The sequence below is a fragment of the Dermacentor silvarum genome, chromosome 5, assembly GCF_013339745.2.
Source record: "Dermacentor silvarum isolate Dsil-2018 chromosome 5, BIME_Dsil_1.4, whole genome shotgun sequence".
Taxonomy (NCBI): Eukaryota; Metazoa; Arthropoda; class Arachnida; order Ixodida; family Ixodidae; genus Dermacentor; species Dermacentor silvarum.
In genome coordinates, this window is record NC_051158.1 from 167,054,897 (window position 1) to 167,126,985 (window position 72,089).

General features: G+C 46.4%; 1 protein-coding gene across 2 annotated transcripts; it reads right to left on the reverse strand.

Moving 5' to 3' along the window:
* Positions 1-12,920: 12,920 nt before the first annotated feature.
* On the reverse strand, positions 12,921-57,953 carry LOC119453869 (zinc finger protein 454-like). 2 transcript variants are annotated; one of them, XR_007466766.1, is made up of 6 exons: positions 57,392-57,953; positions 46,923-47,286; positions 42,265-42,334; positions 24,727-24,936; positions 13,222-14,368; positions 12,921-13,185 (listed from the first exon to the last, which is right to left on the reverse strand). XR_007466766.1 is itself a non-coding variant. In XM_037715917.2 (5 exons), exons 1-5 carry the CDS (start codon positions 57,796-57,798, stop codon positions 13,626-13,628), a joined length of 1,794 nt encoding a protein of 597 aa, XP_037571845.1. In that variant the 5' UTR covers positions 57,799-57,953; the 3' UTR covers positions 12,921-13,625. The 2 variants fall into 2 exon arrangements, 1 of the variants encoding a protein (XP_037571845.1); XM_037715917.2 differs by having other exon boundaries at positions 12,921-14,368.
* Between the last annotated feature and the right edge of the window lie 14,136 nt (positions 57,954-72,089).

Below are 72,089 nucleotides of genomic sequence, written 5' to 3' on the forward strand. Positions count from 1 at the left end.
CCGGGTATTGGCAGCAGATTGCAGTTGAAAACATGGATCGTGAAAAGACGGTGTTTATTACACCTGATGGGCTCTATCAGTTTAAGGCGATGCCATTCGGGCTATGCAATGCTGCTGCTACATTCGAACGAATGATGGACGACCTCCTTCATGGCTTAAAGTGGTCAATCTGCTTGTGCTACCTCTATTATGTCATAGTCTTTTCGCCGACTTTTGACACACACCTGGAGCGTCTCTTGACAGTTCTTTCCCTGTTCCGCAAGGTGAGACTTCAGCTCAATTCGTCGAAATGTCACTTCGGCCGCCGGCAACTTACTGTGGTCGGACCCCTCGTCAACTCTTCCAGTGTTCGTCCCGATCTGGAGAAAGTTCACGCAGTCAAGGATTTCCCTGTGCCGACCTGCGCAAACGACACTTGAAGCTTTTTAGGCCTCTGCGCCTACTTCAGCAGATTTATGCGAAATTTTGCTGACATCGCACGCCCTCTAACGGAACTTCTTAAGAAAGACGCGTCTTTTGTCTGGGGTTCCGAACAAGCTAGTGCATTCGCTGAGCTAACGACGTGACTCACGTCGCCACCGATTCTCGGCCACTTTGACGTGTCCACTCCACCGGAAGTTCGCACTGACACCAGCGGCCACGGTATCAGCGCTGTTTTGGCACAACGACAGCACATCGCAACCGTGTCATTGCATACGCCAGCCGTATTGTCACCAGCCGAATGCAATTATTCGATCACCGAACGTGCATGCCTCGCTGTAGTTTGGGCAGAGGGTAAGTTTCGCCCCTACCTATATCGATGGCCTACGGTTATCACAGATTACAACACCCTATGCTGGCTTTTGTCCTTAAAAAATCCAGCTGGACGTCTCGGTCAGTGGGCTCTACGGCACCAAGAGTACTCTTACACAGTGGTGTATAAGACAGGCCAACTCCATGAGGACGCTGATTGCTTGTCACGTCATCCAGTAGACCCACCAGACCTTCCCGAGACCGGCGAGTCAACTTGTGTCCTCCCGCTTACCGCGTTTCGTGACATCGCCGATGAGCAATGACGTGACCCTTAACTGAGAGACATCATTCTCAGCCTGACGGACCTGACAAGTTCTCCCTCTATGCATATGTTTGTGCTACAAGATGGCATATTGTACAGTTATACCATGCACCCTATGGCCCTGAACTGCTGCTGGTCGTTTCCAAGCATATGCGTAGCCTACGACCACAAGCACGTGTAAATTTAGTGGCATCATGAATACCAGCAGGCACATTCACTCATGTCAAAAGTGAACAACAATAACCGTGAATACAAACTTGTGGGTACATACAGTGGCGCTATAACGTGACTACAGGCTTGTGCGTACATAACGTGGCATTAACCATCTCATTCTCGCATACATATTCGACTTCCGCAATCGTGCACCTTTGTGGATGTCACTGCAAGTGCGCACAACAAGCTCATCACATCAGTTTACAAAAAACCAACCGATAAGCAACAATACTTATATTCACAGTAGTCATGTAAAACTGTAAAACAGCAATCCCGTACAGCCAAGCTCTTTGTTTCAAGCGGATATGCACTAAAACAGAGGACTTTGCATCTGTGCACAACTCCGCAATGACTTGCCACGCAAGTGTCACCCTCCCTTAGTTATCAGCAACGCGATTCAAAAAGCGCACAACCTTGATCGTCATAGGTTCATCAACAGCAAACCAGCTCCCACAGATACACAGACTAATGTTATCCTCACGTATTCAGCATCAACTCCTAACATACATATCCTCCGGAGCGAGAAAATGCGCCAAACTGTTCCTGAAAGGGCAACTCCGGCAATTTTTTTATGTCAACTGATGTCGATGAAATTCGCTGGGTATGTTCCTCTGAACACTTCCGTCATGTCCTACAAAAAGCAGGCTTGAGAGTTGTGCAGATTTTTTTACTTTTAAATTTAAATTTAATTGCCTTGAACACCCTACCTTACCTCCTCCTCAGTTACAGGCCACATTGTGTATGACGTCAGTAGTGTACCACGCAGGGCATGCCGGGATCATGCAGATGACAGCGACAAGAGCACCTCCGTGGACGAGAGCGTGCAGGAGTCGACGATTGTGAGCTAGTGCTTGGTGTGAGATGTTGCTGTCGCGAGAAGTTGTGTTCCCTATAGACGGGCAAGTAATGGGGGGTGGCAAGTGGTGTTGCGTTGTTGGCTGCACGAATTTCAGCCCTCGCCATCCGCAAACACAGTTTCAGCCGATGCCGATCACGTTCAGCCGAGCTTAAGCCTATCACAGCAACCGAGTTTGTGCGTCTGCTGCTGGCGGACCTGCGCGACTGATACGAAGCTAATTAAGCCATTGGGATGAAGAAATCTGCTTCTGTAGTTCAGTTTTTGACCATACGGATTTGAAAAAAATCATTCCTCATTTTGTACAGTGCACACGCAAAAAGCTAGAAGCGACGACACAACGCGCAATCAACATCCGTGTATATGTTGCCGTTCTCGAATGCAGCCAGTCGCACTGGCCAGTGCTTCCCTAAATGAAATGTGACTACGGACATCCATGGGTGCATTTTTACCCATTGTTATGCTGACTCGTTATTTAGCTTACGAGGTGCACTGTCTGCCTCGTATCCCAAATGGGCGGCAAGCGGAGGCCCCTTCGATACAGCATGCGTAAACAATCGTCTCGTTCAGCTGCCAACGATGTCATACTTCACGGCATCGGCGTTTCCGCGAGAAAACTATGCATTCTCTAAATGAACTATCATACGCGTAATGTCCTATTCTATGTCTACTTTACGGAACACTAATTACGTGCATGGCGAGAATACGAAGAATGATAAGCAGGTTGCACAACTCGCTCGCTGTTTTCGAAGGTGTGTGGTCGCTCATATCAGCGAGACCCAGTGATGTAACGGTGCTTACATGCACAAAATCTGCGTGTTTTGATATGTTCTGACATTAATCGATGTCACCGATCAGCGGCTATCTCAAGCAAACGACGAGTGGTCGCTGTACCTGCCGATGTAAACAAATGCACTGGTCGGTGATTTGGACGGTCAGCTGCGTTCTTGGGGGATACAAATGCAGAAAGTCGTGCTCCACATTGAGCATGTGAAGCGGTTCCCTGAGAAGGGGTACAACACGTAACATAGCAAGCAGCACGTATAACAATCAGTGGTTAGGGCTACCCTTGGTCTTCATGTTGCAGCGCGATATGTTGCACATGGGAGCTGGCTCTAGTGGTGGCGGGTCGAATGCGGACGGCAATTCGTGGCTATTGAATTGGTCTGAATCATAACTCTCACTGTTTGACAGATCCGAATGGGTGGTGCAGCTTACAATGTCACCCGAAGGTCTCCGAAGGTCCGGTGCGGTCACGAATAAGCTGAGCGTCTGCTCTTCACCGGTTTCGTTTGCCCCACGGGCGAGACCGGCATGCGTTGCGTGCCTTCCCCGCCGGGGGTACACTCGTGACATCAGACACAGAGGGTCGCTCGGCTGCTTGGTCAGGTTTCGGTTTCGTTTTAGCGCTTTTTTGCTTATTTAAAATTATTTTCGAATTTGTGCAACAATTCTCCTATCAGGCGCATCACAGGAAGGTCTCGGGAACCTAAATATTTTATTAGCTTGACATGGTCAAAAAATCGCCGGAGTTGCCCTTCAACCTCCGCAGGTAGTATGCAGAGGGACCACCAACCTCAGAGACGTCACGTCCTCCAAAATTCACTCAGCTAACTTCAAAGGCTGCGCAACATGCAGAAAACCTCGATGCAGGCTCTGGCCCACGATGAGTACCGCTAATGTTGCCAAGAGCACCGCGTCTTCATTTTCGAAAAATTTAAGGCCATTTTGAAATCGGGATTCCCCATTCATTACGACAGAGAAGCTTGCGAGTCATTTCTAATACACAAGTTAAGCTCACTTTCAAAGGGAATAAATGAAAGCATTGGTAGGTTGACAAGTATGCCGAACTAATACGAGACATCTTTGACATGTTTGGTGCACCAATTAATATTTTTCCTAGTTGTCTTATGCATTTCCTAATGGTTATATATTATATGTTATATGTAGCCACTGAGTTCGCAAGGCGCATCGACTTGGAACGAATTCTCAGGACTGAATCAGTTTTGAGATATTAATTTTCACAGTGTACGACAAAATGCATAAAACACTGTTTTATGCATTGAAGCACAACGTTAACTGGAATGCCCATGCGTTGGACACTTCAAAAATTAATATCTTGCAACTGGTTCCATCCTGAGAATTCGTTCCAAGTGGATACATTGCGAACTCAGCGGCTATAATTCGCAGATTGAAAGATGCGCCATAAAATAATTAAAAAAGATTAATCAGCATAATTATGTTATTTCAATTAGGCGTTTTGATTTCTCGTGGAAGTAATGGACGCGTCATTGAGTAGTTTAGATCAAGGATTAAAATTGTGCTATCTGCCACAAGCAATTTTTTAAAATTTGGTGCAGCTAAAATGAGACACCCTGTATTATATGGCATGTTTATGAAGTCATATGTATATTTCTGCATCATTTATTAGAAACTCTTCTTGCCCTTCTGTTTTGTTGATGTTTATTACTTCACTTTGCCATATAATTTCTAATTTATCTTTTATTTTGTTTTTCATACACACAAGGACTTTGTATAAAAAACAGCTTGCCCGGAAGCACAAAGGATACCACTTATGTAAAGAATGCAATGGAACGCAGTTCGTGGAACTCAGAGGTCACAATATAGGTGTCCTATAACCAGGTGGGGGCGTATTAACTGTCTTCGTGGTCCCAGAAAAGTTGCAATATCTTCAAAGAACAAAAGAAACACTCTCCTGGCAGCTGCCACCCATCGCATGCTCTTTGTTAACTTGTGACCCTGTCCCCTGCATTCCAATATTGGCTGCGTCTTTCCTCCCTAGTGGACACGACTGAATGTGCACCTGTTCACGTGTGGGTTATTCACAAACTACTTACGTGTGTGTGTGTACGTTTTCTTCATAATGCCACTGTACGTGCACAAACCTTTAGTCACATTATAGTGCCACTGTATTCATGGTTTTTTACTGTTTACCTCTAGCCTCCATCTGCATTCCCCCATGCCCTCCCAGGGGGGCTTACCCTGGGCAGCTTGCGTCCATAGCGTGGACAGGAATGGAGACGATATGATTCGACAGGATTGGAGCCGATTGTGCACGTGGCCTGCGCTTATGTGGTTATAACGTCGCATGCGCTCATGAGGAGAGGGGGAAAGGGTGTGGCGACAGCTCTGCAGCAATGGAGACGGGTAGGGGGAGGGGGGGGGAAGTGTGGCGACGGCGCCTGTGCAAGCGTCCTGCGCTTACGTGCTTATAACGTCACGCATGTCGGAGGTGCGGCTGCAGCAGCGCTTGTGTGCCGTATAAAAAAAACATATGCAGCCCATGTATGCAGCCTAAACAGCTTCACTGGTAATCCATCCCTATACGAATGTTGAGGTCCCACGAATTTTTCGGTAACTTTGACAGGAATGAATGTACGTGTTGGTATTCGTGACATCACTAAATGAACGCATGCTTGTGGTCATAGGCTACGTGCCCCCCCCCTCCTTTTTTTCCCACTTTTACGGAGAGAATGTATAAATTAGGCTCTGTGGGATTGCAATCGCACTCTTGACGAAGGCCGGACCCCGCCACGAACGTCGAAATTAAATGTTTTTGCTTTTCTACTTGCACTTTAACTTCTTTTGATTTATATATAGGGTGTGCGAACTATCATGCATCAAGATTTTAAAATATCCAAACGTGACGTAGCTGGACAGAACCAAGCTAATGTCATTTGCCGTCGCTTGGAGATACCCAAACTATTTTTTGCAATCTGCCTAATCACATTATCAGTCTTAATTAATTTTTAACTTCTCAAATATTATAATTAGATTAAAAGTGTCAATGATAAAATTGTAGAGCAACATGGAAAATTCCCGATACAGCTTTCTGTTGCTCAATACATGCTACATAATAGTTTTTCCGAGCGTGAAAGATGCCCTCGAACACACGCGACTGGCTGCTCGAGGCACTGGTACGTGGTGTTCCCAGTATCATGTGTCATGTCATATCGGTGTTCTCAAACTGTTTTGTTACATTTTGAAAACACAATAAAACAACTTGTCAGACTATCTTGGAACATGCTAGAGTGAAATCACGATATAACGAACCTCAGGGGACTGCGGTAAATTGTTTATTATTATGAAAGGTTATTATAATGAAAGCTCCAAAACTAACCATTCCGCCCATCAACCCATCAGTTCATAAATTGTCACCATTTGAGTTATCCTCCAAAACGCTGCTGTTGACTCTCGGCCCGCGCTGTTTCTATTTTCCATAGATTCCGCCACCAGGCTCCATCGAAGCACATGTATTAAGAGTGGCGTATGCAAAGCAGAAGGTAACATTGAGAAAACTATTGACAAAAAGGAAGCTATGTTGCCTCCAAAGCGCAATGTTTCTTGTTTGTTTTTCACATTCCTTGCCATAAGCACCGTAACTGTCTCACTCGAGGCGGACACCTGAACTATTCCAAAGCACAAGCGCACGTAAATGACACCGTCTAGAAAGTGCGACCATGTGGCATCCCCACGAGTATGCAAGTTACATTCCTCTGCGTGCATAGCTAGTATGGCCGTAGAAAGAAGCACTAAAGAAAGCGGTGTACGCATGAAGAACGGGCAAAAAGAGAAACAGACGCCATTCCATTGCTAGGCGACACTTACCTGGGCGGACCATGCACTCACAAAACCTGATGCCGTCGTTGTCTCCACAAAAATTGTCTCCTGGCTTTTTTTTTTCTTTCTTTTTTTTTGAGGGGGGGCACAGTCTTAGGTTTTCTAAACCCTTGAGCCGCGGCATCCCTTTTTTGCGCCTTGTCATCTGCTAGCCTACTGTTTCGGCTGCCGTGAAGGGTACACGGAAATCTAAGAATCCCCAGATTTCGAAATATTAATTCGTAGTACTGAGGCATTATTATGACACGGAAACTGAATAACAATCATTATTCTCAAAAGTTCGGTATTCCCAAGTTCGTAGTACTGAAATATTTTTACATTGAAGCCATAAGAAGCCAGCAGGGGATATATGAAAAGTTTGTTACTCCAAAAAGTTTGTTAATGTGGTGTTTGTAGTAACAATGTTTCACTGTGTGAATTACCTCGACAGCTGAACATATCCGAGCATACGGTAACACTTGTGAAACAGAATGCCATGCAGCATACTGCACACATATGCATATTCTCAGTTCAGCTTTTACTCAATACATAGACACCCACATGTTCCTTGAGTTCATAAGTTACAAAGAAGCTTCGAAAGAAGGACGTGCTCTGAAATGGTCACTTGCTCTTGTGTTGGTGCCGGTGCCTCTTCACGTGGCTGTAACGTCAAGAAGTCTGAAGGTGCAAGTGGCACCAGAACGACTGAGTGGATGTGGAGGTAATCTTTAGGTGTGGAACTTGCCAAGAAGCAAAGATGTCTCACATGTTTATTTTTGAATGCAGGTACATTGTTGCCCAGTGTAGATCAAAACTAGGGGTGAACAAAAGTCATTTTTCAGATTGACGTGAATCAAATAGTGCCAGAAGTGAATCAAGTCAAATGTAGAATACGTTTTGAATAGTTTTAGAAAAATGAACAGCAATTACCAAAATATGTATAAAACAATGTGCACATCCGGTCATTATGTAGCACCTTATGAACCACTGTTTACTAAAAGCACAAATGGAGCATGAACAAATGAGGAGTTTGCTCGCAAACCCAGGGCTCAAAACTGATCAAATGATCACTGTATAGCCAGCAAAGTCTAGCTCCCTGAGCAACGTATACAGCCTCCTCCATGACGCATGTTCTCATATTTTATGCCTATACTATGCCCACGGCAGTGGCGTAGCCAGAAATTTTGTTCGGGGGGGGCTCAGGTTGCAGCGCGGCCTCCTCCTTATAGAATTTGTCGAGGGATCAAATGCATGAATAATAACTGCATTGCCAATTCCATTGTATATTAGATGCTACAAACGAATTATTGAGCGCTATGCACTGTCCATTAAAATATGTATGTTGTCATAAAAGAAGAAATTCGTATGCCCCAAAAATTGTGGCAGAAATAACTGATATCAATGCTTCTGCGTTTTTTTTTTCTAATTAATAAGTAATATAAACATCACATGAACTTTAGAACTATTTACCCTTTTCGCGGAGCAGTTTGTTTTAGAGAAACGAGATGGCGCTCACGGCGGTGCGCAATACCTCTCCTCAGCGACCGCGCACGAGTACGAAACCATTACCGCTTCCACCTTGCTTCTGTGCGATCAGCTGTCGGAAATGCAACTGAGTTTTCGCTAACACACTGTGCTCCAATCATGCTAGATTGAATAATGTGGATTGAAGACGTGTACAGTAGTTGGCTGCAAAAATAGTGACTGGCATGTTAACGAATAGAATTAATCTTTGTGTCCAAGTTCGCGGACCGCTGCTGCAACTGTCCGAAAGTGTCACCGGCACTTCGTGATGTACGGCTTTCCTCGAGGATACAGAAATTTGCTCATCCGCCAGCCTTGTATCCCTAACCTTCAAAGAAAGGGCTTCATTCCCAGAACGTCGGCAAGAATGAGTTCCACTCGTTAAACAATCACAAAGGGAGTAGCGCCGCTTCCTGTCATAATAAGTTTCGCGCACGTTATCTATACACATCTGTCCAAATGGCAGGAAAACTTACGCCCACTCTATCGCCGACGTATCAAGAATAAGTGAATGGACTCACACTTGAATATATGCGCACTGTATACACACAATAAATGACGGACTACACCTATGGCGCACCAATGGTCGAAGCTGAATGTTTCGTGATGGTCCACAAGAGTAAGCAAGTTACTAGCTGTAATATATATTTGCTACAAGGTATTACAATGTACAAAACAGCTACGTTTCAAGCCTTGTGCGCAGCAAGAACAAATCTATCGGATTCGGAACTGAGCACACCCGCGAGTGATTAGGCAGAAAATAATCAGATAGTGGCCACACCGAGGAACTTCACTGAGTCAGAAACTGACAAGCCACTGCTTCAAAATATTTGCCGAATAAAGAACAAAGAGCAAAACATACTAATCCTGACTGAATTCATAATCGGACAGCTTGGAATACATATTTAGCCCAGCTTTTAGAACAAGCACCATATACGCTGCTTATGCCATTTGGACATAGGAGGGGCTGAAGCCCCATCAGCCCCCCCCCCTGGCTACGCGCCTGGCCCACGGGCATGAAATTGATTGTACTTTTGCTTCAACTTGAAGTTTATTGTACAAGCACTGTTTCAAGTATTGGAAGGCTATTACAAAAATATTTATATTTACGAAGTGCCTATTCGAAAGCTTCAAATATTTGCGCACCCTTAATCAAAACTGTCAATTCTTGCATTTATCTGTAATAATTTTGCTGTTGACCCTAGATATGAGAGACTAGCACAATTGCAATTCAGAAAGAATCTTTACAAACTTTGAAAAACAGGATTGTCCCAATTTCTTGCCTTCTGTGCTATAGGCTCCGTACAGTGAACAGGCGGCGCTGGTGCGCAGCAGCGGTGGCGCGATGCTCAGCGTCGCATGTGGCGGGCGGCGCGAAACTGGGAAGGAGGGAAGACGGCGAGATTTCGGAACTACGTATACACGCCTCCGAAAGCCGCACGTATATCCGCGATCCGCCTTCTTTTTTTGTGCGTGTGTGTACGTGAAAGTACAAGCGCGGCCCTCTGTGATGTCACAAATAGTTTTTGCGGGGTTCAGGCCTATTAAAGGAATAGACGAAAACTTTCACGGTGCAGCGTTAACCAGCGGAGACAAGCTCTACGCTGCTTCGCATGTTGCTTGTGTGAAAGAAGTGGACGGCGTGGACGTTCACGCGAAGTGCCGTTCGCAACAGGGAAAGCAAGTATACGACGTCATCCTTCACGTGAGTAAAGCTTACTGTTATATTAAAATTGACGTCACTAAACTGGCACCCTGAAAACGTTGTAGTTGACCGATTTTTAATCGACGCCTCACTGTTGGCAATGCATGCCTCATTTCGCTCCGGCGCGTTGTACGCCGCGGCCTATCATTTGATGCCCCTGTCACACTGTTACTTTAGGTTGTCATACAGCTCGATCTGGACCGCGTGCAGCTACACGCTCACTCGTAACCCGCCGTGGTTGCTCAGTGGCTATGGTGTTGGGCTGCTGAGCACGAGGTCGCGGGATCGAATCTCGGCCACGGCGGCTGCATTTCGATGGGGGCGAAATGCGAAAACACCCGTGTACTTAGATTTAGGTGCACGTTAAGGAACCCCAGGTGGTCCAAATTTCCGGAGTCCCCCACTACGGCGTGCCTCATAATCAGAACTGGTTTTGGCACGTAAAACGCCATAATTTTTTTTTTAACGCTCACTCGTAGGCTGTCGTCAGCACAGTCATGTCGAGTGATCTAAACGATTCGGATTGTTGGATCGTGTGGCGGTGACCATGCTATCCTCGTTGACTCGTTTGGGACCCAGTCGGAGCCACCTACTGCGCTGATAAACGAGATTTATTAACAAGGCGATCTTAATTTACATGACGCGAATGTTCGTTTTTCATCATGTACAATGATCGAGGGCAATTAGGCCCCTTTCACAAGATACGATTTCGCTTGCGAATTTCTTTCCTTGCATACGCACTTTGCTTTTACAATGATACATCGCAAATGTATATCACAAGAAAAATCGCTCCATGTGAAACCGCGCCTCTCAAGCGCCAGCGGCCGAAACGAGGATAGTCGAATTAGGTCTCGCCAGAACAAAATAGGCTTCCTTGGCATAAAATATTGCTCATCGCACATGCCAGTGCTATGTTGATCATACCGAATGCAAAGACAACGGCAAGCAGTCGTCAAATCAGGCAAGTCGCGACAAATTTCTTTTAAATGTTCAGCAGCTGGCCATGGCAGCTGGCGTCGCACAACGAGCTCTGAAACGCGCATGTGTAGCACGCTTTACAGAACAAAACCTTCTCACAAATATCAAAGAAGCTGACTTACTTTAGACTTACTTTACTCTCCTCACAGCTGCGATCCATTTCTTTCGCCGTTCGATCTCATAATACTTGCCAGGAAACCTGTACAACTTTATCCCGGGCTGGCCTTCGTGGTTGTGACAGCCCTTTACGCAGCAGTATCGCCGGTTCCACTTGCCTTTTTTTTCACCTCCGAAGCTTGCTGATGAAGCGCATGCCATTGCACCGTTGCAAGACGTATAAAAAAATAAGGAGGCTGGTGAACAAAGCAAAACGGCTTCAACCGTGGCCGAGACGAAATGTAGCACGCGGGAAAGAATACTCATCGAGCCGGCCGAGCTGCGGCGCCCACTTCCCAACACTGTTGCGTCGCTGCGCCAGATGGCGCCAGAGCAGCCGCAAACTCGACTGTACGGAGCCTATAATGTTTTACACAGTACAGGTGTTATTGCGTGCTTGATTCAAATATTTCTACAGATATCTGTCACACTAGTGCTTACAGAAATGCAGATACATTAGTTGATATAAAAGCCCACGCCCTGTGGGAATCGATGTTATGCGAAGCAGTGTGCAGGGAGCCTACCATGTTAACGAAACAGCCATGAGAGCACCAAGACGTAGGCAGCTCTTTCATGACCTACATAACACGCACGTAATGACATTCATGTCAGGAGTCCTCAGGAGTCCCTTTAGCTACAGCGAATAGATCTTAAGGCGAAAGCCTTCGTCATGCTCATGATTATGACTTTGACCATCAACACTTAGTACCACATCCGAACCCATTCTATTGGTTTTTGAGTGTTAATCTTTTTTCGCTGAGTCATCCTCATTTTTGCTGAGTCATGGTCATGACTATGAATTCTACCACAATCCTTTAGTGTTTCCTTCACTTAGTGCCCACGTCCGAACCCATTGCAGTGTTTTTTTAGTGTTAATTTTCTTCGCTGAGTCCTTGTGATTTTTGCTTAGTCATGCTCATGACTGACTTCTATCAGCATCCTTTAGTGTTTCCTTCACTTAGTACCCAGGTCCGAGCCTGTCTCAGTGGTTTTTGAGTGTTAATCTTTTTTCCTAAGTCACTGTCATTTATGCTGAGTTAGCCCATGACTATGACTTCTACCACGGTCCCGTAGAGTTTCCTTCACTTAGTACCTACGTCCGAACCCATTTCAGTGGTTTTTGAGTATTGATGTTTTTTCACTGAGTCAAGTCATTTTTGCTGATTCATGCACATGACTATGACTTGTACCATCATCCTTTAGTGCTTCATACACTTCGTGCCCAAGTCCGAACCCATTCCATTGGTTTTTGAGTGTTAATCGTTTTCGCTGGGTCATTGTCATGACCTATAGGACACGCATGTCATGACATTTGTGTCATGACCTATCACTTATGTTCATCATACACTCCTGTCATAGTATGCCAATTTTGGTACCTACCAAGTTAACGAAACGACCATGAGAGCATCTAGACGTAGGCGGCCGTTTCATGACCTACATGACACGCATGTCATGACTTATCATTTATGTTCGTCATATACTCTTGTCATAGTACGCCAATTTTGGTACGTACCAAGTTAACGAAACGACCATGAGAGCACAAAGACGTAGGCGGCTAGATAGATAGAAAGATACTGTCAAAGTAGCAAATGCTCGCTAAGAAATGCTTAGCATTTAAAATTTAGGAACGAATTAGGAATGGGGGACGACATTTGACTGGAGACTTAAATTGCTCATGCATATCTGTTATGACAAGTGCCTTCTGTGCTAATAATGAACTTCTAACTGCCATCACTCAACTTATCTTGCACAATGCTAATATCACTACATTGGATGCTGCTGTTTTGCTATTAAATACCAAAACAGACAACGAATACTTGTTAAACACAAGCATTTATTTGGTGGTCTGATGAAACAGACAGTGGCAAGCAACCGTATTAAACAATCAATTACTTTAAACAAGTACTTATCTGCAAAAAAAAAAAAAAGGTGCAGATAGAATAAGATCAAAAAAGTCTGTAGGATGAACCACATATACCAGGACCTAGAGGCGACAAGTACATGAATTAGCCTAACAGAGCAAGTTCACATGAAGAATTTAAAAAGATCATTCAGACATTTGTTGTGTAATTATAAGCGCTACAATATGAACATACATATTTTGCAGAGGCGTACGAACAGTAATAATTGAGATTGTCAAACAATGCAACAAAGGAATCGAATTGAAATACATATTGAATACTGTTCAAATACTGAAGTCACAATATAAAAAAATTTAAATATAACAAAGCAAATTGCTGATTTTACTGGCTTCGTTATATTGAGGTTTAATGTATCTTGAATTTCTATCTGAGCAACAACATGGCTTTGTGTGGGTCAGTTTTCACTTCTTTTGCTCTTTGTTTTATGACATGCTGAGAATAGATTTAGAGCAAATATGGTGACCCAAAAAAAGTGTTCCAGGGCCCCTTTAAGAGCATATGGAGACACTTGTGCTACCTGATGCAGCAGAACAGCATGCAGCATGCTACACGTCTGTAGATTCCTAATTCAAACTCTGTTTCAACAAGGCTGTTAACCTACTCCACAGTATCATGGTGCAGTGTTCTCTTATGTCTGATCAAGCCATCAGACCGCGCAAAGGACTTGGAGCAGACAGTGCAACAGTATGGTCGGTCATCTGTGTGAATGCTGCGCAGGTGTTTCGTCACGCCGCCCTTCAACGAGAAGCTCAGGGGACATGAAGGGCATTTAAATGGCTTCTCGCCTGTGTGGGTGCGCAGGTGTTCTGTAAGCGCATACTTTTGTGAGAATCTCTGAAGGCATGTGGGGCACTGATATGGCTTCTCGCCTGTGTGGGTGCGCAGGTGTCTCTTCATGGCACCCTTCAGCGAGAAGCTCCGAGGGCATGAAGGACATTGAAATGGCTTCTCGCCTGTGTGGGTGCGCAGGTGTTCTTGCAGTTTGGGCTTTTGTGAGAATTTCTGAAGGCATAAAGGGCACTGAAATGGCTTCTCACCTGTATGGGTGCGAAGGTGGTCGTTCAGGTAGGTCTTTAGCGAGAAGCACTGAGAGCACACATGGCACACAAATGGACGCTTGCCAGTATGGAGGAACAGGTGCCTGTTTAGGGTGTTCTTTCTTGAAAAGCTCTGAAGGCACACATCGCATTTAAACAGACGCTCGCCAGTATGGACTCTGCCGTGTTCTTCCAGACGAACCAGTTTATCAGTCTCATAATCACAGAGACGACATTGGTGGAGGCATCCCTGCTGTGAGTTGTCATCGCTGGCTGTTGATGGAGAAATAGAAGGCCTCGATACTGCACAAATAAAACAAAAGTAGCATTTATTATGAAACGCGAAAAAAGAACACTGATACTGAAGTAAATTAGCGTTCTTTTCTTTTTCTTACTTGGGAGGTCTGGAGGGTGATTGCCTAGTGGACGCCTAGTGGTTCCTTTTGATTTGCTCAATATTTCTATATTTGAATGCTTTATGACCCTGTTTGTGAATTCCACCCATATTTTCACCAAAAAATAATTTTTCAAATAGGTAAAGTATCACAAAGCGAGAGAATGTGGAGTGTGAAGATATTCACAGACTTCAGCAACCCTTATAAAACTGTGTCAAAAAGCTTCGACCCAGCTTGCTGTCAGATTCTGAACGAGCACTCGAGGTTTGGTGGCTATATTTGGCGCTTTTCTTATATGAGATGACAAACTTAGCTTATATAATATGACTTCATCAGTGGGTTTCTCCTTGTAGATCACATGGCGAACTTTGCCAACTTTTTCATGCTTTGAGATGGTAAAAAGGCAGCAAGCAGATACCGCATTTTTCAGCGCATAACCTGCCAACACATACAGCCCGCATCCCCTTTCAGAACAGCACCGAAAGAAAGAAGATAGACGTATATAAGCCACGAAAATAACTGCATACAACACTGAAACATTTACAAAACCAGTCTTCATTCGGGAATAAATAACTCATTCATGTCGTACCTTTCGCCAGTGGCTCTAATCTCACTTCTCTGTGATGCTGCTGGGTTGTTGAGTGCAGCTCATCGTGACCTAAGTTGTACTTTGCCGGCACCATGTGCATTATTCGCTAACTGCGAAACGCAAACGGTGACCCGTAATGAGGAGGTGAATGACAAACCATGAAGGTGGGGAGAAGGGAACTTCAACACACAGGGGTGGAAGGAGGGTGGGGTTCCCAAGGAAATAACAAAAGTTGGAGCACGCGCTGCACTGTCGTGACGACCCCACAACTCAAGTAGAAATTCCTGTAATCCGCATCCCAACTTTACTGCTAAATTTTTTGTTTTTTGGATGCGTGTTATACACAAAAATCGGTAGCCTCTTTTTGAGTGGCATCTCAGCATTCTTCATCCGAGAAAAGTACTTGGCGACCTGGGCGTTAGGCAGTGTCGTCCTTATAGGCTTAACAAAGTATGACGTCTTCAGTTGCGGTTTTGCTCAAAGTGAAACAATCTGACATGCACTCTGCTCCTTGTGCTCTGCTATCACAAAATTGTGGTTAATGATTGCTGAAACTGACAAGCAATGGTCGAAACAAACCTCTTCCTCTGCAAAGCACAATGCAAATTAACACACTAGCAAGTAACAGTAGCCTAACATTACTTAAACAGAAGGATGCAAACAAGGCTCGAAAGTGTGAAAAATGTTAGTTTCTGGTTACATTTGGGTCCACCTAGTGCTTGGTTCTTGCAAAGCATAGTGGAGTGATGAGCACTTGCAATTGTGAGGCTTATAGCATGTGAAAAGACAAGGACGAAGGAAGAGGTGACACACACAGGCGATAACTTGCAACAATATGACGAAGGAAGAGGTGACACACACAGGCGATAACTTGCAACAATATTTATTTCGAGAAAAGGACCCACACATATATACAACTTTTTTCGCATACATCATCATACATGCGCCGTTTACAAAAATATCTTACACACCATTACGCAGGTAAGCTAACTCTTTGTGGGAAAGGGCAATAGATGGTTGTGAAATACAGTTATCTCCGAGCCTATCAATCATTTCTGCTTCGATAATTTCGCGAGTTAATCTTCCTCGTGCTCTTCCCACAATGGAGCAGTCTCTGTATGCTGGAGCACACATCGAGCAGTTACCTTCATCCGCCCCGGCATCAGCCCACTTGCAATGCCTGCAGTGAGCGTCAAGGAACCCACCCCGCTTTTCTGCTACAGCATACCGGTGTTCCTTTAAACGCTCGTTGAGGCACCTTCTGCTTTGTCCCACGTAATTTTTTCCACACTTTAAAGGAAGGTTGTACACAATTGCTTCCGCACATTCAACAAACGGGTCCTGGTGTTTCTTTTTGCACATGCGCTTCTCAGACAGGCCTGGTCTGGTTAGTCTGCACAGACATTGCAATTTTGTCGAAGCAGAAAGCACAACCCTAACAATCGCACGTTGACCTATTTTCTAACGGTGTGATAGGCTGTGGATATACGGGATGACAGCTACGTTATTCTTATCTACACAAGGCAGGCTGGAAGAATTTTTTGATAACTTCGACTTGAGCAGACCCTCAGCAACGCTAATAAGGACATGTGTGGGATAACCTGCCAAACGAAGGCAGAGGATCTGATCATTGAAGCTGTCGGCCATCAGCTCAGGGCATGACTTACATAACGCGCTTGACAAGCATGTCTTTGCTTGTTAGGGTTGTGTTTTCTGCTTCGACAAAATTGCAATGTCTGTGCAGACTAACCAGACCAGGCCTGTCTGAGAAGCGCATGTGCAAAAAGAAACACCAGGACCCATATGTTGAATGTGCGGAAGCAATTGTGTACAACCTTCCTTTAAAGTGTGGAAAAAATTACGTGGGACAAAGCAGAAGGTGCCTCAACGAGCGTTTAAAGGAACACCGGTATACTGTAGCAGAAAAGCGGGGTGGGTTCCTTGACGCTCACTGCAGGCATTGCAAGTGGGCTGATGCCGGGGCGGATGAAGGTAACCGCTCGACGTGTGCTCCAGCATACAGAGACTGCTCCATCGTGGGAAGAGCACGAGGAAGATTAACTCACGAAATTATTGAAGCAGAAATGATTGATAGGCTCGGGGATAACTGTATTTCACAACCATCTATTGCCCTTTCCCGCAAAGAGTTAGCTCACCTGCGTAATGGTCTGTAAGGTATTTTTGTAAACGGCGCATGTATGATGATGCATACAAAAAAATTGTATATATGTGTGGGTCCTCTTCTCGAAATAAATACTGTTGCAAGATAGCGCCTGTGTGTGTCACCTCTTCCTTCGTCCTTGTCTTTTCACATGCTATAAGCCTCACAATGTCGTACCAACAAGCCCAAATCACTGCATTACTGTACTCCCTGCATACCTGCAAATTCTTCTGAATCGTTACGAACGTTGTGTCACGTTTTACGAAAAATAGTTCAGTTCAAGAAAACCTTTAAGGGCGCTGAAAAAAGAGGCAGTACCGGATGACAAGAAATGCACATAAAAGGGCGATTGTGACAGTATCCATGTTGCCGTTTTGTGACAGCACTAATGGCCATATATTAGCAGGGTACTTGCCTCGAGCAAGATTATTTGGAGAAGTTCCTGGTGCTAGTGAAGTCCTCAACAATGGTCACTGGAAAGTCACTCTGATCTCAAGATCAGGTATTGCTTGTAAGTCTAAAGGTGAATTATTAAGAAAGTTGTATGTATCCCATAAAAGGCGTTTGCTCAGGGAACACTCAAAGCGACCGAAAACTGCCCAGCAAGTGTCCTACTTTTGGAGGAAATGATAATACCATAAAATTGCACATGCAGTTTGCAGTTTAGGTAAGAATCCCAATTTTAAATTGGTAAAGAAAGTCGCAAAAAACGGTTTGCTTTGTGGTGGCCCTGTGGTACTAGGCTGGATTATTACCAGGTGACGACCACAGATTAGTATAGATAGTGCTCAATACCTATTGTTCAAAATCACTTTTTTTATTGCGCTTTATTCAAAGTGTATGACAATTTAAGGAAAGGTCCCACTTACAAGCATCGCTATTTACGCAGCAAGTAAAACTGCAGAACCATGGCGGCTCTAATTTCATGGCAACACACATTACGATGCTTCACATGCTAGTTTGCATGAATCTCAGTTCTGATAGCACACTCAAGGTAAAGTCATTTTCTTGAGCTCGCTCAGATCTTCAAGAGACGATGCCCTTCTGAACGACAACATGCTGAACTGCACATCACGTAAAAGTGCAGTTCACTGTTACGAGTGCTGTTCAACGTTCAAGTTCAAAAGTTTGGCATCGCCAAAAAGAAAAAAGAAAGCTTGGCTTCACTTGTACATGGCCAAAGCAGTTGGACAGAAAACACCAACAGGATGTAACGGTTATTACAGAAGTAACGAGGCAGTTTGGGAACCATGAACCACACGAACGTCACCTTAATGAAAAAAATATTAATTTGCTATGGCTAGGGCCACATTCATCGTATGCTTCTCACAAAAGCCCCTGTACGATTGCTATCACACTCACTTCTTAATGTTTCCAACATAGGGATCGAGAACACAATTGCAACTTCAGATAGGAGAACTCTGATAAAAAATGCACGACATTTTCCGTGTCTCCACGGCAGTATTCGACACTCCGAGCAGTAAGCTTTCCGTTGTGAAAAAGAAAAAATGGCTACCAGAAATATTGGTTGTCACCTTGTCACGACCTCAGCATTTTTATGCATTTCAATGTTCACAAGTTGGCAGGTACGCACTAGAATGCCCCGCAACTTACTGCAGACACATTCAGAACTGTAGTTCCAGTTCTGTCACCTCTATCAGGTATACTGAAATGGCAAGCTTTTTACTTTGTTGTAATAAAGAGATACGTTTTTCGAGAGACCGCAAAAAACACCGTAACAACCAGGAAAACTTAACCGTGAGGAAGGCTGCAAATAGCCACAGCAATGTCAGAAACAGCTCTGAATGGCTGTCAGTACAGTTACTAGACATCTTGGAGCTCGTACCTTGATCGGGGACAGAGTGTGCAGGTGTGTATAACTAAGGGAGGGACATACAATGTTCCATGAAAGTGGCCACTTTCAACTTTGATATGCTTCACTGCAATGCTTTGCGCATGCGTCATCGCATAGCACAGCTCTATTGTGGCAAAGCTGAATAAAGAGAAGTGGCAATTATGCAATGCAAATGACCCTGCATATGACAGTATGTCACAAGATGAAGGGCTCTTGTATAAGCGAGGACTATTCCCGGAAAGTTCGCGAATTAGAAGGACACTGTCGGCAAGTGCAAAGGTGAACCGTCAGAAGTGCGACATAGTTTCCTTTATCTTTCGATAAATTATACATCAATAAAGTGGCTTATGTTTGTAACAACGAAAGAACGATAAAGTTCCTCTTAAAAAAGAACAATGCAGGAAGACCAGGCCGCCAAATGACACGTCGTCTGGCGCAAGCGCAGAAATAGGCGCGAGAATTGCCAAGGTACAAAGCACTACTTCAGAGCTTTTACCTTAAGAAACATTCGGCCCTGTATGCCTTGGCAATATAACTTCACCAAAAGAAAAGCAGTTGCATATCATCAATTTCAATGCTCGCAGTGTGGTAAACAAGACAGATTTCCTAGAAATCCAGTTGCTACAGCACAACCCACACCTTGCATTCATAATGGAAACATGGCTGCGCAATGAGATAACAAATGAGCTAGTCTTTCCTCCCCATTACACAGTGTTTCGTAATGACCGAATGCACAGAAGCGAGGGTGTGGCCATTCTAGTGAAAGAAAAGGTAGAAGCAATGCTTATCGACGTCATTCCTGACCTGGAGTGCTTATGCGTCAGTTTATCGTGTTGGGGCCATTGCTTTGTGCCGTACACGTGTTACAGTCTGCCTGACGCTACACCAGATTACTTGCTTAGACTATAAGAACACGACTGTTTATAAAAATGAAAAAAATTTTTTGATCGGTGATTCGAACCTGCCTGGTATCAATTGGGATCTCTTCCAGGCAAACAAAAAGGCAGATGTAAACACTAACATTATTTTTGACATTATACTAACACATGATCTGACGCAAGTGGTGAACTCTTTCCCTACCATGGGGAACATAGGTGTTTTTTGTATGTTACGGCAGATGTTTTTTTTTTTTCTGAAGGAACTACTGCATTCAACATTTAATGTGACACATAAACAGAAACAAAAATGAATGCACTTTTCACACACAAAAGTGTTATTATTCAGATGTGTCATAAAAAAGATATAAATTGTTAAAATAAAGATTATGCGATAAAATTTAACAAGGTTTGTAAAGACACGCTTGTATCTACTAAGAAAAACAATTATTTTGCTACAAAAATTTAACTGCAAGCACTACTGTTGGGCGTGCCAGGCTGCGGGAGCCGATGTTCCAAGCTGGTTTGCGTCATCGTCACTTCCAGACTCAAAGTCCAACGAAAAGTCACCATCCTCCAACTCGCTGCTATTCAATGTATCGATTCAATGTATCCGCCACAGAGGCAGCGGAATCGCGATATTTGCGATCTTCCGAAGCGTGTACACCCTTTCCAGAGCCAGACATTTTTGCGTACTGCTTTGACGATCGTGAAACTTCGGAGTGCGTTTAAAAATCACCACTTTGCGGGAAAAAAGTGAAATGCTTAGAAAACAAAAATATAGTTTCTCCTCTTTCTCGTCTGATGGCGCAGTGTGTCCATGAGCGGCACGGAAGGTCTCGAAAGCGGCGTTTCAAACCATAGATAGAGAGCGAAACATGCCCAATGGGCGTGGTATGCAAAGAGTTAATGAACCCACCCGTGTGCAAGGGCTGTCATGTTCTATATTAGACGTTGCATTTTTAAATTGTGCATTTTCTGAGCACATCGTGTCAATTGAAGATCGTCAATCAGACCATTACCTTGTTGCTGTTTCTTTGCCTATTGCTAAGATTACTGCTGTTAAAACTGCTGAAACCACGTCCTTTAAAGATTACTCCAGAGCGGATGACGCTAGCGTGGTTGACTACATGGAATCTTTTGTCTTGCAGGTTTCACTGAGAGCGATGGGGATGTGTGCACACTGTGGAAAACTTTTATTGAAATGTGCAGGCATTGCATTAACAGATTCGTACCTACTAAAACTAAGATAGTCAACAAAACCACGCCTTGGATAACATGTAGTAGAATTCAACTAAAGCTAAAAATAAAACGAATGAGAAAGAAGCATCCACGTACCAGAGTTATCACTGAACTACAAAACAAACTGACGTGCGCTGTACATGACTCAAAACATTTGTACTTTAACACAACGTTGCCCAACTCTATAAAGAATGTGCCAGCTAAGTTTTGGGGATACCTAGGTGATAGCAAGAAGCGTGTTACTAAAATCTCAGTTGATGGAACCATTGTTGAGGACTCGAATGCAATCGGACAACACTTTAACCATTATTTTTATAGTGTTTTTTCCCACGCAAGTTCAGGTCGAGCTTTGAATTCTAGTGTTTCAACCGCATGAGGCAAATTTCATCTCTTATCATGGCATTGTGTCTATGCTATTAAATTTAGAAACCAAGACATCTCCGGGCCCGGACAACCTTCCGAACATCTTCCTTAGGTGTTACGCCGAAACTGTTGCCAAGTTTTTAGTTGTACTATTTAGAGCTTCATTGTTAAGTGCAAAAGAGCCTAAATATTAGAAGGCAGCACGAGTTGTTCCCGTTTTCAAGAAAGGCGATCACTTATTGCTGGGTAATTATTGCCCCATATCATTAACATCATCATGCTGCAAAGTTTTTGAACAAATTATCGCAACTCGCATTAATGAATTCCCAGAAGAAAATTCGATACTAACAAGTTGTCAAAATGGCTTCAGAAAAGGCTGTTCCACTGTCACACAACTAGTAGCTGATTAAAAATTAAATTATGGGGTTTTACGTGCAAAAACCACAATCTGATTATGAGTCACGCTGTAATATGGGACTCTGGAATAATTCGGACCACCTGGGGTTCTTTACTGTGCACCTAAAAATAATTACACGGGTGTTTTCGCATTTCGCCCTCATCGAAATGTGGCCGCCGTGGTTACAGAATCCGATACATCTAAAGTTTTGGCAAATGTATCAGTTACAATAGCTGATACATTTGCCAATGGTAATGGTGAAACTGATACTCTCTTTTTGAACTTCAGCAAAGCGTTTGATAGGGTAATTCTTTAAAAAAACTCATTATAAAATTAAGGAACATTAATCTTCCAGATATCATAACTTCTTGGACTGCACACTATCTGGCAAACCGTGCACAGTATGTTTCAGTCGATGGGAACAATTGGGGCTGTCTACCGGTTACCTCAGGCGTTCCCCAGGGCAGTGTCTTGGGGCCACTGCTCTTTCTTTTATATATTATTGAAATTGTTACTCTTGTCACGCCTGGAACACAAATAAGATTGTTCACAGATGGCTGTTGTATTTCGTGCAATTACTTGTGTGGAAGATCAGGGAGAACTTGATTTAAGCTTGAATAATATATATATGTGGTGTGAAGAATGGGGCATGACTGCCAACACAGATATAACTGTTTGCCTTCGCATAACACACAGAAAGAATCCACTGGAGTACATGTACAAAATGGGATCAATACTACTAAAGCAAGTTGACAGTTGACAGGGAAGTACCTTGGCGTAACATTCACTAACAACCTTTCTTGGAACCTGCACATTGACGACATATGTTCTTTTGCCTTCCGCAAATTAGGTTTCCTGCAACATAAACTTAGAAATTCTCCTTCAAATGTTAAGCTACTCAGTTACTCAACCTTTATCCGGCTAAAACTAGAATATGCTTGCATTACATGGGACCCGCATGCTAAACTCAACATCAACAAACTTGAGAGAATCCAAAGAAAGTTGGTACGCTTTATTTATTCCTAGTACAAACGTTCTGACTCCATCGAAATTAATGCCGCCTAACAACATTCCCTTTCGAATTAAGAAGACAGAAATACAGTCTAGATTTTCTACATCATCTAATCAACAGCCATTGACACTTCAATATATGTATCCCTCTTGTCCACAAGACCTACACGGCACCATCACCCCAATTCAATATCACCTTATATGCAAGGACAGAAACGTATAAGTTTTCAATCTTTCCACGCATCATTCCCAAATGGAATTCCCTTTTTCCACCATATATACCGCATGATTTGTGACTGCATTTCTGATTATGTGCATGTGTAAGTATACAGATGTAGTTTTGCTGTGTTTACTGTTTTTAAGATGTAGATTTCTTTTTTTTTTCTTTTTTATGCTTCTTTTGTACATTTCTATCTTTGTATATATTCTTGTAAGCCCGTCCTGCAAGGGCGGCGTTATGGTCTGCAGTGTGTACTAAATAAATAAATAAATAAATAAATAAATAAATAACACCCTTGGAGGCCCCAAAATAAATGAGCCCCTACGCTCGGTGGATCTGGTCCAGTGCGCATGGTTTTTGATGGGTCTTCACCTTTTCACACTTAATTCTTTGCTTTGTGTGTATTTTCTCTCGATATGCTTGTGCAGCACCTGGCTTGTGCAACTTCGGTCGCTTATTGCAAGCTTCGGTCACTTGTAACACGTGGGTCACTTACTGCGATGTGCTAGTTGCGTGTGGCAAAGTACTGGCTGGCTGCACCGCTACATTTGTGTGACCGCCACATTAAAATGCAACATAAGATGTGGGGACATTACAGAATGGCAATGTATCAAAGCGAAACATAATACGTGAAGTCAATGGCATTTAGGTCAGGTGCACGAAGACGCTTTGTAGCAGCCGAAAAAACAGAACGACGAGGAACGTTTCAATGGGGTTTCACTGTACTATTGCAATTCCATGTTCTAATGCATCAATTCACACGAGTAGCCTGCCTGCACTGCTGTGTCTTAAAGGGCCACATAGCCAAATTTTACGCTGGAAGTTGTTACATGCCCCCTAAGGAGTGTTCTATGGCAAGAATTTTTCAAATTAATTCATTAATAGCAGAGACAGACATATTTGAAGTGCCACAAACCCCTGAATTCAGGAAGCAAGTGTCACCGTAAACATTGACACTCTCTCTGCTCGCTCCCATCTAACCTCTGCAAGCGAAATTCCTTCCCTGCATTCTTCCTAGCAGAGCGAGAGGATCGCGTGATGGATATGGCTCGGGTCCTGCCCTCCTTTTTTCTCACTCTCTCTCTCGTTTTTGCTGAGTGATGCACTTCTGGTGACAATCTTGCACACGATCTGTTGTATTTTTCTTGTTTTGTGCAGCACACAATTTTGCACAGCCTGCACAAGCACAGCTGATTAGTGGTTTAAGTCAGTGCCATAGTCACAGGCACTGAAGCAGATGCAAGCTGATCAAAGAGCACAATTGTGCAGTGGAACCAAGGAAAACATGCCAGATAGTTTTGCTTTCTGTACAAGACAACTACATGATGTGGGAACAAGCAGACGAAATGAAAGCATGTCCCTCTATCTACGGCACAGAGTAATACAAAGACTAATTTGTTAGTAATTTATAAAACAAAGGCTAATTTTTCCTCGGCAGCAGAATGTCAAACTCACATGAGCCAGTCGTATCAAGCTAGGCAGACTTGGCCATTAACCACAAACTCACACAAGCAAGCAAAAGTACAGTAAGAGAAGTTCCAGCCACTGCGCACCTGAGGTGGAGCTTGACTGATCCACAGTCTCTGTAGTCTGCACACTCCTCGACTCCCTCTCTGCTTTGAAGGAGCACCCAACAGACTTGTCAGCTAGAGGCAAGCTGAACTGCGTGCCAACCTCAACCTGACCTATGACCTTGGAAGGGGTGGGGCATGCCACTTTGGCAACAGTGATGCATTCACCAAGGCTCATTGCATTTGTGAGGCCTGCAGAAAATAATTGGAGAGAATGCAGTCCTGTTACAGCATCGAGAAGAAGAGGTAAATACAACAATAGAATAAATGCACGGGCACTTTACAATGCATAGCCATGGAGCACAAAATACGCCTTTCGGTTCAGTATTCCTAAGGGCTACGAGGGACAATCCACACCGAATACTCAAAAGCAAGGCAATCTCTTTCCTGTGGAAGGTTTACGACAGCCGGACATCTCTCAGACTCTTTTTTTTTCATCTCAAATAGATTATAAAGCTATTGCTCGAGTCTAACTAACAAAAAGTGATTGCAAGATCCTGAGGTTATCGCCATCAGTCTATTTAATGTCCACTGTACTATCCCCAATCGCCCTATGTCTTGTGCCAGCTGATCCCATCCTACACTTGCAAATTTTCAGTTTCATAACACTACCTAGTTGTCTGCTGTCCACAATTACATGTCAGTTCTATTGGTACCCAAACTCTGATGGACTGTCGGTGACCTGCCCTACACATTAGATTCCCGCTAAAGTTCACTTTTAATGCAATAGCATTCTTTAAGGACTCACCCAGTTAGCGGTAGGTCTGTATGTATGCATGTCAGTACCTATGTCTGCACCTAACCTCTTTCCCGCCAACTTAGGTCACTGGGTAGTCTACGGTCAAATGAGTAGAGCATCTACTGCTGTGCTGAGGGAAATGGGTTCAAAACCAACCATTAGTCTTGGGTCACTGAGCATATAACATTGGGTATGTTCTGCTCTTCAACAAACTTCTTTGAGCCCAAGTTGGGTTACTCGTTATGTGCAGCTGTTCAATGACTCTTGGCGGCCTCTCCCAGTTATCTGCAATTACCCCTGTCTTGCGCTATCTGATTTCAAGTTGTGCCTGCAAATTTCTTAATTTCATCATCCCACCTAACTTTCTGCCATTCTTGACTGTGCTTTCCTTTCCTTAGCCCCCATTCTGTAACTCAAAAACAGACGACCGGTTATCAAACCTAAGCATTTACATGGCCTGTCCAGCTTCATTTCTTCCTCTTAATGTCAACTACCCCTGTTTGCTCTCAGATCCACACCGCTCTCTTCCTGTCTCTTCAAGTTACACTTAACCACCTTTTTTGTTCTATTGCTCGTTCCGTGGTCCTTAAATTGTTCTCAAGCATCTTTGTTACCCTCCAAGTTTTTGCCCCGGCTATTAGTACTGGTGGAATGCAATTATTGCACATTTTTGTTTTCAATGATATCACTAAACTCCCGGTCACGATTTGATAATGCCTGCAGTATGAGCACATCCACTGTTTGTTGTTTATTTATTAGGTTCTCTGTTGCCTTTGTACCTTACCTCCCACTTCAATTTCTGCTTCTTCAATCAGCCTAGTTATGGTTTCATTCATTATCTCAATGTTATCTTCATATTTCTGTTCAAAACCTGCATATTTGTTTGAGAGCATCAGCCCGTATTCATCTTTTACCCTGACTGTGTCTAGGTTGGCCTGTTTCCTCTTAACTAAATGGGTCTTTCTCTTTTCAAATTGAGAACAATCCTAGATCTCACTAACCTATGATCACTGCCATTTACCCTACCTAACACTTCTACATCGTGCATTTTGCAAAGGTGGGCACAGAGTATGAAATCTATATCATTTCTTGTTTCCCCATTAGGGCTTTTCCGGGTCCACTTCCTGTTAATGCGCTTCCAGAAGAAGGTATTCATCATTCGAAGGGGATTCCTTACCGTGAACTCTACCAACATCTCTCGTATACCATTTCTAGAGTAGATGCCATAGTTGCCAGTCACCCGTTCTCCCACACAATTTGCATTAACCAATTGGCGCCCGGCATACTGTACAGTACCATTTTCATTTGTCAATAATTAAAGAAATATACAGTGATGCTACTGCGGACTTCTGATTTGGAGCAATTTTTGGAGCATCAGAAATTTCATTTTGGAGCACTTTGGAGCAGACAATTTGGCATTTGGGAGCAGCTTGGAGCAGCTGATTTTTCACATCCTGAAGTATTTCAAAAAAACGAGTGTACATGCGACACACACACACACACAAATTGATATCGTGTCACGTCATTCCGTATATCCATAAACAGAAATGATGGACACATTGGCGGCATGCAGTTATTATAATCACATGTCATGCTTCGCTTCAAACAAGCGACAGTAGAACCCCGCTGTTACGTTCCCGGGCGCTGCGTCTTCCCGGCTGTTAAGCTCCCATAGTACCCAATGCATTGGTAGCACCGCTGTTGCGTCGCAAATGTGGGACCGTTCCCGCATCATGTGGCCTCTGGGCTGCTGTGCCTTTGTTCTGCGTTTTTGAAGTTTGTATGGCATTCTTTACTGCTGCTCTACAAAGAGCATGGTGCCTGGGTTTCAAACCAAGTGAGGTGCAGAACTATGTGGGCATAAATATACAGTAGTTCTAGCGTTGTACCTGCAGACTGCCTCATTGATAGCAGTCTCTAGTGCAGTCAGTGAGGCATTGTTTTTTTTTTTTTTTTTGTAGAATCGACCATGTTACTGAATGAAGGCTCTCAGCAGCCTTCTGAATCATCTTCCATTGACATGGAGGTTAGGAGAGTCACTGATAGATAGGCAGCAATGCAGCTGCTAGGTGCTTTCCAGCCTGTACTTTTGTATGATGCCTCACTTCTGCAGCCAGGTGTCTGTGCCAGCCCAAGTGGTCTAGTGAGCAGAGCTCATGATGAGGTTCTCTTTATGAAGGGGTGGTAGATAGGTATTGTTACGAGATATCGTGGCATTACGATAATAGAGTCGGCACACGATGTGCTAAGTCGCGGGTACGAGGTGCCGACGCGCGAAATGCCTGGTCGCGGGTCCAAATAATAGACGCTCTGTAATCGCGCAGTCGGAGGGGCCGACGCGCGAAATGCCTAGCCGCGGGTCCGAGGAATAAACGCTCAAGGTGTCGACACTCGATGAGCGATGTGCCGACGCGCGAAACGCCTAGCCGCGGGCTCGAGGAGTCGACGCTCGAGGTGCCGACGCGCGAAGTGCCTAGCCGCGGGTCCGACGAGTCGACACTCGATGAGCGATGTGCCGACGTGCGAAATGCCTAGCCGCGGGCTTGAGGAGGCGACGCTCGATTAGCTTAGTCGCGCCTTCCGAGGTGCCGACGCGCGAAATGCCTAGCCGCGGGCTCGAGGAGTTGACGCTCGCAGGGCCGACGCGCGAAGTGCCTAGCCGCGGGTCCGAGGAGTCGAGACTCGTTGAGCGATGTGCCGACGCGCGAAAAGCGTAGCCGCGGGCTCGAGGAGTCGACGCTCGAGGTGCTTAGTCGCGCAGTCAGAGGCGCCGATGCACAAAATGCTTAGGCAAGGATCCGAGAAGCCCGCGCGCGATGTGCTTGATCGCCGAGTCGGAGACGCCTACGCGCGAAAGGCTTAGCCGCGTGACCGAGGATTCCGTGCCCGAAGCGAGGTCGCGAATCCGCGTCACCGATGCTCCGAATGCTTAGCCGCGGGTCTGAGACGTCTACAAAAAGCGGGATCGGCCACGCTACTGCGATGTCCACGTAGCGCCCGCGCTAATACTAGTCGAGATTACGGAAACCGCCCAGAGCTCGCGAAGAGACCGCAACAAGCGGTGCAGACGACGCCATCGCGAAGCGAGCACCGGACCAATGGCGAACCGCGCTGGAGTCACGTGGCGGGCGCGGGCAATCGGTGGCTCCGGCACGACCTTCAATCATTTGCTTTTATTGCGATAGCAATTATATGGACACTCAAAAGCAGATTTCTGCCGTCGGCGTCGCCGTCGCCGTCGGCGTCGCCGTCGCCGTCGCCGTGAGGTTCCGTATGACGTCATTTGGAGATGAAATCGTCGCCGCGCGCCGAACGCTGTATGTGCGAGTGAAAGGGCGCGAGGGGCGCGTCTTTCACGGGGAGTGAACGCACGGCGGAGAACAAACGCGCGTTCTGCGCCGTGCTCGCTTAAGGGCTGCAGAAGTAGGCGTCTCTTTTCTCCTTTACAATCACCATATATGTAGAGCAAACGCGCCTTTTTCGGACGCGCGAGAGGCCGTGGGGGAGGGGGAGGGAAGGGAGGCGACGTTTAGCTGCGGCACCAAGTGCCTATTTATATCAGAGGCTCCAGCAACAGTCACCAACGCCGCACGCATTTTGAGCTAACGCGGGCAAAACGCCGATGGCGTCGACAACAGTTCTGCGTATTGTTGCTACCAAAGCCGCTCACCTTACTTCGTATGACATTGCTGTGTTGCTATCGCATTCATTGCTTCGCCCTTAGGGCGAAACTGTGACATTTTTTTTGTGTGCTTGTTTCTGTATGGAGGAGATAGCTGAAGCGGCAAATTTGAAGACGGAGAAATGCGCTTTCCAACGAGTCCAAGATGGCGGCGCTCGGCTGCGCCGTTCCGGAGATATCGTGGCTTGAAAAACGCCGCTTTTTCGCGATTTCTGCGAAATGTTTCGGCACCTTGGCTGATACAACAATTTTTTTAGAGCACTTCTACTTGGTTTTCAGCGATGATATTGTCACCTGTAGTAGTGGGCATAGGGCAAGCGCAGAGGCGCAAGAAGAAAGAAGTGCGCGTGCTAACCGCCCCGCTCGATAGCTGCCTCTCGCTGCCGTTTTCGCCAGAGCCCCAGCCGCTCCCAATAAACGTCGTCAGCCCCTTTTGAAGACCCGTGGCAAAGTGGTGGAGGTGCTGGGTATTTCTCACTCATGCCACAGACTCCTCCGGGGAGCAGAAGCACCAGCCCTGTGTTAGTCCATACTCCCGTCCATCGGACCAGCCGCAGGATCCGGGGACTGCCCCCTGAAGACACCGTAGTGCTTCAGACTACCTCAACCGGTATGGAACGTGCAATGACGAACCGGTATACACTTCAGAACCCGCTGGTGCCGAAGTCGTTCCATGGCGACATCTTCGAAGACTTCGAAGACTGGATGACCGACTTCGAGCGCGTCGCCGAATACAACGAATGGGACGACCCTAGCAAAAATTCTAATAGAAGTTTGTATTAGTCTAATACAGTTTTGTATTAGTTGTATTAGTTTTGTATAAGACAAATAGAAATTTATTAGAAGTTTGTATTGGTCTAATACAGTTTTGTATTAGTTGTATCAGTTTTGTATTAGACCAATAGAAATTTCTATTAGTCGTACTGATTTACCTATAAGACCAATAGGCCCTGTATTAGTCTTATGCAAACAGTGTTCCGTGTCTACTAGTATCTCTGTTAGACTAATAGGTCCTATTAGTCTTATGTAGATTGTTGCTGGTCTGATACAACATGTATTGCTGGATTCGACAGCTCGTGTTTGCTGGTGAAAGTTGATGAAAAAAATAGACTAGCGGACCCCTTGCTTGCATGGAGAGGTGTTTCTATTTAATCACTGAATAATTAAAAATCAGGCCTGCTGTATAAATGTGCAGCAGACTGCGTTCGCACGTTTGCATTAGTTTCAGCGCACTAAGCTAGTGAAACTGGCCATCTCTCGGCGACATACACAAAAGCGACGTGCGCCAACATGGTCTTGCCAATTTTGCTTCACTGAACCTCGTCGCGATGAGTCGTTGAGGAAACAGCTAGTGTTTACAGCACAGCGAATACTTCCCCATGAAAAAAAAAAAAACGAAAAAAAAAAACGAATTACCAGCTGTAATCTGCAAGGCAGAATCGCGCTGCCCGGTCGGCTTACGAACGACGGTGCAATAGCACAGAACACCCATGGCAATAGCAGCAACCATATTTGTTTGCGGCTGAAGTTTCGTTAGTGTCGTATTTTCTGTTGAAGTGCGCAAAAAGTACATGTAAAAACTTTTAACCTAAATTACTGACTTGATACCGCATATAAAAGGCCGTAATATTTATTGACATCAAAGAGCAGTATCGCAGAGAAGGGAAAACGGCAGTTGGGAAGGGTATAAAACTGCGACCGTAGTCAGGCGTAGTTGCGCACAGCACGTGTGCAATGGCGGCCGCCATGTCAAGGCGAGGCGTCACGCGAGGCGTGCGTGTTAGTGAATGAACGATGTGTTTTTAAGGAACCCGTGGTGTTAGCGCCTGCGCAATCTCATTCATGCAGTAATATATTTGGATAGTTTTATCTATGGATGCTGTTAATACTTCAAAACAACGCAAGGCAACTGTTTTACCCCTCTCCTTCGCGGCTTTGTGGATCTATCAGCGTGCATCGATGTGCAGCGTTTTCCCCGGCACCGATTTACCATTTCGAGGTAATTATACTTCTTATTTATGTTTCTGTAGTAAAGTATGAAATGTTCTCTTCTTTTTTTTTTTTTTTTTATCCTGACGGTGGACATAACTACAGTGCCGTAGGGCCGATTGCTGTGTGCGTTGCAGCAATAACATGCCTGTTTCCGACAACGCTGTGCAAGATTTCTGTCTAGAGTTCCTTATATCTGTCTACAGTTTCGATGGAACATACATCTTATGTTGATTTTGTGTGCTTTGTAATTGTCCTGTCACGTCAGGTAACGTCATTGTTTGTTATAAATATTTTGAGCTAGCATATATCAACTGTCCTAAAATATTGCCGAGCCGCATTTATTCTAATTTGGAAGCAAATATTGCCAGCTTAAACGTTTCGTGGTAGAACTAGCACCCCTGCTTTCAACTGTTTCTATATGTGTGTATTTTTGTACCCAGGTTTTTTTTTTAACCACTTCATCAAAAGGACGTCCTCTGGTCGAAGTCAACGAAAAGCTCTCTCAATCAAGGTTGCTGACCTGACGAAGATCTCGAAAGAGGAATCTGTAAAAAGATATGCTGTGCTAATAAATGCTTCTAGAAATTTTACCTGTTTTTCGTTATCTGGTGCATTGCAACATTTTCTTTCACCGCAATAGACTTATTAGACTAACACTAATAGGCCTATTAGACTAATACACTAATAGGCCTATTAGACTAATACACTAATAGACCTACTAGACTAATACACTAATAGACCTACTAGACTAATAGGCCTATTAGACTAATACACCAATGTCTATTAGACTAATACACTAATAGACCTAATAGACTGTATTAGTGTCAATAACCTAATAGGCTATTAGTTTTTGTATTAGAATTTTTGCTAGGGGACGCGACTAAACGTAGGAATGTCTACTTTTGCCTCGAGGACGGCGCGCGTACATGGCTTCAAAACCGTGAGGAGCAACTGACGTCGTGGCGCGAGTTCCGCCGTCATCTACTGGACACTTACGCCAGTCCTGATCGCCGCGAACGAGCCGAACGAGCAATTCAGGTCCGCGTCCAGCTTCCCAACGAAAGCGTTACCGCGTTCGTTGAAGATATGACGCGCCTCTTCAGGCGAGCAGACCCTGGAATGACCGAGGACAAGAAGTTGCGTCACCTGATGCGAGGGGTGAAGGAGCAGCTCTTCGCTGGTCTGGTGCGCAATCCTCCGAAGACTGTCGCCGAATTTCTATCCGAGGCGGTCAGTATGGAGAAGACGCTTCAGCAGCGCTCTAACTTTTACGAGCGGCAAGTGAACGCGACTACGGACATGTCCACGGCCATCGGAAGCCACAATGACAACCTTCGAGACCTCATCCGCACCGTTGTGCGCGAAGAGATACTGAAAGTTTACGGCACCCCACAAGCCACGGTGAGCTCCATTGCAAGTGTAATAAGAGATGAAGTGCACCAAGCGCTCCGGTCCACCGTTCCTTTTCCTAACACCGCGCCTGCACCTTCTGTACACCACCGTGTGACCTACGCAGAAGTCTTGCGACAGCCTGCTTCGTCCCCGCCGCTGTTTGTTCAAGCCGCTCATCCGGTTGCACTCCCACCAGCCCAACCGGTGCCATACATCGAGGAACGACGCACGCCTCCACCGTTTCCCCATGCCGCTTCTCCGGTTGTGCTTCCGCAAGAGCGACCAGTGCATTACGCTGATGATCGACGCATGCCCCCTCGGAAGTCAGAGGTTTGGCGCACTCCGGATCGCCGTCCTCTGTGTTTCCACTGTGGTGAGGCAGATCATTTGTACCGCCAGTGCCCATACCGACGCCTCGGGTTGCGGGGCTTTTCCGCCTATTCGCCGCCACCCCGACTGGGCCAACGACCTCGGGACATTGAGAATTATCTGGCTCAGCAACGCATGCCACCGCCTACCGGGCGGCAGTCACGCTCGCCGTCGCCAAGGCGATTTTCACCATCGCACCAGCGGTATTCGAGCGGACGGTCGCCAAGTCCCCGCCGGGAAAACTAACTACAGCGACCTTTGGGGGCAAGGCCGCTGGCAGTCGACGCGCTGAAGACCTCCGATCGACGCGAGTAAACAAGGGTACCGGTACGCCATCAACTGAACGGAATGACCGGCTTTCGCTCGACATACCGGTGGTTATCGACGGTTACGCGGTTAGCGCTTTAGTGGATACCGGAGCGGACTATTCTATATTAAGCGGGAAGATGGCGACGTTTCTGAAGAAAGTAATTACACCTTGGCATGGCTCGCAGATTCGTACGGCTGGCGGTCACGTCGTTACTCCACTGGGAACGTGGAGTAAGAGTTCGGATTCGAGGATCGACATTCGTGGCGAGTTGCCTTGTCCTACGCGAATGCTCCCGCGACGTCATTCTCGGAGTTGACTTCCTGCAGGAATACGGCGCTGTTATTGACTTACGGGGCGGTGTAGTCACCTTCTCAGCCGACCAAGCAATCGACGCAAACGACGACAAACGACGTGATGACGCGCTACGTGTTTCCGCCGAAAGTGTTACGCTACCTCCACGAGCCAGTGTTCTAGTCGAAGTGATGTGCGGTGGAATGCGCGAAGGTGGAGTGGTCGCAGAAAGTAACTTAGCGCATCTACTGACACAAGGTGTTTGTGCGGCCAGGAGTGTGCTACAGCTTCGTGATGGCCGATCTAAGTTGCTAGTCACCAACTTTAGTAATGAGCATCGACACCTCTTCCGCGGTACTTCGATAGCGTTTGCCGAAGAAGTGGAACATGTAGCTGAATGTTTTGCCCCTGAACCAGTGAGGCTGGCTGACAAGTCACTGGGCACCGTCGACATTAATCCCGAGTTATCTAACGACAAACAGGCAGCACTGCACGAGCTCTTGCTTGAATTCAGGGCATGCTTCGCAAGCTCGTCTAAGGTACGCCAGACTTCAGTTACAAGGCACAGGATCATCACATGAGACGACGCACGCCCGATACACCAGCAGCCTTACCGCGTGTCGGCAAAGGAACGCGCGGCGATTCGTACGCAAGTACAAGAGATGCTTGAAGATGGCGTGATCGAACCTTCCAACAGCTCATGGTCGTCTCCGGTCGTTCTTGTCAAAAAGAAAGACGGAACGCTACGCTTTTGCGTCGACTACCGGAAGCTCAACAACGTAACTAAAAAGGACGTGTACCCACTGCCACGTATCGACGACTCGTTAGATAGACTGCGGCGTGCCCAGTACTTTTCGTCACTCGATTTGAAAAGTGGATACTGGCAGATCGAGGTAGATGAACGAGACCACGAGAAAACTGCCTTTGTGACTCCCGACGGCCTTTACGAATTTCGAGTGCTCCCTTTCGGTTTGTGTTCAGCCCCAGCAACTTTCCAGCGAATGATGGATACTGTCCTCGCTGGATTGAAGTGGCAGACTTGCCTTGTGTATCTTGACGACGTAGTTGTCTTTTCTGAAACATTTGAGCAACATCTTCATCGCCTGCGGCATGTGCTAGAAGCGCTCCGATCGGCTGACCTCACGCTTAAACCAGAGAAGTGCCACTTCGGTTATGAAGAGCTCAAGTTTCTCGGACACGTCGTCAGCGCCAAAGGAGTTCGACCCGATCCCGACAAGCTTGCCGCTGTAGCAGCTTTTCCTCTTCCTGCCGACAAGAAGGCCGTCCGACGCTTCCTGGGCTTGTGCGCGTATTATCGCCGCTTCATCGACAACTTCTCGAAGATTGCGGAACCCCTGACTCGCCTTACCAGGGATGACACGCCATTTGCCTGGACGAATGAGCAACAAGCGGCCTTCGCTGAACTACGCCAACGCATGCAGTCAGCACCCGTCCTGGCACATTTCGACGAAGAGGCTGACACCGAGGTGCATACTGACGCCAGCAACATCGGCCTTGGCGCAGTACTCGTCCAACGTCAAGACGGCATTGAACGAGTAATAGCCTATGCTAGCCGCTCGCTGTCCCGTGCCGAGGCGAACTACACTACTACAGAAAAAGAGTGTCTCGCGGTCGTCTGGGCGATCACGAAGTTTCGCCCTTATCTCTACGGCCGTCCCTTCAAAGTGGTGACAGACCACCATGCTCTATGTTGGTTGGCGAACATACGCGATCCTTCAGGACGGCTGGCACGGTGGAGCTTGCGGCTACAGGAATTCGACGTCACCATAGTTTATAAGTCTGGCCGCAAGCACGAAGACGCCGACACGTTGTCGCGTGCTCCCGCCGAATCTTTCAGTCGACAGTCAGAGGACGACGACGGCTTCCTGGGCGCCCTTACTACGTCGGACTTGGTCAAATCGCAGCGTGACGATGCTGAAATTCGACCTCTCATCGACTACTTAGAGGGCCGTGATACAAACATACCACGCCATCTACGTCGCGTCTTGACGTCCTTCTGTCTACGAGACAATGTGCTGTACAAGAAGAACGCCCGCCCGAATGATCGAGCCTACCTCCTAGTAGTTCCCAAAGACTTGCGGGACGATATTCTTTTCGCTTGCCACGACGAGCCTACATCTGGCCACCTCGGCTCCTCACGAACGCTTGCTAGAGTGCGCGAGATGTATTACTGGCCCGGACTTTCAGCAAGCGTCAAGCAGTATGTGAAAGGCTGCCGTGAATGTCAGCGACGAAAGTCACCACCCCTGAAGCCTGCCGGGTTATTGCAACCCATTGAACCACCTCATAAGCCATTCGACCAAGTCGGCTTGGACATTCTTGGGCCTTTTCCTCTGTCAACCGACGGCAACAAGTGGGTGATTGTCGCCACTGACTATTTAACCCGCTATGCCGAGACAGAGGCGCTCCCACGAGCCACGGCTTCTAAGGTAGCGCAGTTCTTCATGTGTCACATTGTATTGAGCCATGGTGCCCCAGCCACTGTTATCACAGATAGAGGAACGGCGTTCACGGCACAGCTCACGGACGAAATTTTTCAACTAAGCAACACCAGGCATCGAAAGACGACCGCTTACCATCCGCAGTCCAATGGCCCTACGGAGCGATTAAACAAGACCATCACAGACATGATCTCTATGTACATCGACGTCCAGCACAAAACATGGGATCGTATCCTGCCTTATGTGACCTTCGCGTATAATACCGCCGTACAAGAAACAACGCGCTTCACACCATTTCGCCTTGTCTACGGCCACGAAGTACAGACGATGCTGGACGCTATGCTTCCGTGCCACGACGCTGAGAACCTAACTACTGACGCCGAAGAATTTGCTCAGCGCGCTGAGGAGGCTCGACAGCTCGCGCGGCTGCACATCGGTGAGCAGCAACACGCAGATGCACGGCGCTATAACATCCGTCACCGGCAAGTGCGCTACAGTCCCGGCGACCAAGTGTTGGTGTGGACCCCTGTTCGCCGCCGTGGCCTTTGTGAAAAGTTGCTCAGTCGGTATTTTGGCCCCTACAAAGTGCTGCGCCGCATTAGTGACGTGAACTATGAAGTCGTTCCTGACAGTGCGGCGCAAACACGGCGCCGACAACCACCTAGTTCTTACGTAGTTCACGTCGTACGCATGAAGCCTTACGTTGCGCGTTAGTGATTTTTACGCGCCCATTTGCACCTAATGTACTTACCTCTTCGTTTCTAGAGAGGTAGAGAATTGTTTCTAGCTACGCTGCTGTAGCTCTCGCTGTGTTCTGTGCGCGAGCATCTTCATTGAGCGTGTGTTGTTTTTTTTTGTTGTTTTTTTTTTTCCTTTCCCATACCACTTCTTGAGCATCGAGCCGATGCTCTTTCCGAGGAAGGGGGGAAATGTCACCTGTAGTAGTGGGCATAGGGCAAGCGCAGAGGCGCAAGAAGAAAGAAGTGCGCGTGCTAACCGTGTTTCAAAATTTAATCCCTACAACGTTACAAAAAATTAATTTACTCTGGGTTCCTGGACACTGCGGTTTATACATAAACGAAATGGCAGATTTATTAGCCAGAACATCTTTAAATGGACCTGTGCTTCATATTTTACCGGATACAGCTTACGTCACTGCATCGAGATTCAGAACGTTTAGCCTACGAAATGACTTAATCAAATTATCGCTGATCCCATCTACAGACTTTCAGCATCTCGGTTTTGGCTGGAATAATCAGTGGTGTCCTTCTCGGCAGTTAGAAGTTACATTCTCCAAATTACGCTGTCGCATCCCGGAATTGAATTTCTATTTACACAGAGCTGGTCTGACGATGTCCCCTCTGTGCCAAAATTGTAAGGAAATTGAAACAATAGACCACTACTTTTTATCATGCCGACGTTATTCAAACCAGAGAACGAAATTACTCGAAGCTCCACTCTGCAAATTGGATTAAGATTAAGTACACCAGTATTATTGTCATTTGGGGCTAGCCCCGCTCGATAGCTGCCTCTCGCTGCCGTTTTCGCCAGAGCCCCAGCCGCTCCCAATAAACGTCGTCAGCCCCTTTTGAAGACCCGTGGCAATATTTCGGAATCAGATAAAATAAGAGTTACAGAAATTGAAAATGTGATTTTCAAAAAATCGATTTTTTAGCCATTTTTCGCGATGCGAAAGCCGCGTCCCCCCTTAATCGGGACGCACGCGCTAGTGCTGTTTAATCTCCTGTTCGCAACTAAGGCTAGCCCTATCATCGCGTTGCACGTTTTAATTCCCCGTTGGTGCAATTGTCGGCGATAGACGCCGCCAAATCCGAGACTGTTTGGCGCAGTTAGGCGCAATTTTCGTCGATTGTATCAGGATGGCGCAGTAAATCCCATTTGGCGCACTTTGGCGCAGTTGGCGCAGGAGTGGAATCACTGAATATACTGTGTTCCTTAGTATGCCATTTTGCTAAGAAGAGTCCTGCCAAGACGACCACATTATAGTTTTTTGTCAGCTGCAGGATGTATTTGATTTATTCATCACCAAACTGGGAGAAACACTGAACAAAGCACGTGCTGCTGTACATGCACCTACTTTATTTTTTATCAAGCATATCATATGCTTCACGAAGCTGAGGTTCATGTAGAAGATTTAGATAAGAATGGCGCAAACAATGAATGCATGACATTCCATATACTAACATAGAGCGTCGCAAGAAAATGAATGTAAGTGTATACTTAGTAAAGTACACTGAGCCTATGTGTATGCTAGAGGGGTGTGCTTATTCTCAAAGCACACACAATGGGGTTTTTTTGCCAGTATTTTTTGCTGACTACAAACACTTCAGAGATTGTTGCAAGTAAAAAATAATTAAGGATAACACCGACATTGTTATTATTCCTCCTGGTTCCTTTCTTGCTGCCGAGAAAGATGACACTCTTATCTTCACAGTCAATAAAATAGCGAGCACTGTTACAGTAAATTTACATAAATAAAAATCCATTAAAATATCATATTGTTGCGTTGCAGAAGTCACATATAAAGATGTATATTTACAATATTTACAAGACAGGCAACGATGTACAAACAAGATGCCTGTCGAGACCAATTTCACCTCGACACGTCAAATCGTCGTCTTCTGACTTTGGCGCCATTCTTGGTTGTGCCTAACATAACCCCCGCCTGTAAAGGTGCAGTCTTGACTCAAGCCAGCTATGATGGAGCTGAACTCGCGGCAAAGTAAGGCTTCATCCAAGACACATGCCCAACGTCAGTGGGGACACGAGAGTCCAGCGGAGCGATCTCGTAGTTGACATCGCCAAGCTGCCGCAATGTTGTGTAGGGCCCTGTGTAGCGCGGCAGCAGCATTTCAGACAAGCCGATGCGGGCAACGTGGTGTCCATAGGAGGACAACAGAGCCAGGGAGTAACGGAATGTCGCGGTGTCGGCTGTCCTACTGGGTTTTCTCCACGGCCTGAGGCTTGGTTAGCCGGGAGCTGGCAATCTGGCGCGCCGTGTGAGCCCAGGCGAAGACGTCTTGAGCATATTCAGTGAGAGTGCGTCAAGGACGGAAGCAGTGTGTCAAAGGGCAAAGTAGGGTGGCGACCGAACAGAAGATAAAGGGGAAAAGCTAGCAGTCTCGTGATGGGACGAATTGTAAGTGAAGGTCACGAAGGGTAACGCATTGTCCCAATCACTGTGGTCGTCAGAAACGTACATAGGCAGCATTTCTGTCAACATGCTATTGAGCCGCTCCGCGAGTACGTTTGTCTGCGGGTGGTAGGCGCCGGAAACCTTGTGCTCGGCAGAATAGGAACGAAGTAAGTCTTCAACAACATGGGACAAAAAGGTGCGGCCACGCAGTGAGGAGTTGCAGGGGTGCGCCATGATGGAGGATGACATCAGCGTATACAGTGCTTGTACTAAAAGCGGGGCTAGAAATATATTCCAAGCTGTCCTAACTTTCCGCTTATGAATTAAATCAGGATCAATGTGCTCGTTCTTTATTTGGCAAACATATTGAAGCAGCGGCTTGTCATGTTCCTGATTTAGCAAAGTTCTCGGTTCTTCGGTGAGGCCACCATCTCATTGTTTATTTAAAGCCTAATCACTCACAGGTGTGCTCTGCTGCGAAAGATTTGTTCTTGCGGTGCACAAAGCTTGGAATGTAAATGTTCTGTACTTTGTGGTAGCTTGTAGCAAAGACGTATTAATGCTAGTCCCTCGCTTACTCTGTGGACCGTCACGAAACGTTCAGCTTCCAACATTCGTGTCTTGTCGGTGTAGTCGCCGTCACTCATGCTTCAGCACATTGATTCAAGTGTGCGCCCATTCACTAATTACATGTTGGTGATAGGGTGGGTGTAATTTTGCATGTGAGCAGGGGTAGATGAGTGTAAATAACGGGCGAGAAACTTGCTACGCCTGTAATTGGCGTTATTTCCTTTTGTAACGAGCCATACTCACTCTTAAGTGCCGACGTTGCGGAGTTGAAGTCCCTTCTTTCGAGGTTAGCTATACAGTCCTGGTGGGTGAATTATCGTTTTTTATCCTCGCGGAAAGCCGTGTATCGCGAATGACGGGCAACACAGGCAGTCCTTATGTAGCAGCGGCGACAGAGGTTGATGCCATTCCTTACAGGGATACAGACACAAAATTTGGCGGGTGGTTTTTTGCGTCGGAACAAAAGTTCAACTGTTGAAAATGACGAATACAAGCTGCTTTGAAAAAAAGAACGAGAAACATCTTGTTTTGCTATTTTCTGTAGCACCTTGCCTCCAAGCGGCCGCCGGCAGAAGCTGAAATTTGACGTCATATCACCCACCCGCGCGCGCGCGCGGCGAAGTCATCCACAGCCGTCGCAGTGTTTCTGGGGGTGTCGGTCCCTTGCAGCGTTTGTTTAAACCCTTTCGGCGATCTTCGCACGTGGTCCGTCTGAAATATTATCCCCGTCGGCGCTCCACGCAGGTGGTGCGCCTTACATGCCCCTTCCCGCGGTCATCGCTAGGTATTGACGCGTTCGTCGCGGCGGAAGGAAATGCCCATACATTGCTGTTATAACATCAATGTATGGGCACGTATAACAGCATGTATAACAGCAATGTATAACAGCATCGTCGGTCGTGACACGCCATCGCACACATTTCCCAGAGACGAGAAGGTGCGTAAACTTTAAATACCTGCCTGTCAGCCATCATGCCCAGCCTGGAGACCTCTAAAGATGACTTCATTTGCACGGACCACTTTGTCGACGATGATTATATGACCAGCCTGGCTGTGCTGAAAAGCCTCGGCATACCGCTCAAAAGGCAACGCCTAAAGCCTGACGCTGTGCCATCGGTCTTCTCATAAAAACGCAAGACAGAAATGATCGGCAGCACGTTTAAAAAGAGGAGGCGAAAAGATGTCGGTACTGTTTTCGTTCACTTGCAGCCTTCTTGAGCAGTGTGAGGGCAAGGCTGGGGCGAGATGCCCGAGGCTGGGCACAGAGGCAGTAATATCTTTAAAAATGTTGGCAAAGCATAGTAAAACAATACAAGGCTAGCAAGCGCGACTCACGAGATCAGTCCTACATGGCAGTGGGGCAGACACACACTTAGCTCTGATTCTCTACAGCATAGAATAAATGGGGAGAACTCCAGACAGATGCTGCCATCTGTTGGGCGGCTGGTGAAGTGGGCGTGAGAATCTCGGAGGTACTGATACCCCACAGCAGTGGCTCACGCCGACGGCGTAAACTACTATTCAGTCATCCACGCCGTGCTGAAGTACCCCGCAGCTGCCTCGCCTGCGTGCGCTCTTGAAAAAGCAAGTTTACAGAGGAAATGACAAATAATTCTTGCACAAGTGTCTGGTTTTCGCTACGGTTTGCGAAAACCTGACCGGCACTTCCACGGCCGCCTGCTCTTCTTCGTCGCTTGACGCGGAAGGCTCGTAACCATAAGCGCTAATATTTCTTGCTAAGTTGGAATGGTCCTCGTCTTCAGACGTGTACTCATCGCTGGTAGAGGCACCAGAACTCGAAACCATGCTCGCGATAGCGGCGTTGGCGCGCTTCGAATGACCGCGGCCGGCCAGCTGGCTATCCGACGAGGGTGTCGTAACGTCACGCTTTTAAACTCCCGCTGGTCGGGCGGCGAGGCGCGCACTCACAAAAATGCCAAAAATAAAGCCATTGGCTCAAAAATGAGCTAAGTGACTACTTCTTTTTGGTATAATCGCACACTGAGGATTCATTTACAGCATTTTCGTAAAATTTTCTGATTTTGTGTCCGTATCCCTTTAATATTCGAATTACTACTTTTGCAGCTAACTACCGCACACGTCTTCCCTTTATCGTTACACATTTTGCAGCATGAATTGGGCACAGTGCATTAGCGAACACCCAGTTGCATTTGCGACAGCTGCTCGCACAGTAGCAGGGCAGAAGCAGTAGTGGTTTCGTATTCGTGTGCATTCGCTGAGGCAACGTGTGGTGCACTGCTGAAAGTGCCATCTCGTTCCTCAGAGCAAACTGCTCCACGAAAAGGGTCAATAGCTTTCAAGTGAGCCAGTGACTAGTGAGCTGATACACAGACGTGGACTTCGTTAGGTGCTTGTTTAAATGTGAATACCTTGCTTTTTTATGAATTGAATAATGTGGGCCAAGAAAATCAATCTTGCTATGAAATTTAATTAAAGTCGGAGTACCACCAAGTGTGAGGTCTTCTAAAGTTGCTAAATATGCACATCACTATACTGTGGCCTGTAAAAAATTGTCAAATATCGCTGGTCACTAACCTGCAACTGACTCAGTGTAAGCCAATGAATCACATGTCCTCCTTTCGACGTTTTCATCATCAGAGGAACCCTGCAAAGCACAAGGCGTCACAAGCAGCGTCACAACACTGTCGGAAGCATTCACATGACACAACCCAAATTGCTTCGACAAGCTCGTATTGTAAGTTTAAAGGGCACTGAATAAGCACAGTCAAGATGCATACAGTTCTGCACACATTTACATATACGTGCATGCTCCCTTACGAAACACGAAATTCAGTTGTTTATTTACAGACACGTACAGTTCTGCACACATTTACATATACGTACATGCTCCCTTACGAAACACGAAATTCAGTTGTTTATTTACAGAGACACGTGCCTGACCCTTGATGTCACTACACAGCTGTCAACACCAGGCATGCCTTCTTGTCTTGCTCTGTCATGTTCATTACACGATAATTAAAGAGAAAATTGAGTAGGGTTGTATTATTAAGATAACCTCCTAAGACACCAGAAAAGCCAGGACGCCTGATAAAAAAATGGGCTGTTTCGTCTGAAGGGTAAAGCACTGACAGTGATAGCAAGGTTTAACACTGTGCTTGAACCCCACGGACAGTGTTTTAAGCATACGCAGGTGCGAATGTAAGCGGAGGCGACCTACATTGGTGTGCCAACATTTCTGGCACCTTTAAAAGCTTTAACATGTCATGTAAAGCCTGTAATGGCATTGGACAGCGCTACTATGCTGCCCTTAAAGAGCGACGCCATTGAAAGTACATCACTTTCAGATTGTGAGCACTAACATTGTTTTGCTCTTTTTAATATTCTAGGAAGATATAAGATAAAAAACAAGCGCTGTAAATGAAATTTTTCTGAACTTTAACGTGCTGCAATTCTAAAAAATTCTGAGGCATGTGCCAAAAAAATGAGACCTGGTTTGAGCAAATATAGCAGACGAATGGTATAGCATCTACCTTGCATATACGGCCATGAGTAACATACAACATATATATACATAAATAGGTACGGAACATCACGGCGACGCCCAATGTCCACCTGGATTTCCATACAAGTGGCATCGCACTAAAACAAAAAATAAGGGCGGCGACACTGCCTTGAAGTTCCTGCACCGCCTTGCATTGATATAGTAGATTTTGACGGCACCTGCTCAGGACCAGTTTTGTCGGTAAATACGGTCTACATGATATTCTCAAGGAAATCGAGTTTCAAGAACTTTTACTGCGCCACAATGGCCCGAATATGAAAAAGTACACTGGCATCACACGGACGTAATGCCGCTCGGGCTTTGGCAGCATACTTAAGTCTGACATTCACTTTCTCCAGTAATCAATGAGCAAAACGAAAATGGACTTTTGAAAATACACTTTATCTTCCAAATCTAATTTAGTGTTTCTCTTTGGTGACTCTTCAAAAACCATCAAAATGTTATTGCATTCCTTCTCGATTCATTTAAGACACCTTTTGTTAAATGGATATGAACACTTTTTTGTTTTCAGTTCTCTGCTGTAGATATTTACTGTGGGACTGTGATCGTGGACTGCGATCGAAGTTACGTCAGCGAGACAGGCAATTTCCAGCAAAGACTCAAGCAGCACATGTATGATGTAAGAAAGAAGCAAGTAACTTCAAATGTTCTAGCCAAAAACGCAGAAGCAACTCGTCATGGAATAGACTGGGACAGTGCAACGATAACAGAAAAAGAAAAGAACTAGACTTCTCGACTTTTGCTTGAATCCCTGGACAATTCAGACCACCAAACACACACTTAATCGCAACGACGGCAACTTTCCCCACTTGTATACACGTTGCTTACGTCACATCTTAAAGCCTACATAACCAGACTATTTCCGCCTTCACCTTCATTGTGAACAAGACTCCTATGCGGGAGCCGAAACGTCTTATTATATATTTTTAAAACTTTAGTGGTTGGTGTCCATTTTAATTGTTGTCGTGGGACTAAAGTTTTTAAATTAAGAAATGGGGTGGGAAAGGCAGGAAGGTTAACCGCAGGAGCTTCTGGATTGCTATTTTGCACTGGGGGAAGGTAACAGGAAAAAATATGTGGAAATAATAGTGGAGAGATAAAGGAATTACTAAAGTATTATTGCGCAACAAAAGGACATGGACGGCAGAGAAGAACTTACACACCAAGCACTTGCCCGGAATGCTGCTCTCATTAAGATAAAGGAAAAGTGCGAAAAAAGGGGAAAAAGATATAGGAGGTTGGGAACATCTGTGAGAACTATACTCTCTCTCCAATGGGCCACTTGAACCAACGCCTCCTAAATAGACTATGCCTGGAACGTCGCTCTTTTTCCCATAGAGAGGTCCCTGCCGCGTGTTGTCACCAGGCACCGTGCGAGAGCGCTCGCCTACCTACTGCCTGGTCACGTGACGCCATCGGTGTAGCCAATGGTGTAGCCCGGGAGCAGCCGGCCTGCGCGCTGTCCGCCGGCGGAGAGCAACGGTGAACGCAAACGGCGAACGCGAAGAGCAACGGCGAACGCAAAGCAGCGCTTGCAGACGCTTCCGGCGTCACACCACGACGCAGCTGAGCGAGCGCCCATGCAGATCCACAGCAAATTGCGTTTCCTATAATTCCTAATGCGGTGCGATCGCATTTACATGCACTGCGAAAGTCGACTTACGCGTCTCAATCCACCCCTGCCTGGCGCATTAATGTAACGTGCTTTCCTAGCGCATTAGGCCCGTTTACATGGATGCGATGCGCTAGCAAGTTGATGTGATGCGATGCGATGCGCCAGTTGTCGCATTCATGTAAACGCGGCTACTGGCTCTGCAATAACAGACGGCGAAAAACATCACGCAAACCAGCGCAAAGCTGGTGCGCTAAGCCAACGGCTCCTGCTAAGCAGACGAAATTACCGCCATTCGTGTGAAGCTTTGTTTCCCGTAAAAAATTAGTTTCAAGAAAGTGGACTTTATTTCATTTACGAATTTGTTATCTCACAACAGCGATACATAAACAACTTGAGTGTCGTCGTCTGCATATAGCAGCGGAAACAACGCGTGGTTGACAAGGTGTCGTCTGCTCACGGCAAGCCAGCTCGGCTGCTCAGCTCCCGGCCGCCGCGCGCCGGCATGTTTACAAGGATGGCCGTCAGAGGCGCTCGCCTACCTACTGATGGGGGAGAGAAAAATCCGAGGGTAGGGCAGCGGGTTCGCGGCTCATTTTCCAGGCATAGTCTTTTTAGGAGGCGTTGCTTGAACATAAAAGCTCATGGAGTGCCTCGATTGACTTGTGGTGCGACGACTGTAGAGGCCAGCGTTCCAGGATTGCCTGCTCTGAAAGCATTCAGTCGTCAAGACAGACCGCTTTCACACTGCAGTCATACAGTTCACAAATGTGAAGCCAACTGATTTGCCAATTAGCTGCTTGATGAGTTTATTAACGTTGATTAATTTGATGGTTAAAAGCAACATAGGAGCCATGAGAGTTTCTGTAATGTGGGGCTCGTGGTTGATTTTGACCAGCTAGAGTTATCTAATAAGCAACAAAATCACTGCACACAATCGGTATTCACATTCTGCCCCCATCAAAATGTGGTTGCCGTGGCCGAAAATCATAATTTCAAACTTGTGCTCAGGCAGAGAACACCATAGCCACTGAGCAACTGTAGCAGACAATGCGAAGTCGAGGAATGTCTGACCAGAACAGCATTGCCTACACTTTCTGGCTGAAGCAGTGTAATTACGCAGAACACGAACTGCAATTGTCAGCTGAAGAGGCTGACAATTATTGAGCTCCACTAAACATACCTGTTGCAACATCACCACCACCATATTTATAGTAATCACACTGTTGCCATGAACACTTCCAGAATCTCTGTTCAGAGAAGACTGGCCATTCAGATGCCACAGAGAAGTGCAATATGAGTGCAATATTGTTCGTCTGATTGAATGATGTAGCCCATGACTTGGGCTGCCTTATGTAGTAGATATGTCTGAGACGCAATGGGAAGCCCATCACAGAAGTTCTAAACACACTGGTGCCACCCAGTGCTCCCCGCACCTACTACCTTGTATACCGATGTCACAGTAAGCTTAAACCAAAGGGTATTTTGAAGTTAGCTCTGGATAATTCACACTGTTGACATTCTGAAGTGTACACACTACACCAAAATAAGCTTTTTTTTCCGGGCTGTTTCAGCCCCTGTTTTTCTAGGAAAAGGTGGCGACATCACATTGCTTGAAAAGCATGGGCTCCAAGATTGTGGCATGTTGAGCTATTGCAACAACAATCTTGGAGGCCATGGAAAAGCTGACACACATATAGAACATTGCTGCATTGTGAAGCTGGATAGTGCTTAATAAAAACAGGATCCACCTTGCATATCACTTTGTGAGCTGTTTCACTACCAGCCATTTCACTACCACAGGCAAACCACACAGAGCTATTTTCCCCTCCTTTAGACACTGCATCCCTTTGGCTGAAATTACTCGGACGGTGCCATTGCTCGAGTGTGAAGGTACAACATGGAAAGGAGCCATTACTTTTGCGGAGGGAGAATCAGGTGCTGCAAGGAAGGCAAGCCTTGCCCCTTGGTGTTCCGCTACATGTGTGCATCACGTAGATTCAGTGGTCCTACTGAGCCGATTCTCGCACAATATGCATACGAAGTCTCACAACTCACCAAAAGTGCTGCACTCTTGGCGGTAGAATTCTTGCTGGCCACTAAACTGCACTGCTCTTCAATTGGGTACAGCGTTGGCACTGCATCCACTATCAGACGCTTCCTGTAGCCCACGCTGAAGTCGCTTACTCTCTGGAACCTGAAGCAGTGAACCGTAAAGTGCAGCGAGCACACTAAGCTGATCTCCTTGATCGGTGGGTTCCAGTCGCGGGCACCACCACAGGGGCACCCTCGCACAAAGTCAATCCAAGCCTGGCGCTGGGACGGTTTGGCAGGGAAGGGGTACAGGATGGAACTGGGTGCCGACCGCGAGCTGCAGCCTGGTACGACACACTGTGGAGTTCTCGGCACAGCATCTGCACAGCTGTTCGAATGGATGTGTGCTATAGCAAAACTCTGGCAATCGTGCCCAACTCACGTCAGCGCCAAGACAAGCTTCTGGCTTTTGTCGAATGTTTGGGCTGAAGAGGACGGACTTAGGTTAGCTGCTCCTATCTGAGCCCGATGACTGAAACTTAGCAAAACAATGGCATCTATTGCAAAGGTTATCAAAACATACAAGCATATAAAATAAAAGCAGATTCTTGCTTTGTTAACCATTTTGAGTGATTACTATTGCATGCAAACAGCACAACTACATTGTCTTGCTCACTGGAAGAATACAACAGCTGTTCGTAAATAGAAATCGCAATTAGCATACCGTTATATGCAGTGCGAAAGATGAAAAATTATGCAGGTGCAACTAAATGCCGACTCTTAAATAACTTGAATGATGCCGCATTAATTGCTGTTATTGCTTAGTCTCGCATTCACATTGACAAAGCACTCCTGGCTCGTTATTCTTGTCTAACGATGTCCGTTTTTTATGATACGCTTTGATACTTTTGGTGCTGCACGAAAGGATTAAGTTGAAGATAAAGACATGATCTAGAGGGGTACTGCTGTGTACATAACAAAACCTGACACAAGTCCATATCGTGTTTTTGCATCGGAACGAGCAGTTATCCAGCAGAAAGTAAAAAATATGCTTGAAAAGGACATTATCAGGCGTTCCTGTAGTCCCTGGGCTTTTCCCGTCATACTTGTCAAAAAGAAGAATGGAACGTGGGGCTTTTGTATAGATTATCGCCACCTGAATGAAATTAAAATAAAGAACATTTACCCTTTGACACGTATTGATGACGCTCTAGACTGCCTGTACAGTGCCACCTATTTTTCTTTTATCAAACTGCGGTCTGGCTATTGGCAGATTGTCGTCGACGACATGGACCGAGAGAAGACTGCATTCATTACCCTTGACCGCCTTTATCAGTTCAAGGTGATATCTTTCGGTCTCTGTAACGCGCCGGCCACCTTCGAACGAATGATGGACTCTTTGCTTCAGGGGTTCAGATCTTTCTCCTCAAGGAAGGGACATTATACCATCGTAATTTTGATCCCCATGGCCCTGACCTTCTGCCTGTCATGCTATCACACCTGCGTTTGACTGTCCTCCGCCAACTTCACGATGCTCCCTTGGCTGGGCACTTGGGCGTCTTGCGCACGTACAACCGTGTACACTGGTGCTTCTTTTGGCCGTGTCTCGCCCACTTTTCAGAGTTCATCGAGACCTTCTTGCGCCGTTTCCATTCTCGGGCTCCGGAAATAAATGGGTCTCCATTGCTACTGGTTACGTTACGCCACCACCAGAGCCCTCCCGACAAGTTGCGCTACTGAGGTCACTGACTTTCTACTCTACATCATTTTAGTGCACAGTGCTCCATGTCAATTACTAACAGACCAAGGCCGTAGCTTTCTCTCGGCAGTCATCGAAGACATCCTCCGCTACTGCTCAATAAAACACAAATTCGGTGTGTCTTACCATCCACAAATCAACGGCCTCATGGAGCGCCTCAACCGGACCATCACCGACATGCTTTCGAGGTATGTTGCGGCTGACCACCACGACAGGGATTCATAGTGTCACGACACCGCCAGCTATTCACCATTCCATCTCCTATATGGCCGAGAACCTGCGTTGTTCTTGGACACCTTGCTGTCCTCGACCGCATGTCTGCCACTGAATGCGACGCAGTCGCACGTGCCGACCACATGCGGCAGCTCGCCTGCACGCATGTAGAGGCCTTACAGGAGCATCAGAGATGCCTCTACGATTGCCACCATCCCGACGTGCACTTTTCTCCGGGTTCTCTGATGCTTTTCTGGTCACCCATCCACTGTGTGGGCCTTTCGGAAAAGGTGTTGCATTACACTGGTCCATATTGTGTGGTGCGACAAGTGACCGCTGTCGCATATGAAATCATCCCTGCCGACCCCTCAGCGTCGTCGTGAGCTGAGTGACATCATTCACGTAGTGAGACTCAAGCCCTATCACGCACCTTTCACTGCGGATGTGTAGCTTAAGCACAGGGACAGTGCTTCTACTGCCAGGGGCGATGATGCAAAACAGCCGCCACAATGTGGCTGCACTGAATAGGAGGAAGATGACATATTTTTGATTGGTATAGGGTCGTCCTCTTGGCCACCGTTAGCCTACATGTATATATATTGTAAATAGGCTTGTGCATCAGCTACACGTAACAATATATATGGCATAGTGAAGAGGTAAATCGAAGGTTTCCATGCTTAAAGCCTGAAGAGAATTGATTGAAAATGCTTTAGTAGGGTTTTGAATGGAGTTAAGTAAGATAACAAGCGCTGAAAAAGCAAGGTCACTTTTAGTCAAAATACAAAAAAAATTAGGGGTTAATGAATGCCCTAACTACTGCAATTGCAATATGATTGATCATCATTTTCATTAATGCCAATCGCAGCTCCTTCACAGTGCTTAAAGTCTCTAGGTGCTCCATATTTGTAACTTAAGGTTCCACATTCTAGAGCACTGATGGCTTTGTTCAGCTGCAGAAATAAAACTTCATAGTGGCCACTGACCTGGACAAAAAATAACCGATACCATGATTACGCATTAGTTCTAATGGGTACGCAAGGGGACGTTGGTAAACATAATGTGCAATGAACAAAATGAGCGTAACTGTTTGATTTGCAACACGAGACGAGTTCCATAAAAGTTTCTCAATCATTGATGTTGGATTGCAATGTTCGACACTGACTAGTGACGGCGTTGCCTGTCTATAAAACTTTCCATAACCCATCTCACCATATATATTGATGTTAATGCGATTAGCATTGAATCAATGTAGTGACACACCATACTGCCACTGCCGAAAAACGTCATGTACGACATGTGCATGCAGCCAGGCTCCCCTCTCTAGCTTCCCATTGGACATGCTGCACCACAAAGCAGTGCCGCTGCAAAGTCTGCGCGCGGCGCTTGTGTGAATATACATGTTCAGGCAAGAATGTCAGAATATATATGATGCGGGTTCGACTTTGACAAGTGCTAAAGAAATTTTAAAAGTTGTCACTGAAAAGCAGCACGTACCAAGTGACACATACCGGTGGCCCAAGTTGGTCCAACGGTTGGTTTGAAATGCTGCTCCCTCAGCACAGCAGCCTGATGGACTACCCAGTGACCCAAGTTAGCGGGAAAACAATTTTAAAGACACGGGCTGAGATAACGCTAAACTATTCCAATCTGTGCTTATTCTAAATCCGTCATTGGCCCTCCATGATAGGTCAAAATGTGTTGGACTCAGCCAAAATGGGCATGGTGCCCGCACATCTGGGCACGGCCCGAGTCATTTTGACCTATCACGGAAGGCTTGGATAACTTGGAATAAAAACTCATGGCAACAGTTTTACATTACTACGGCCACAGATAGGTTGACAGACACTGGAAAGTACGTAAGGAATCCCAAGAATGGCAATCACATCAATAATGCACCAAACATCCACTGTCGACTTTCATGAAAACATCGCTATAGCAGTGATCTGGCAAAATGTATCAACATTTTATTGACCGGAATTTTCTCAACACACTTCATCCTTACCTCCGCACCTTAGCTCGAGGAGCAGCCAATTTATTGTACGCGCAAAAGTGACCCAAACATTGAGGGCCTGTGTCAAAGTAATTTCACAGAAGAGCGAGCTACTCGAACACCGTGACGAGCCTTGTACACAAATTCTATTGAACAGCTAAGCGCTATATGAAAATACAGGTCATAACACACTGTAGGTGAGTTTCCACCACTGGGAATGCCATTACTCCAGTACGAAGATTCTGGTGACTTACATGCAGTGAACATGTCCACTGCCTATGTTTCTCCTTTAGGACAAATGCAAGGTGGAGGCGAATCATTATGCAATTGACTTGGAAGTCCAAAAGCTAAATTTGTGCCATTTTGGTTGCTCTAAACAAGAGAGCACGCGTGGTCGTGCTGCTAGCACAACATGGGCAGAGCAGTCCGTCCACACCAGTGTTGAGACTCAACCTGTCGCGAGAGACGCTGATTGTTCTGCCATGATGCGCCACCTAGGCAGTGTGTGCGTACCACACTTGTGCCAGCAGTGACAGACAACACACTGCTTCTGCTGCAGAGCTGATTTAGCAGAGCAAGAAGGTACACCTCTTGGCTTCCTCACTTACAGCCAAACACACTGCACGTTATGTCGATACCTTTACAGCATAATGGTGGCAGCAACACATCTTCCATGTCAGTTCAAATTCCTATCGCTAAACAAATAAATAAATACATAACTAAGTAAAAATTACAGCGGATCCCATGTACCTGTGGGAATCGGTGTTCAGTGAAGCTTTTGTAGATGGTTCAACAAAACACACTGCTGGGCTAGTAGTTGCTGCAGGATCAATCACCAGAATTGTGGTGCAGCAAAGGACAAAAGACGACAGAAGCAACATGTCGCAACAGCGCGCGAGCCCATGTTGCTTCACTCATCCCTCATCGTTTGCTGCACCACAATTCTGGTAATTAATCTTTCGTAGATGACGACACAAATGTTACACGGATGTCACACGGCACACTTTTGATTGCGATAGGACCCAATCCAGCAGGATTTAATTTCTCGGTGGCGATTGGATCCTTCGCGCAAGCTGCGAAATAGAGCCAGTCGCGGTCGAGAATTTTATCTGGATCGGGCTCGATCGGGATCGAATGTGGGCCAGTGTTAAATCGACTAGTGTTGGATGTATGCACGGCGTCTGTGTAAACGCGACACAAATGCACATATTTAGTAGAGAGTGGCTATTCTGCTGGCAGCCGGGAGAAATATGTTTTCGAAATTCTCCCGGCAGTCGAATCTCACTGGCTTATGGAGTCACGTGTCAACACGTCACGTCTCGCGTCATTTTGCCGCACTCGCCTCACGTGCGTCATGTTGTCATCGGCATGGTCGGCGTGACACACGGCTCATCAGATCGGGGCAAATATTGTTTGAAATAGTGCTAGTGATGTTAGGCATGGATGAACTTCGCTCTGAGTCGCTCTCTGAATCGGGAGCTATGCGAACATCACCACTGCTGGCACGAAATGCTGCTACAGAAATTTCTGCAAGCCGACCCCTCGCCGTCGGTGAGAAGTTTGCAACGTTCGCGTGGTTGGATGAAAGAATGTCCAGGTACAGCACAGAAAACTCTGTGCAGCTGTGGAAACGCGAAGCTCGGACCATCGAGGCAGCAAGAAAACCAGTGGGGAAAATCGCATACCGAATGCCAGAAGCCCTGAAATATTATCAGCTGAAGTATTGCTGCATCCATGGTGGAGCGAAGTTTGTGACAAAGAACCAAGGTTACCGGAAGTCATAGTAAGTAGCGTGACAATATTTTCAAAATTTTTTATTGCCATTTGGTTGGTTCGCATATGGGGAATGTTATTCGTGAGGGAATACAGTGCGAATGCAAATTTCATGTGCAGCGCTTGCGGAACTCTCGTGCTCGACATGAGTGTCGCGAATGCAAATTTCACATGCAGAGTTCGCGGAGCTTTTCGTACGCATTGCTGTTGCTGGGGTGCTGCACGGATTAGGTTAACACTTCGATTTCAAAAGCAAATTTTGCCCTATTTACGGGGCAGTAGCGACCCAGTGACTCCTTTTGGTTACAGAAGGTCGCAGTCTGCCGCGACGCCAGTTACATCCAGTTTTATTATTGTAACACGTCAAGCAGGCTAAATCGGAGAACACGTGCCGCAACAATAGTATGACGGGAAGTGATTGTACGCGCTACATTGTACGAAAACAGCTTCTTGCAGTAGAATATAATACCCCACCTTAACCCAGAATGGCAATTGCAAAAGTGATTTTCCGAAAAGGAAGTTTTACTTTTACACCACGACTTTTACTGCTTATCAGGCAAATGTGTTGAGTGGTTTGGACATGCATAGCGACTTACAGTGCACTAGAGCTCAACATACTCGATCCCGATCCTTGAACCGTGTAACAGCCATTACAGTCCGATCAGGAATGAGGCTCGATCACAAGTGCCTGTGTGAGAGGGTTCAAGTTGCTCAATGAATAAAAAAGACCCACATTGTCATACTTAAACCACTCTCTTATCACAGATGCGCTGTAATTTCATTGTCAGCTCTGTTTCTCATCTTTCTAGCACATTCAAGCAAGACTGTGGCTTCCACGTCTACGTTGCAGCAAACAAAGAGGGAAGCCACTTGGAGATACGTTCTCACAACCATGACATCAGCGAGGGACTGTAAGTATCTGCCACAGCAAAGACGAATACCACCTGCTCTCAAAATGAAGGCCAAATCTTTGTTGGAGGTAAAGGCTAACAAGTTGATGGTCAGGGAGCAGCTGAAGAAATAAAGCGGAAAGGCTATTAAAATGAAAGACCTGTCAAATATTGCTGCAAAAAAGAAAGGACCTAATGAAAGGAATGATTGAACCGATGTTGTGAACATTCTTGAAAGTAAGCACAAGGCAACTGTTCGCCTACTTACGAATGAAAACAAGGAGCTCGAGGCCATTTACTTTCAGGATGAAGTAATGAAAAGGTCATTTGAAGACTGCCCAGAAGTTTTATTCATCGATGCCACTTACAAATTATTCGAAACGAGAATGGCATGTTTTTTAGTTATTATTGAGAACAGCAACGGTGAAAGTGAAATAATTTGCGTGGGGCTGTTTGCAACAAAGGATGCCACAACACTTTCTTGGTTTTTTGAAGTTTTTAAGGATATGAATCCTAAATGGCAGTCAGTTCGTGTGACAATGGTTGACAAAGATGTCAAGGAGCGACATGTCATGAAGGAGCTGTTCCCTTCAGCAGCGCTGCACATTTGTGCCTTCCACACACTGCAAGCATTTCGCAGGGAAGTAAGCGTCCTTAAGCTAGGAATCACAAAAGCTGAACAAGAAACCACTCTAGATATTCTTCAGCGGATGGTGCAAAAAACAAAGAAATCTATGACGAGCTCTATGCTCTTCTAAGTAAATGTGCGCCGAGACCAGTCATTGATTATTTCAATGCGAACTGGCATTTTATTTACGAAGAGTGTGTGATGGGGTTCAAATGGCATTGTGGTATCTTTTTTAATAGCACGAACAACCGTGCAGAAAGCATGAACGCCAAGCTGAAGCAGATTGTGGAGCGCTTCAGCTCACTGGAATTGTTTGTAGAGAGGTTCTTTGCCTTCATCAATACTCAAAGGAATGAAAACGCACACAAGGCAGCACTTATGCTGCAAAAAAGAAAGGTTTTAACTAATATCGACGAGGCTGGTCAACATTATTCAAGGCTTTTGACACCGTATGACTATGACCGCGTAAAAGAATAGTTGAGGGCTTCAACATCAGCAGCCAGCCATGCTGACTCCCTTGCCAGTGCACAAAGATTTTGTGCAACAGATATGCATTGCACCTGCCTTTTTCGACAGGCTATGATGTTGCCATGCCGTCACATTTTTGTGGTACGTGAGCAGCTTCAGCTGGCAAAGTTTGACCAAAATCTTTGTATGCAAAGATGGTACATGCAAGTGTACGTAAAAGGTAGCACTTGCAGGAGCAAGTAGCAGGAGGTAGCAGGATGTTGAAGCAGTGCATGTCAGCAGTCGCAGAAATTAACTTTTTTATCCAGTCACCAAAAGTTGAGAAAGGCAGCTTGTGTTGCCACAAAACTGGCTGATCTCGCATCAGATGGCTCAATGTGTACATGCAGAGACAGACTTGGAGTGCTTGAAAGCATACTTAGATGCTGGAAAAATGAAGAAAAAGTTTAAATAATTAAGCACTCGTCAGGGGAAGGCAGTCTTGCTTTTTCTCATGGTTTTCCCGAGGAGGTGAACGAAGGAAGAATCACGCAAGAAGACCCGACACAACCAACAACAAACGAAGGAAGAATCACACAGCAAGATGACCTGGTGTGACCAGTCACTTGCATAACTTCCTCACGCACAAATGCAGATGTGCATATAAATTACACTCTTCACTCAGGCAATATAGAGCAAGGAAAAAACCACAGTGATGGCTTTGACTGCCCAAGGACCAGCCCAGACCACGTTGTGAAAGAAGACAATTTTGTTCCTGATGACAAAGAGAACACGAAAGCATCTTCAAGCAGCCTTATTGAAATCAAGGTACCAGTGGCAATGAAAAAGTGTGGCCGCCCAAAAGGCCAGGTGCTAACAGTGATTGGCCTACCTAGAAAGCGAAAGCGAACCGGCAGTGCACAATCTTTCGCTGCACAGTCGGAGAAAAGAAATTAACACTGCTCACATAGTTCACAGGACCACAGAAGGCAGCAGAAGCAATGGGAGGAAAGGTTTTAGACGAGGACTGTGTTGAGCAAAGGCCTGCGTGTATTCCTTCAGGCATTCGTGACGACAGTATTGACATTAACCTTGTTCGGCATTTCTTCACAGACGATGCGTGGAAAGCTGTGCAAATGGCAATGTTTGTCAAAAAACAGCAAGACTGGAAGTGCAATGAGTGTGACTCGAACTTGGACAGCCATGACTCAATTTTCTGTGATTGGTGTCTGTGCTGGAGCCACCTGCCATGTGCCGGTCTTAAACACACTCCAAAGGTTTGGAAGTGTCAACGTTGCATTTGCGTGCATGACTTTTTCTTTGTTTGTGTATAAAATATGCAAAGTGCATTGACACATGCTTACTGCAGTTTGATGAGCTTGCCTGCTTGTTTTGTGTATAAAATTTGCAAGAGTGCCTTGACATGCCCTGTACAAATATTTACTGCAGTTTGATGAGCCTACATGCTTGGTTGCAACAAAAATAAAGTTCATGTGTGGCCAGACTGCAGTCATTCAACACCAGTAATTGTCATGCCTGATTTAAACTGCCTTTTAAAGCCGGTGTCTACATCATACATGTTTAGGCAACCCTTTGTGTACTGAAGTGCTCTTGAAACTCGCAACGGGCGAACTGAGCGAAACGTGGACGAAATAACTGCCCAGTAAATTTTGAAAAGTTGAAAAAAAGAAAAGAAAAAAAAAAAGTGGCACGATGCTGATGTAAATCACACCATAGATATGTTCCAAGTTCTTTTCTTCGTTAGTTTTGCTCTGCGTTAGTTGTGCATAGCTTACGTGAATGGTTGCACCGCTTTATTATGCAAGTTTATCGAGGCATGGTGTACAAGAACGCATGCATCTAGGGGGGAAAGTGTATCGTTCCTAGAGTGTGGCTGCCCGCAAGAATTCCGGTCTAATAAGTACGCTAAACAGCACTTTATAGTACCAGCATTTTTCGCAAGATATCTGTCAGTCAAAATTTACTGCGGGCCGAGTGCGCACTGTGTTGACACATCGGCTGTCTTCGCGCGATAAGCCTTTTTTTCGGTAACATTGCTACAGAATCGAGTTGTAAAAATACGGTCGCCACCGGAGCACTCTGGCCACGACAATGCATCTTGCGGTAATGCTAACCGACGCTTTTACAAAGTTTTACGTTAGGGAATGCCAGCGGTACGCAGGCATCTTCGTCCCCTCACCTAATTCCCAGTCACACGGGAACTTGATCGCGCTTCTGAGTGCAACGCGCGAGTCACTGGATCCGGATTGAGACCCTAACGTGACTGCGTACCAACGTCCGATCGGGATCGAGGCTCGATACGCCAGTCAACCGAACTTCGCAAAATTAGCCCATTTGGCTGCTGCCGGCAGAAGTACAATTTAGCCGGCGCTGTCGCGGCTGCCGCGATGACATCGAAACGCCATTCTCCCGGTTGTCGCTTAGCCTCAGTCAACTGACATTTGCTAAATTAACAGTTGTTTATATTCCATCACTTAATCTAAATTAACAGGTTGGCCTTAAAGTAAAATAAAACTTTGCTGGCAAACTGCTGAAAATTTTATTTTTGCCGGCACTTACGGGATGCCGGCAGAATGCGATGTTTATTTTCCCGGCACATGTAACGCTCCGATGAAATATTTCTCCCGGCTGCCGGCAGTATGCCAAAAATTTAATTTTGCCGGCACTTCTGACGTCACTCCATCAGCCAATGAGACTCGACTGCCGGGAGAATTTCGAAAACATATTTCTCCCGGCTGCCGGCAGCATAACCACTCCCTATTTGGTACGCACGGTGAACGTGTCTGTTCGGCTGCAAACGAGGCGTAGTGCTGCCGCAACGCTGCCACCCCTTGTTGTACCGCTTCTCGCTTCAGCTTGTGATGCTCGTCGCGCTGCTGCTGCGTCATGGCCGCCCGGTGTTTTCGTGCCGCTTCTCGCTTCTGCTTGTAATGTTCGCGCTGTTCGTCCGTCATGGCCGCCACGCGTCGTCGTTCCGCATCTCGTTTCGCCTGGAGCATCGCTCTTCGCTGCGAATCGTCCAACGCCGATGTCTTACGCCACCTTGCTTCACGTATCGCTTGGAGCATCTTCTCACGCGCGGCGCCGCATTTTGCTCTATAACGAAGTTTCGCCTGTTCTGCGCGACGCTTCTTACGAGCCTCTTTCTCTTCCTCTGTTAATATGGCTTTTGGACCCATATCTGGGGGAACAGCGGGGCGCTATCTCTTACAAGACCAAATCCGATAACCCCATTTCCAATTATTCGAAACAACAGCAATCATAACTGGCCAGACCACAGCTGGCTTTCCGTGGCTCCATGCGGCTCTTGCCAGGCCAGCGCCTCGACCGACACCACGGCTAGAGTGACCTAGAATATGGGAGAGTGTCCAAAGCGCCGGCTCCGGCGAGGGCCTTTTTCTGTGAACTGCCGCGCCGCGCCGCTGCTGCTCCGGACCCGTGGGCTTTTCGCGCTCGCGTAGCGCGCGGGAAGCGAGGGTCGTCTGCTACGCGCTGTAGTTTCTTGCGTTCATTTTCCACGCAAAGCACTTAAACTCTATTTAACTTCAACAGTGTGGTGCTGCATGAAGCTTACCAATATTTGAGCGTTTCTTTGTGCTTGGGCAGCAAGATAATGCAAAAAATGTCACAGTTTCGCCCTAAGGGCGAAGCAATGAATGCGATAGCAACACAGCAATGTCATACGAAGTAAGGTGAGCGGCCTTGGTAGCAATATGAATTGTAGTAAACATGAGCTGATTAAGTAAGCAGGTGTGCTGCGGCGTAAGTAGACCGACATGAAGAGAGACTCGATGACCACGAGAAGGCGCGTGTGAAACGGTGGTGTTGATGAGAAGCGCTTCCCGTGGGCAGCGCGTGCGAAGGGACACACCTGTAGTGCTGCACTGCCGATCTGGGCAGCATTGCATGTGTAGCGTGCGTTGGAAAATGTGGCCCGACTATTACTAACTGAATGAACAAGCGTGGTGTGAGCGCGCACAAACAAACATGAATAGATCACACTGAATGACTGCAGCCAACGACTGTCAAAACGCTGGCAGCGCAACGTACCTTCGCCCGCTGCTGAGCGGCATAAAGGTCGGAGCCGTGTGGAGATAAGAGACGGTGCGGTCGAACGAACGACGAGCGCGGTTGTTGGAAGCGTAGAAGTGCGCCCCCCCCCCCCCCCCCCCCCCCCCCCATGCTCCCTCCGGCGCTGGCTTCCCGCTTCCTGGCTTGCGCGTGGGAGAGATAAGAGACTGTGCGGAGCGACGAGCGCGGTTGTTGGCAGAGAAGTGCCCCCCCCCCCCCCCCCTGCTCCCTCCGGCGCTGGCTTTCCGCTTCCTTGCTTGCGCGTGGGAGATTGAGTGTGTTCGCTCTCCGTGATAGCGCGCGTCCCCCCACGCTTCCGCTGGGGCATACGGCGCGCGGCGAAGATTTTATCTATACGGAACGTCACGGCGACGGCGACGACGACGCCGACGGCAGAAATCCGGTTGAAGTGTCCATATAATTGCTATCGCAATAAAACTAACGTATCAAACTCATCAGCGCGGCCTAGCTAGCTCCGGTGCTAGAGTTCGGGAACGGTATTACGGTAACTGTGCGTGCGTAGAAACGCCCTAAATGAGCCCGCGCAAAGAAAGAACGTAAAAAATGAAACGTTATTCGCATGGGTACGCGGGCAATAGCACCATGCTTGCAAGAATAAAAGAGTAACGAAAAAAAGTAAATTACTCGCGCACTCAAGTGAAATACTTACGTGCGTGAAGTGACCGCTTCGCTCCCCATTACGCGCTTTTCGCTCACGATCAGTAGTGGTTTACAGCTATACGCATATGTATTTATTCGAATATTTTTTAGCCACGACAATATTTTATTATGGACAGAGCAGAGTGAGAGGTGTAAGGGAAGCAAGAGAAAGGGCAAAGACGGCCCTAACGCCGCAATATTGTTGTCTTATTTCGCTTCAGAGATTGCGTACACGAACAATTCTTGCTGTGCGCTATCTCTTCAATACAAAATTCGCGCATGGTGTACCTTAAGGTTCACCATGAGCGAAGCTTTTTTTTCAAATTCAGACATTTGAAAGAAAAGCCATTCGATCCAGCCAATAGTTAAAGAAATATATATTTTTCTACGTTGAAATGAATAGCTACTACTGGCCTAGCCATTTACTCATTTGTTATGCAATAGTTATTGCCGCAATAGCCTTGTTTTAATAATCCGTCAATCCTCTCTGAAATTACCAACATGTAACTCCTCATGATGTCATAGTTATTGCTTAACGTGTGAATTTTTTTACGTAACCTAACAAGCATTCATGGCGCGTGACGATGTTTGTGCTTGCATTATATTGAGTGGAAAATCGTCTTGAAAATTACTGTCTTTGATGCACTACAAATGTCGCTATTGATTCTACCATATGCCTAAAATAGTTACCTTCAATCAGTAACACATGAAAAGTTTATGTTCTGGTGATTAGTTGCCTCTTTCGTTAGGTAACTACAAGTACGTAATTATTAATCAGTAAGTATAGTTGCTGTGTACGAACCAGCTAGCATACGAAATAAATATTCCTATAGTTACTTTCATGTCAAAATTCGCTTAGTGCATGCGCTCTTGCAACACAAGAAGGCGAAAGACGAGTTGCACATCCGTAATGTACCACGTTCGCTTTCTGACATTCGCTCGTAATTATGAAATGAGGCATACGTACACAATGTTGCACTGTTAGCGTTTGATTTATTTTGGTTTGTCTTGTTTTTTGCCGCGTGTATTTCTCGCGTAGCCTTTACCTACATGCCGTGGTAGCTTAGTGGCTTTGGTAGGTTGGACTGCTAAGCTCGAGGACGCGGGTTCGATTCCCGGCCACGTCGGCTTACATTTAGATGGAGGCGAAATGCATAAAACACCCGTGTACATAGATATAGGTGCACGTCAAGTTAAAGAACCCCAGGCGGTCGAAATTACCGGAGCCCTCCAATACAGCGTCTCTCGTAGCCATATTGTGATTTTTGGATGTAAAACCTCAGATATTATCGTTACTATTATTACCCTTTACCTGTGCTCTCAGTTATTCAATATATATGGGTAAGTTCGACACGTAGAGATCGAGATTGGCATTCAACACGTTTTTATTGTCACACCCACAGCATTAGAGGGATTTCTGGCCGTCGTCATATGACCACACGTCATATTGTTATCGTTAATCGTGACGTCAGTGCAAGTATGTCAGGTTACTAATGCCATGACCCATCAGTCATCTTAGTGACACAATTGTGCCTTTCCACACTATACTTTGGTATATATACCAAGTGAACGAGCCGCGATAGTTACGCGGTTTGTATTTATTTTTGGTATCGCGGCATCGGCCAACAGACACATTCCGCTTCTCAAGAGCCCAGTTAAGGATTTCGCCTTAATAAAGAAACAACAGAGCGCGGGATGCAGTCTTGTAAAGCGAATCGAATGCATGAAATAAAAGAAAGGAAACGATAGGGTGTAAAAGCGTTAGCATGAGCTAGCCATATCTGCTACGTTCCCTTGGTTATTATCGCGGTCTCCAGCTTATTTTCTTCTGAAGCACGTTCACCTTGCTCATTCCACGCATAACTAAATGAGGCAAGCGCGCGGAATGCGTTACTCAAACAGCCGCGTAAGCGCGGACGAAGCGAGCTAGGAGGAAATAGACAAAATACCCGTATTCACAGCCGGCAAACGCGTTCTCTGTGCGGTGAGTCACTGCGGTATTACCTTGCGGTGACGTGGTACTTAATATATCCCAAATTATCGCGATGTCGGCTAATAGCAACCAAAATATCAGGCTTGTAGCAGACGCCCGCCGCCTTGGCGCGGCTTCCGCTGCGAAGAAAGCCCACGGGTCCGGTACAGTAGCGCCGCGGCGCGGGAGTTCACACAAAAAGGTCCTCGCTCCTCCCATGCATTTCCGCGGCGCTTTGGACACTCTCCCATATTCTAGCACTCTACCACGGCGTTACTACTGAAAACCGTCTATACGGATTTGTTGTGAAACCAGTCGCACCCCAGCCGGAGAGTAAGCCCACTGCCCCCTTCTAGTACACTGTAGTAACTGCATAGAATAAAGACCAACTTTAGTAGAGTAACTGTAGTAGAGTGTACTAATAGAATCATGGAGGTAAAAAATAGTTTTTTTCCTTCCTCCATGCTTAGAATTATTTTTTTCCTTCCTCCATGCTTAGAATACTGTAGTACGGTGGCTAGATGGGTAGGTGTGCCGACCGGCGCCTCTGGAGCGTAGTTCACCGCTTCTCCGCGTCATGACGCAAAATTGGCGCTGCGGTCAGTAGAACGGTTCCGCAGCGCACGTCGTCTGCTACAGGGGGCTGGCGGACTGGCGGCGAGCAAAAAAAATAAAGCCCGTATTGGAATAGTTGTATGTCGTCTGTTCGTGTCAGTTTCAAAGGTAAAGAGCTCCGCATCTCTCGTACTGTTTGTAAGTTCCTAAGCGATGTGGAATGTTCCAGGTAGGAAAGATGACCGGCGAGATTAGCGGCGGCGTTGCTCCACCAAAGAAGACCACCAAGGAGACCTACTGCTTCGCTCCAAACTGCAAGTCGGGCTCTAAATTTGTGAGAAAGACAGCGGAAATGTTCCGCTGTCTGACAGCGCAAATGTTCGCCCCGAGCTGCTCAGTAGCTTGCTCAGTATCGGTACGGTGGCTAGATTGTATCGGCGACGTTAATGAGCAAGCGGTACACCGAAAAGCGTACGTCCATGAGCTCCTCGACATTGGAAATTTGCAAGCCGCACATGAGGTGCTCAGCGCCTGCGACATCGAGCACCGCTGCGCTGCTACAGGGAAAAGAAAAGTGATTCTAGGCTGATATTCTATATAGCAGGCTATGTAGCAAGGAAGTTCCTGCAAAGAGCCAAGTGCTCCGATTGCTCAGGGACGTTACTGAATTCAACAGAATGAGTAGGTCAGGGCTGTTACTCCCTTCTGAAGCACTAAAAAAACTGGTAGCATCGCTCGAAGACGCCTTCAAGCTGTGCTTCAGTTTAAATGAGTTACGAAGGAACAGTATCGCCAACTTTGCATCCTTTCTGCAGCTGAATCCCCCGAATTTGATCGGCTGTAAGCGGCACAAGAAAGAGCTCACAAACGATGTTGTGAAGTTCTATTCAATTACACGCCTTTACTTTCTTGTAAAGGGCAAGAACATGGCGCGCGAAAGTAACAGGGAGAAGAGGAAGCACCTGAAGATGAGGCGTGTGCTGTGAACAATGCTATGATGTGGTGGACCAACGTACGTTGCGGCCTTGCTGGCGCTAGCTAATTTGTGTTGGTGTGTCTGCTGACTCAAGTTACGAGAGCTTTTCTTGTATTTTAAATATATTCACGAATCTAGTCCAAGACATATTGCTTTATTTTATTACAATGAAACAGTGAACCATATGCACTTACCTACACAATTCTTCTCGCACCAATTTAGATACCGTAACTGACGCAGCAATAAAACAATAGCTGGATTTCTCGAAATTGAAGCATTAGAACTCGCTAAATATCATGTAAACACGGTTCCACATACCGTATATAACCATTGCAGTATTGTTTTATGCATGGAAAAAATACATTTACGTCTTTAATGCAATGGGCTGGAGCGCCGCGTTTATATCAATAAATGTGACCGATTGCCAAGCTAGAAAATTTACTTCAGCGTTTCGTTTTTTCTGACTAGACGACAACAACAAGTTCCTCATTCTGGCTTGGCCTACACTGCCCAGAACGGTATTATAACGCACACTTCAAATATACAATCAGAGGCAAGCGATACTATCAGACACGCAGCTCGTCTACACAGCGCAGCCGCCGTTGCGCGCCGCTGAACCTTTCTACTGTCCGCAGCGCCAATTTTGCGTCATGATGCGGAGAAGTGGTGAACTACGCTCGGTCGGCACACCTACCCATCTAGCCACCGTAACTGTAGCATTACGGTGGCTCTTCGCTGCGACTGGAATTCAGTAACGTCCCTGACCCATCTAGCCACCGTAACTGTAGCATTACGGTGGCTAGATGGGTAGGTGTGCCGACCGAGCGTAGTTCACCACTTCTCCGCATCATGACGCAAAATTGGCGCTGCGGACAGTAGAAAGGTTCAGCGGCGCGCAACGGCGGCTGCGCTGTGTAGACGAGCTGCGTGTCTGATAGCATCGCTTGCCTCTGATTGTATATTTGAAGTGTGTGTTATAATACCGTTCTGGGCAGTGTAGGCCAAGCCAGAATGAGGAACTTGTTGTTGTCGTCTAGTCAGAAAAAACGAAACGCTGAAGTAAATTTTCTAGCTTGGCAATCGGTCACATTCGGCGCTCCAGCCCATTGCATTAAAGACGTAAATGTATTTTTTCCATGCATAAAACAATACTGCAATGGTTATATACGGTATGTGGAACCGTGTTTACATGATATTTAGCGAGTTCTAATGCTTCAATTTCGAGAAATCCAGCTATTGTTTTATTGCTGCGTCAGTTACGGTATCTAAATTGGTGCGAGAAGAATTGTGTTGGTAAGTGCATATGGTTCACTGTTTCATTGTAATAAAATAATGCAATATGTCTTGGACTAGATTCGTGAATATATTTAAAATACAAGAAAAGCTCTCGTAACTTGAGTCAGCAGACACACCAACATAAATTAGCTAGCGCCAGCAAGGCCGCAACGTACGTTGGTCCACCACATCATAGCATTGTTCACAGCACACGCCTCATCTTCAGGTGCTTCCTCTTCTCCCTGTTACTTTCGCGCGCCATGTTCTTGCCCTTTACAAGAAAGTAAAGGCGTGTAATTGAATAGAACTTCACAACATCGTTTGTGAGCTCTTTCTTGTGCCGCTTACAGCCGATCAAATTCGGGGGATTCAGCTGCAGAAAGGATGCAAAGTTGGCGATACTGTTCCTTCGTAACTCATTTAAACTGAAGCACAGCTTGAAGGCGTCTTCGAGCGATGCTACCAGTTTTTTTAGTGCTTCAGAAGGGAGTAACAGCCCTGACCTACTCATTCTGTTGAATTCAGTAACGTCCCTGAGCAATCGGAGCACTTGGCTCTTTGCAGGAACTTCCTTGCTACATAGCCTGCTATATAGAATATCAGCCTAGAATCACTTTTCTTTTCCCTGTAGCAGCGCAGCGGTGCTCGATGTCGCAGGCGCTGAGCACCTCATGTGCGGCTTGCAAATTTCCAATGTCGAGGAGCTCATGGACGTACGCTTTTCGGTGTACCGCTTGCTCATTAACGTCGCCGATACAATCTAGCCACCGTACCGATACTGAGCAAGCTACTGAGCAGCTCGGGGCGAACATTTGCGCTGTCAGACAGCGGAACATTTCCGCTGTCTTTCTCACAAATTTAGAGCCCGACTTGCAGTTTGGAGCGAAGCAGTAGGTCTCCTTGGTGGTCTTCTTTGGTGGAGCAACGCCGCCGCTAATCTCGCCGGTCATCTTTCCTACCTGGAACATTCCACATCGCTTAGGAACTTACAAACAGTACGAGAGATGCGGAGCTCTTCACCTTTGAAACTGACACGAACAGACGACATACAACTATTCCAATACGGGCTTTATTTTTTTTGCTCGCCGCCAGTCCGCCAGCCCCCTGTAGCAGACGACGTGCGCTGCGGAACCTTTCTACTGTCCGCAGCGCCAATTTTGCGTCATGACGCGGAGAAGCGGTGAACTACGCTCCAGAGGCGCCGGTCGGCACACCTAAAGCCCCTCCATCCCAAGGAGGTTATTAAAAACTTCTGGAGTGGAGATGCCGCGCCGCGGCTGACGCCGGCGACCGCCATATTGCTCCGGGCAGAAAACGCAGCTGCGCCGCTTGGGCCCTTGCGGTAGTTCGGCAGTTGCGGCATTTATAGTGCTTAGTTACGGTCTGCTGAGTGGTAGTTCTGCGTTTGTAAGGGAACATCCAAGCTCTGCTGAATGGGATGGTGAACGCCTGCGTCGCACGAATCGTGCGAAGCAAAAGTCAGGAGTAACGTTTCACGTGTATATGTAGCGCGAAAAAGCCTTCAATCGCTCGACCATTGCTGTGCACTATCTCCGTCGAGGAGCGCTGATGTACATGAAATCTACTTTTAATTGGCTAATATAGGCTGAAACAAGCTTTTTTCTGCGTACGTATGTTTGTGCGACAGGTTCCCGAAAGAGAAAGCGCTGCGTGACGCATGGCAGCCCGCTGTTCGCAGAGATGGCTGGGCGCCTAAAGATTCGGATGTTCTTTGCTCGGTGCACTTTAAAGAGGGTTGTTTTGACAGGTCTGGTCAAACGACAAGGCTGCGACAGAGCAGCCCTCCAACCATTTTTCTAGTGTTCTCCGCACATCCGCATAAAAAAGCGAGTTCGTATAAGAAATGCTTGCTGTTCGTATATATTTCCGGTGCGCTTGCATATGAGATTCCGCATGTCGAGAGGAATTATTTACTACTTATTTATATAAAATGATACAGCTCACAGACCTGGCGGAGGTCGTAGCTGCGTCTCACAAGTTGACTGTTTATAAGCGTGGCACGCAACTGTTTCGCATCAAAACGAGAAAATAACTGACCTAACTGGCAAATAAAGAGTATTGCCAGTCACATATCGTGTGTGTAACAACACGATATGTGCCTGGAGCAACAACAGTTCTTGTGCAGCTATAGGTATCCTATCTCGGCGTAATTTAACTTAGGCTGGATCGCGAATATTACTGTTTTCGGAGATCAAGTTGCTGTTGCATGCCGTCGTGTAAAGCTCTATACAAATCAGAGTTCATACAAATTCGTCTATTGCGGACTCACGATCGTTACAATATTTAAAGGCCATTATTCGTAGTTACTGAACCGTGCGCCTTAAGAAGTGACATTATCAGCATGCCTTTAATTTTGGGCATTGGTGCAATTTTTTTGTTTTTGCGCAGCCGAAAAATTTGTTTGTTTTGATGTGTTTGCATTTTATGTATGCCTGTTTGGCATTGTTTTCCTATAGTATACACTGTGATGCACCAGGTATTTATGCAATATTTTATTCATTTTTTCACCATGTTGTTTTATGCTTATTTTTATCAAAATAGCCAGGATATAATAAAAATTTATTTACCACTTTACTGATTTCACGTTGTACTTCGTTTCACTTCGGTAATGTGGCAAGCTGATGCGCATGAAACGCGTTACAGCTTCAGCCCACGTATTCAGCCCACGTAGCCTGACATGACAAAGATTACTGGGGATTCCTGATGATAGAACTAGGCGACATGAAAGCCCTAGCGTCGCTAACTCAATGATACGACGGCCGATTTCCACTTCTTTTACGGAGTCTTCGTCACTTTATTTCGTCACAATTCTTTCAGCAAAAAGTCACTCTAAATTCGCCTAATTCACCTCTCTGTGCACGCATTATCGCCTCAGTTCAATCGCGTAATCACTTTTAGGCTGTTAAATGTGGCTTTCCCATCATCATCAACTAGCCCAGCACCGCGTGTTCTTCCCATCATTACCTTTCGTTCATCTCCTATCACCCAGCTAAACCCCTTTAATCCACGATTATTTACTCCTAATTCAACATTATTACTGCCTCAACACACTTCATTCACCTATCTATATTCATTGTTACTACAGTTCACATGCTTAATTAATATTGTATACTTAATAGTGGTATTGCGCGCGCTATCACCTCTTATAGACGTCAGACTCTGGAGTTTTGCAAGACGCGTAGCGCCACCTGTCGGTGCGAAGAGGTAATAATTGAGTAGTGCAAAGTCCGACTCCCTTGCTAAGTTGCCTAAGCAGCTAGCGAGTGCGAAACAACGATTTAACTTAATTTTGGTTCATATTGCGAATGTTTTGCGCATTTTACAGCCAGAATGAGAGCTATGAATTTCTCCGCTAGTCGGACGTGCCGCCGAACTGCCGTAAAGTTCTTGTTGGCTCACTCCTTCTATGGCGATGGCGAGAACGACGGCAACCGCGACAGCTCCGCGCGCTACGAAGAAACGCCGCAATCGACGTTACTGTTGCGTTGTAAATTGCCATGAACGTGAAGGACTGAATAACAACGTTCAGTTTTACCGATTTCCATCGCGGTCGTATGAAGGAGAAAGGAGAGAGCGCTGGATACGGGCCGTTCGCGTGTTGGGTAAGCGAATTACTCGCATTCTCCACAACACAGCCGCTCACATGAGAAAGTGTGATAATGTTGTTCTGCTGTAATTGTGTTGCGTAGCCCCGACGGGGGACTATGGCAACCAAGCGAAAACTGAAGAATCTGCAGCCGCCTCTTCGTTGGCAACAGAATAAACAAAGTTGTGAACCATCCTGCGTATGTGCCATCGATGTTTCTACCTGTTTACACACGTCCGCCTCCACTTTACTCAGCAAGTGGAACGGAGAGATGTGGCAGGTCAGTTTAACCAAACATTTTGGTTCATTTATGAATTCAAAATCATGTTCCAGGGCATTGTGGTATCGCGAGCTTATTTCTAGTTTCGGCTTTTTCGATACAACGAGCACGTTTCGCAATGCACTGAGTCCTCTTGACAGCGTTTCTTTTCTTTTTTTGTAATCTGAGCAATAAAGTTGCTGTGGGAGCACTGGATGAGTAATCGCGTAGTAACGCACGTGTTTAGAAAAAAAAAATGTCGCGTTTATTTACATTAATTTGTGCGCGTGTGTTGTTTTAAGCGTCTGTTGGTTTGTTTTGCCTTCGGTTGTATCCCGCGAAAGCGGACACGCACGTATCTCCATTTGCAGTAAATACAAACGGAAGACAACCTTGAAGAAAACATTCGAAGATGCGCGATAACACGCTCGAACGCCCAGGAAGCGAGAGCTGAAGCGAGAACGCAACTGAAAAGGCGAAGGTCGCCAGGGCCATTCGCCCCTGATAAAGCGAGCTTTGTTCCACTGACCGTAAGCTACATAGCTAACTGTCTTAATCATATATATACTTCATCGCTTTCACATTATGTACGTACCCAAATTTAACACATTTAGGCGCTAGAGAACGGACGTCGGAGTGCTTGACGTCGACGTCGTACGATGCTCGCTGTACTTGCGAGTTGCAGCGCGCCGAAATAACACCTGAAACTTCTTTTACATTGTACACGTGCTTCGCTCTGCTCCCTTTCCGAAGCGTGGATGGGCGCAAGAAGCTTTCCAGGTCCTTGATATTTAAGAAACCGCACCTCAACACAACCGAAAGCGGTGGCTCCATTGTGGCCTATGCAGCTTCGCTTGCGGACAGCTCCCTTTGCACTACTCAGTTTGCGCCAAGGCTGCGATGGGGGCGCTGGTGGCGGGTTTTTCCGCAGCGCCGCCTGGGCAGAGTCTGAAGTCTATCCTAAGAGGATCATTTCGTGCCAACAGCACGGTTTTGAAACGGCCTTGAGACGGACACCCCACCATGAAGTATGCATAAAAGGCTGTCGCATTAAAAAAAAAACATCTGCGCTAAATAAATCATAGTAATGCTCCCGCTTTCATCATAAAACGCCACCAGGAAATCGCACTGGTTACGCTATCAGCGCGCCAGCAGCGCTCGTTCTTGCCTGGAGCAAGATGGCCGCCAACCGGTTTTCCAGGCTTCAGCTACAGTGTACTAGAAGGGGGCAGTGGGCTTACTCTGCCGCTACTCTGACGCAGTCAGCGTCGCATCCAAGAGGTGGCGCCACTGGCAACTTCAAGGGAAGCTTTGCTTGCAGAAGCTTTGATTTTCCTTGCGTTTCTGACGGTTTCAGTTCGAAGCAGTTCACACTCTTATTTGTTTTTAATTTTGGCATACTTGACAGTCCTTACATATCTTTAGCAAGCACTATATTTGTTTAGGCCACATGATATTTGCCATAATAGTACCTTGTGGAAAAGGAAGACGGCTACTCTTGGGCTTATGTGGAAGGGGCCTTCAAATTTTCCGAATTATCAGGCAATCGTAAAAAAAAAATTGAAAGAAAATTTTGAATGAAAGGGGCGGTGACCAAATATACGATTTCATGCCGTGTCGACCTAATGTAAAATTTTGTCAGACAGAAAACACTGCGCACATGCTACCCAGCTGGGCTAAAAAAAAGAAAAAAAAAAAAAAAGAAAAAAAAAAACATCAGGCATGCTAACCAGGTTTGTGCCTTTGCTTAGCCAAACTGAATTTGTATATATGGCTGAAATATTTCATTGTTGCACTTTAGTTGTTCCTTGCTTCACAGTAGCCTTCTGCGTTTATTATTAACCATCATTACGCTGGCACACATTTCTTAAGTCAAATCAGGTTGATGTTTTCCATAAAGAAATGGAGGGAGGCCTGAACAAAAAGTGAAAACTAGTTCACTTGACAATTAGGCTCAGGCCTGTGCTTATGTACAGCTATATAAGGGTAAGCAAAATGAAAATATCAGGGCTGTTGCTGACACAAAGCTTTTATTTGCAAGTACAGCAAGCCATTGTTTCATGCACTTCAACTCATAAGCAATGGTTCAACTTCAGCAGCTTGGTCCTCTGCCGCTTCCCTACCTTGTCACAGTTAATTTCTTTCACATAAAAATGCAGACGTGTGACAATGTAAAAACTAATTATTTTAGCTGTGAGGCTAAGAGTGTGCACATTGCAGCCAACTTCGAGGGGAAGCTTACTCTTAACAACTGCCAGCATGTCCATAACGCTGTCAGAGTGTGGCTCACTCTGACAGAAGCATTCTGTGAAAAGATCCTCTAGCTTTTTCACGAAGCCGTACAGCTGACTGGAGGGATAAAGGAGGCCTCCTCGGTCACAGAAGTTTGTTAGCCGGGCATGAAAACTTTCGCCTGGTGGCGTCATAGTAAGCAGCTTTATGCATTCTTGGCATTTTGTGCTGGATTAATTGACAATATACTCCCGCGCAACATAGCCCGCAATGTGTTAAGTGAGCCTCGAGTCGCTTCTGGCCACGTGCTGGTTATGGTCGTTTGAAACCCGCAGGCCCGTGCAATGCTGGGGCACCACGTTTTGTGTGGCCTCTGTGGCAGTAGCGCTAGCAGCAGTGTGACTGCACTCATTTCGGTCACATGATGCTTCGAGATAGCCAACTTCCAGTAAGGAGCCCAGTGTACCTTCCTCGCAGTTTCCTTCGCTAACTGACCTAACTAGACCATAAAAAGAAAGACAATTCAGTGATCAGGAACTGCGGTGGACATGAGCACAAAACGTGGCTCGAAATGGAGCTCGCATACTGCGCTCGTGTCGTCCAGGGGTTTGTCAGCTCTGTGGAGGTTTTTTCCCCACTCTTCCCGCCTATTTTTATCCTTCGGGACGCCAAACAAGGGCAACTTCGGCCCATCCTTCATATAAGCATAGCCTGTTTGGCACCCAGGCGCGTAACAGTGATTTTGTCGATGCCGCGGCATGGCTCAGTTACTGCAAGGCATACTAATCTCTTGAAGGCTATGTGCGAAAAAAAGACGTCCACAAAAAAAAAAAAAAAAAAAAAAAAAAAAAATGTCACAGTTTCGCCCTAAGGGCGAAGCAATGAATGCGATAGCAACACAGCAATGTCATACGAAGTAAGGTGAGCGGCTTTGGTAGCAACAACACGCAGAACTGTTGTCGACGCCATCGGCGTTTTGCCCGCGTTAGCTCAAAATGCGTGCGGCGTTGGTGACTGTTGCTGGAGCCTCTGATATAAATAGGCACTTGGTGCCGCAGCTAAACGTCGCCTCCCTTCCCTCCCCCTCCCCCACGGCCTCTCGCGCGTCCGAAGAAGGCGCGTTTGCTCTACATATATGGTGATTGTAAAGGAGAAAAGAGACGCCTACTTCTGCAGCCCTTAAGCGAGCACGGCGCCGAACGCGCGTTTGTTCTCCGCCGTGCGTTCACTCCCCGTGAAAGACGCGCCCCTCGCGCCCTTTCACTCGCACATACAGCGTTCGGCGCGCGGCGACCTGGCGCTGAGCCGTGCTCCCTCAAGGGCTGCAGAAGATAGCGCCAACCTTTCCCTTTCCCTCAAGAACCACTTACCACCGGCGACGATTTCATCTCCAAATGACGTCATACGGAACCTCACGGCGACGGCGACGGCGACGGCGACGCCGACGGCAGAAATCTGCTTTTGAGTGTTCATATAATTGCTATCGCAATAAAAAACGCGGCTCTGCAACTCCAACGAATATGATCGGGCACTGGGCGGGCACTGGGCAGCTGCGCCGTCGCACCCACGCTCCATTGAAACTGACGCCAGCGCCGCCGCTCGGGCTATCGGAGAAGCTCATATCTGTGACATTCGTGGAGCCGCCGCATCGCATAGCCTCCGCCGGAGAGTAAGCCCACTGCCCCCTTCTAGTACACTGTACTTCAGCCGGTCGCATGGGCGCGCATAGGGGATCTCCACTCCAGAAGTTTTTTTATAACCTCCTTGCTCCATCCACGCGCCACCGCAACCTGGCCGGCGAAAACGCGTATGGAGGGGCTTTAGGCACACCTACCCATCTATCCACCGTAGTAGCATCTTTCT

Excerpts from the sequence above, each read along its gene's own strand:
- LOC119453869 (XM_037715917.2), bottom strand. The coding sequence starts at position 57,798 with ATGGGTCCAAAAGCCATATTAACAGAGGAAGAGAAAGAGGCTCGTAAG. Across the intron at positions 42,335-46,922 it reads CCAAGAGTGCAGCACTTTTG|GGTTCCTCTGATGATGAAAA; the intron begins GTGAGTTGTGAG and ends TGTGCTTTGCAG. Across the intron at positions 24,937-42,264 it reads TTACACTGAGTCAGTTGCAG|GCCTCACAAATGCAATGAGC; the intron begins GTTAGTGACCAG and ends TATTTTCTGCAG.